The sequence below is a fragment of the Corythoichthys intestinalis genome, chromosome 3 (assembly GCF_030265065.1).
Source record: "Corythoichthys intestinalis isolate RoL2023-P3 chromosome 3, ASM3026506v1, whole genome shotgun sequence".
NCBI classification, from domain to species: domain Eukaryota; kingdom Metazoa; phylum Chordata; class Actinopteri; order Syngnathiformes; family Syngnathidae; genus Corythoichthys; species Corythoichthys intestinalis.
The window spans coordinates 5558155-5613436 of NC_080397.1; the positions used below are offsets into that span (position 1 = coordinate 5558155).

General features: G+C 38.6%; 3 protein-coding genes across 3 annotated transcripts; all 3 read left to right on the forward strand.

The window, feature by feature from the left end:
• The first annotated feature begins 19907 nt into the window (after positions 1–19907).
• LOC130913046 (N-lysine methyltransferase KMT5A-A-like) lies at positions 19908–25577 on the forward strand. Its single transcript, XM_057831320.1, has 6 exons — positions 19908–19984; positions 20522–20641; positions 23693–23852; positions 24100–24292; positions 24482–24574; positions 25572–25577. Exons 2-6 carry the CDS (start codon positions 20530–20532, stop codon positions 25575–25577), a joined length of 564 nt encoding a protein of 187 aa, XP_057687303.1. The 5' UTR covers positions 19908–19984; positions 20522–20529.
• Positions 25578–28431: 2854 nt separating this feature from the next.
• LOC130913617 (uncharacterized) lies at positions 28432–37183 on the forward strand. Its single transcript, XM_057832364.1, has 9 exons — positions 28432–28478; positions 28983–29081; positions 29602–29691; positions 32698–32751; positions 32861–33046; positions 33119–35255; positions 35394–35471; positions 36069–36194; positions 36412–37183. The coding sequence occupies exons 1-9, from the start codon at positions 28473–28475 to the stop codon at positions 36624–36626; spliced, it is 2991 nt and encodes a 996-aa protein (XP_057688347.1). The 5' UTR covers positions 28432–28472; the 3' UTR covers positions 36627–37183.
• Positions 37184–45603: 8420 nt separating this feature from the next.
• prdm8b (PR domain containing 8b) lies at positions 45604–54920 on the forward strand. The gene is made up of 4 exons (XM_057830825.1): positions 45604–45787; positions 47401–47634; positions 50047–50278; positions 50933–54920. Exons 2-4 carry the CDS (start codon positions 47410–47412, stop codon positions 52165–52167), a joined length of 1692 nt encoding a protein of 563 aa, XP_057686808.1. The 5' UTR covers positions 45604–45787; positions 47401–47409; the 3' UTR covers positions 52168–54920.
• Positions 54921–55282: the final 362 nt, after the last annotated feature.

The following is a 55282-nucleotide window of genomic DNA, read 5'->3' on the forward strand; positions in this document are numbered from 1 at the left end:
GATTTCTATTTGCATTTTCATAATTTCTTAAAAGCAATGAAACAATTCATTAATATTGTAATGAAGTTAAACTTGATGTGGCATCATACAACAGGAGGAAATAGTGATCCAGTTTGTCTTCATTTTTATTTACAAAACACCTTCAAGTTAAATTGTGAATGTAACTGAAAAAAGTGATTTATCCCATTAATCAATTAATCGTTTATTTACCGTAATTTTCGTACTATAAGGCACACCTGACTATAAGCCCGACCCACAAAATTTGGCACAAAAACGGAATTTGTTCATAGATAAGCCGCACTATACTATAAGCCGCAGCTGTCCTCGCTGTATTATGGGATATTTACACAAAAATATATTAACCGGTAACACTTTATTTGACAGGGACATCATACTGTCTTAAGACCAAATGAACAACCATGACGCTTTGAACCAATTGGCTGCAAAGCTTCATCGCTTCAAGAAGCTTCATTTTGCCATTATTGCTCCCTTGGGGGAGACAGTGAACCTCTGCTACCCCCTGCTGTCAACACTGTTGTTGTCCAACATGCCTCTTTGCATGCAATGCAGCGCTATAGATGTAAATAACAATCAATATTCATGTTTGTGGTAATTATCTCTTCAGTTACAGTTCCAGTTGTTTCATTAATTGCTAGTTAAAATATTTGGTAACACTTAATATGATAGTGGCGCCATAAGATTGTCATAATTGTCATTATGACATGACACTGCCATGAGCATTAATGAATACTTAACAGATGTCATTTAGTGTTATCCGGCATTTTTTTTCAACTAACTTTTGAATGGATGTAAAAGATCCAAGCTGGACATAAATGGAGTTAGTGATATAATTTGCCAGATGACACTTAATGACATTTGTCATAAGCACTCAGTAATGCCCATGACAGTGTTTTATGACATTGCTGTCAAATAAAGTTATTTATTAACTAGTGCTGTCAAATGTATCGTGTTAACGGGCGGTAATTAATTTTTTATACCATTTGCAGCAACCATTGACAGTCATGGTTGCCCAACTTCCCATCATGCATTTGGGCGGAGCAGGAAACATTCTTTTTCTTAACACGCCTAATTGAAGACAACGCAGAACACACTGTATACCATTTGAGCCACCACTGACAGTCATGGTTGCCCAACTTCCCATCATGCATCTGGGCGGAGCAGGAGACGTTCTTTTTCTTAATATAAAATTACTGTAACTTGTACTCAAATTTATCTTTCAAGAACTACAAGTCTTTCTATCCGTGGATCCCTTTAACAGAAAGAATGTTAATAATGTTAATGCCATCTAGTGGATTTATTGTTATAATAAACAAATACAGTACTTATGTACAGTATGTCAAATGTTTATGTCCGTCTTGGGTCTTATCTTTCCATTCCAACAATAATTTACAGAAAAATATGGCATATTTTAGAGATGGTTTGAATTGCGATTAATTCCGATTAATTAATTTTCAAGCAGTGATTAACTCGATTAAAAATTTTAGTCGTTTGACAGCCCTACTAGTAACCCAAATAAATAAAAAAATAAGCCGCATTGAACTCTAAGCCGCAGGATTCAAAATGAGGGCAAAAAGTAGCGGTTTATAGTCCAAAAATTACGGTAAACGTCCATTTAATCGATTATAAAAAATAATTGTTAGTTGCATCCCTAATAACTACACCCAGACGCACGCAAAAACACACCTATCTGAATTTGCTTACAGAAATGTGTAACGCAGACTTAACTTGCACACATGCAAGCAGTATGGTAAACAGTACACAAACTATTATTACACAAATACACATAATTGTGCACAAACACACTTTTCATGAAAACACACACATGAACACTGCAAATTGTACAATCATACACAATGAGTAGACCAACATTTGCAAACAAATCACAGTTAGCGCGTACACACTCATTTGTACGGATGGGTATAAACACTGACATAAACATAACAATTAACTGTACAGAAAATATCTTTACAACACACAGATACACACACCTTGCATGTCCTCCACCTAACAGCTGTGGCCCACTGCCTGCTTTAAAAGAAGCCCTCACAACACAAACCCACTCAGCCAGCAGCTAGTGTTTAGGTGTGTGCATGTGTGTTCAGGCTTTGTTTGAGTTGTTTTCCTGCAGTGATTGCAGGATGTGCAAGTTTGACAAGGTGGTATGATAGCAAGGCGGGGGGAGGCGGAAGTGTGGCCGATGTTATGGTTGTACGTGCCGGGCATCTGGGGCAGGGAGCCGCCAGTCCCTCCCGAAGGTCCGGCCGGCTTTTCGTGTGTCACGTGTGTCCCGGAACAACATCAAAACAAGCCCTGGCGCGGAGGCCCTGCTGGACTCGTTCAAACAAGCTTTGTCATGAAAATGAGCTCAGTGACGTGAAGGGCTGCACTAAACATGCAAAATGGAGACAATGAGAGGCTGGCAGGCTTGATCATTTGTTGATTTTCGCTGCTTCCAAGCCATGCTCATTAATACATCGATTTCTATTAACTCCGGCTGTGTAGAGTCTAAAGTTAAACAAAAACTGAAACATTAAAGAAAAATGTTTGAATCTGCATTTGGCGCAAAACACTCAGGTCGCTTGAATTTCCGCTCTGAGGTCCGCACTTTGGCCAAATTTAAAAATTGTTCTATATGCATGTGTGATACATCATTGGAAAGCTTAAAATATCTATTTTCTGTGGGTCCTGGTACAAAATAAATAATAAACACTTCTAGTAACATTTTGTAACAGAAACTTTATTTTATCTATTTCTTAAAAGTGATATCCCCACTCCTGTCAATTCATAGTTGTTGGGTGAAAGGACACAACGACTTGTATGAAAAAGAAATGTAATTGTTACCACAGGGCCGTGCTATGCTTCTCGAACAGATACTCAACCATACTCAACTTGGCGTAACTGAAGTTTTTTCCAGAGTGCACGGCTCTTCAAGAGGACTGGGAGAGGAAGTCAATCCTCATTTTCCCCTTTGCCGTGCTCAGAGCTATAGAAGCAACGTTAAGCCTTGCGGGATAGCATTGTCAAGTCATGAAATGTTGAACAAAAAAAGACCCTCCAAACACACTTATGAAGTCTGATGAACAAAACCTAACTCGCAGCAACATGGCTCCACATTGTCACAGTAATTTTTGTGCACATCCTTGGCAGCCTCTGTGTTGTAAACTTGTTGACCACATTGTGGTCGTGTTTGATGTCATAAAGATGTGGGCTTCCCTGATCACACTGTCCTCCCCACACATAAAATAGCATCCCTCAACATCTCATATTCATCCGGATCATTCTGCCTCATTTCTCTACTCCACTGTGGCAGTCTATGTGGCATGATAATTTCTGAAAAGCATTGCAGGCAATAATGTGAACGTGGATGGACAATTCCCAATAAAAAGATCGATCTATATATCTAGCTATCCATCTATTTATTGTGTTTAGTCTCGAAGCCTGGGACCAAGGCTTTATAATTTAAGCATCTAATGTATCTAATACATCAATATCTTCCGATAATAAGCAATACAAACGGCAACACAGGTCGAAAAGATTATGGGTAGGACGCTAGTCAGTTAGCCTGCTATGTATGTACTTCGTCTCATGCTAGCCTTCGACTGAAACGTACGTCTTTTTTCTGGCAGGCGCTACATTTCCGGTAACTTGTTGCTCTATCAAGCGAGAGCACAATTAAAGACTCTCTGATTTTAACTAGATATTATCGCGTACTCATACGCGGAGTTTAAAGGGGGGCTGGGTGGGCCAGGTCCTCCTGGTGGCCGAAAAGTGTCATTGCATGTAATTAACTTTCCTATATATGATTTTAAAATTAAGAGTTTTCCGGTAAATGATTGTCTATAAAAGTTGTAATCCTATAAAAAACCAACAAAAATGAATGAAATGAACAAAAAAAGATATTTTTATAATGGGTCAAAATTATTTTTCAAACAGATCATTTGACTAGCACCTTAGACGGTAATTTCCTTTGCTTAGCCAAAACCACCCAAGGACGGAAGAGGCAAGATGGATATAAGTAATTTTTTTCAAACCTAAGCTTTCAAAAGCGACAATTACTGAACAAGAACCAAGGATTGAAAATGTGGACCATGAAACGCCAAAGAGCACCGCCAAAATGGTGAGCAGAGTTTCATGTGATACATCATATACTGGAGAAACTCCATACAGGACTTACATTCAGAGGCGTAGCAAGGGTCCCCAAGGGCCCCTGGCAACAAGCAACATGGGGCCCTTCGAGTGTGTGCAAGTAAGGGGGACAGTTCGAATTGGAGCAATAGCATATTTAATAAAAGTATGATAACGCCTCCGTCTCATAAAGCACTTTTTAGGACACTCAAATTGCCCGGCTTCTACTACATTAGGACATAAAACTACAGTAACATAGTACACTCACCGCTGTCTTGCTTCCTTTTCTCCTCTTCTGCTTTTTTTTCTCTTTCTTTTCTTAAAAAAAAAAGCCAAATCGCCGCTCACTCTCGGTCTGAGTCACGTAAAGGGGGGGGGGGGTGTATACAGCGAGTGAATGGGCCCCTTCAGGGAACTCAGACACAAGGCTTTCACTGCAGTGTGCTAAATCTGTTGGCCCTCTTAGGGGCCCTTGCTGGCTGGGGGCCCTAGGCAATTGCCTGGTTTGGCTAATGGGATGCGACGCCTCTGCTTACATTACAGTAATAACAGTCATAGGTCATCCTACGAGTAAAACAGTAAAACATTGCCTTTTTTACGTTCAGTATGTATGTAACGTTATACGGCAAAAAAAACTTTTTTTTTCTGATGGATGGGCAATGTTTTAAAACATCGTAGATAACTACATCACCAAAAGACGGAAATCAAGAAAATCAGTGCAGCGCAGTGGCTCCGCCCTGGGGATAATTTTTTTTACAGGGGTAACTACATTGGCACGACACCTGCAGTCGAACCATATTCAATGGATGACGATCTTGGCATAAACTATAGCTGTCCTAAGCTGCCTGATTTAGAATTCCCCTCAAGAATGATGGGAAACAAAAAAACATTTATTTTCAACTTATTATTATAAATATAATAAGATATTATATAAAATAAGTATAATAATAAGTATATATATTATTATATAGTATATTAACTTACAACCTTGTAAGTTAATTTTATTGCTGACACTGCGTTTCGGGTTCCTCAACATGTTGTGCCCCCCCTGCCCCAAAAGTCAAACTCCGCCTATGCGCGTACTTATCTTGTTTCAATCCAAAAAAAGTGTAGCATGTATCACCGAGTGTAAGGACAAAGCTGTAAATGGGCACAACCGGGGTTTGTTTGGCTTTTATATCTTAGAAAGGGTTATTTCGCATAGAGCGCGAGATGAAAATCGCGGACAAAATGAGTGTTTGAGATTTCTTTTTCAAATGTTTTCTCTTTTAAAAGTTTTTTTTTTTTTTTTAATTTCGATTCTTTATCATCTAAAATGTCGGGAAAATGCGACAGTAAAAAAAAAAAAAAAATCCAATAAAGCGATAGTTATGAGGTAGATACCCGTGACCTACAATTTTTAAAGATGCTACTTGGAGGCTTGTTAACAAACTTGTTAATGAAAGCTTTCATTGTCGCTGCCTTCTATAGAGATTAAAACGTCTTCTATCAAAGGTAATAGATATGTTAAAGGTTCAAATTCATCCAGTTGTCATTATATTGTTTGCACGGCTTTGTCAGTCTGGAATTAATTGGATTTACGTTAATTTCTGAAAGGAATATTCTTTATGTTTTCATTCAGTTGCTGCTATTTAGACTTTATGGAAAAGGTAGATGGGGAAAAATCTAGTGATGCTTTACCTGAAAATTTATCGAAGAACAGAAAGTATTGTACTTGATCACTTCTCACCACTGCTGTCTCCTGCACCCCTTACAAGACATTGAAGAAGAAACTTTGAAGTGCAGTCGGAGCGAATCGGCCCACTTGTGCCAGATGAGTCGACGGCAGCGGAGGGCCGGGCGGTCCTGACATAGGCAGACGTGCGCTTTTTCGGTGTGTGTTTTTGTGTGTTTTATGGAGAACGCCCCGAGGCCAGAGAGGGTTGGAGACATTAAGTGTTGCCACGGCGCCTCAGTGCACCCCTCAGCCTTGAGCCGCTCTGGCAGCTGGACTGGGAAAGATGCGATGGACGCTATGAATGGAGGCTCAGCTTTTCGGAAAGAAAAAAGGAAGTCAAAGAGAGGACAATATCAAAGTATTTTTCTATCCCTGAAAGTGGTCCTTATACAGTGCATACAATACTTTCTTTGTATTACCGGTAATATTACTCAATCATCTGTCAACAATGAGTATGAGTCATTCATTTAGTCATTTAATCATTCATGACATTATACTGTTAACTTTGTTTTGCTTCTTAACCATGTTATGGTACATTGTCTTGTCATGTTGAATTGCATTTATGTGCAGCACTTTGTTGCAGCAGCAGTTCCACATAAACTGTTATGTAAAAATACAAAGTTGAGTGAGTGTATGTTGTACAATTTTCTATTTGTGTGATGAATGTGAATATTTGTATTTGTTTGTATACAGAATGTAAGTGTTGTGTTTTTAATGTTTGTATGACTGTGATGAGTCTTTTGTAAATGTAATTTCTTGGCGATGTCCCGTGTATTTGTGTGATTTATAAATCAGTGTACTGCATTCGTTGCGAGTACATGATTTCGTAGGTTTCTACAGCTCATTAATATAATGGTTAACTTTTTATGTACCTTGATTGACAGATCATTTCGATTTCCAATTGGAAATAATTTCTCCCAATGTACAGAACCATATTTTTCGGACTATCTAGTCGCAGTTTTTTTCATAGTTTGGCTGGACTCAGGAGTGACTTATGTGTGAAATTATTAACACATTATGATATCATTTCACATGTTATTTTGGTGTTTTGGAGTGACACTATTAGTTTGGTAAACTTGTTAGCATGTTCTTTATGCTACAGTTATCTGAATAACTAGCTATGGCCACGTTCGCATTCTGCCTTTGGCAATATGTGTTCAATTGTATCATTGACTTTTTTATATTGAAATGCATGCTTTTAGTTTGAGGCGCTTTCACGCCCACATGGGGGCGCACTCGCACTTATTTACACGAAGAAGAGCGCTCACACGCCAGAAGAAGACGGCCAGTGTCTCTGTCTGAGCGAGTGGGCGAGAGAGACAGAGCGAGACACGGCTGCGAACCTACATTCATTGTTAATGCTTGTAAAATATCTCTACAGAGGCTACGCCTGTGTGGATCATCTTTTCTGTTGTTGTTGAGTGATTTCCACCCGCGATCAGACACTTAGACCCAGTCGTGTGGTTGTTTGAACGATGTGCTAATGCTAGCGAATGCATGCTAACCGTTTGTGTCATTGCTGTAATAGCACCTAATTATCATTTATTTACGTTGATGCGAATCTGTTTGGTATCGTGGACGATTCAGCAAATTATATGGACGTCCAGCATCGTCATTTGGGAGTTTAGCTCGCTGCATAGCCAGGACCGAGCCATAGCGTCCTGGTGAGGACAGTATGTTCGCATTTCGTTGTTCATACACGGTACACTGTGCGATTATTCAGCATGTTGTACTCTATTGTATTTTTACTAGGGCTGTCAAACGATTAAAATTTTTAATCGAGTTAATTACAGCTTAAAAATTAATTAATCGCAATTAATCGCAATTCAAACCATCTATAAAATATGCCATATTTTTCTGTAAATTATATATATATTCTTTAAAATAAATTGTTGGAATGGAAAGATAAGACACAAGATGGATATATACATTCAACATACGGTACATAAGGACTGTAGTGGGCATTTCAGTCTACTGTCATTTAAATCTGTCGATGCGTCCTCACTCCGAAGCGTCTACTTTTTCCAAAGCTAGACAGCTAGTGAACGACGCCTTAATAATCAGACTTCTTCCTTTTTCATCTGATTTATTAATAAAATGGCCTCAAACCATTATCCTCTTTAGACCGTCGTAAAACTACAAAAAAAAAGTACACAAGCATTGCATTAGCAACAACGTTAGCTTAGCACGCTATACAGGTTCACTAAACATAAACAAAAAGCGTCTCATACAAAAAATATAACATTTCGCTTACTAACATAATATGTACATTCTTTACAACAACCATACTTACGGACAAATCTTGTCCAAGGATCATATAAGCACAACGTTACAACGTAGGCGTCAGCCCGAGACGCCATGCAGCCATATTGAACTGGCAAGAAAACAATAAACCATGTCGCAAAGCGACCACAAGAGTTCGCTGTTAGACAGCACAAAAAGCCTTGCTGTAAAACTTACCAAAAGGCAGAATACTGTCTGAGCGGGACATGTGCGTTAATTGCGTCAAATATTTTAACGTGATTAATTTAAAAAATTAATTACTGCGCGTTAACGCGATAATTTTGACAGCCCTAATTTTTACATTAAATTGCCTTTGAAGATGACATCTGTTCTATGTGTTGGATTTTGTCAAGTAAATTTCCCCCAAAAATGCTACTTATACTCCGGTGCGACTTATATATGTTTATTTTCTCTTCGTTGTGCATTTTATGGCTGGTGCGACTTATAATCAGGTGCGACTTGTAGTTCAAAAAATATGGTATGTCCTATATGTCTTATGAATGTTTCACTTCTTTCATAGTGACATATGACACTGGACAGGGGTGTCACTAGACCGAATACAATACAGGGAGGATTTTTTTTTAGCACTTACCCATCATAAAAAGTCGGAAATAGTACTTTAAACTACTTATAATCAAATCAAAATATGTTTCAAAATAAAGTTTCTGCTCATTTTCAAGTTCAAATACGAATCCTTAGGTAGACATTTATAAAATTACCCAAAATAAGGAGAGAAGGCACTCAATTTAGTTGAAAAGCTTGCAAGGAGAAGGAGGGGAAACTATACAGCTTCCGCAATCATTCTGACTAGCCTCTCTTTCACCTCTCTTTTATTTGGGATGGCCCTAGCAACAGACAGGTGTACTGCCCTAAAAGGAAATGGGGAAGCATGCTGGCGACACCTCTATGAATTTGTTTGGCTATGTGTATGCATGTAGGTGGGATTAATACATGTGTGTCAGCACATTCCAGCAAAGCAAAACTGTCTCTGTTATCGTCTCTGCCCTTGAGACGGCAGGAGTCTTCAAGGCTTCTTTAAGAAGAACATTAAATTAAAAGAGCAGTTATTGATTAGAGCAATTATATAATAAACATCTTAATAATAATCTCATCAAATACATTTCATGAAGTAATAGCATTTGGCAAGTAATAAAACGCAACAATACGATTTCTTAAATGTCCCAGACAGTTAATTTTCTCAATGGCTTGTCCTTGAAGGTGACCTGTGGAACGTGGGCCGATTTAAACCGGTCAGAATGACAAGGCAGTACTATCAAGAGCTAAACATGTCTATAGTTCTCAATCACAAAAAAAGCTAAACATGTCTATAGTTATCAATCACAAAAATGTCTCTTACTGCAAGCAATCATGGAACATCCAACTATCGCAATCAATACTTTATTATGAGGCTTCATTGGCAAAAGCAAATATTTAATAACCATTTAATAATTATCTTATCACTCATCAACTTCCATCTCTTCTTCACCTCTTCTTACACTCTGCTGCTCTACTTTGCTGCTCTAATTAATCAGTGTTTCTCAACTGGAAGGTTGTGACCGATAAATTGTTTATGTTGGTGGGTTACCTAGATTACCTCTCTCATTCCTCCTTGCTGATTTATCCTTGCTTCAAGCAAATAACTTTCTAATATCCATTTACAAGAGTAATGCTGCTTGAGTCAAATAGAAATAAAAAACTAATACATCTTGTACAGATGACTGGGATTGCAGTAACAAATATAATACTTGTAAAACGGCTGGAAATTATGATGAGCACGCGTACAAAATTGTTAGCGATTATACCCCAAAGACAGGCAATTAATTCATACAGATTGATTCAGTTAATTTTGGTTATATAAACAAATAGCAATAATTAGCATTAGGATTGATACAGTTCAAATACCACATACCATATTAACACGATATGAGACAAAGCTCTTGAGTGAGAGCCTCTCACTCAAATCACATTTAATTGTCATTGTATTCATAGCCAGTTAGCAAAAAGACAGCAGCTAACCTGCTGCTTCAATTTGCCACCAGAGTTGTTTATCGCAGTTAACTGCCTGATATGTGAAGAGTAAAGTCGAACCATTGAAATTCACAATTAACGGGAATAGGCGACCAAACAAACAGAGGTAAAAACGAAAAACCTGGATGGGCAGTTTATCTGGAACTAACCTGTAAAGCAGGTGGGAAGATGTCATTAGCGCCGTCAACTGTATGATTGGCACATACGCACAGTTATATTGTTGCTGCATTTACGTGTTGTTGGAGTAATTGAAAAAAATGGTTCTCTATTACACAAGGGCGTAGGTTTGGACATAACGGACATAACACTATCAACTTTTCAGGATGCTGAAATTGTCCCCACCAACTTTTAAGCCACCTTATTTGCATTATATGATGACAGTTATATTGGTAATTTAGATTGTATTCCCATATGTTGTACGGATAGAATAGACCCTACCATTATTAAGAGAATATTTTCATTATGTTCAGACTTACATTTATCCCTTTTCATTTGCTGAATGGGCCGGTCCATTTTTTCCCCCTCAAACGCACGTTTGATTGGCTGATGACTTGACCCCCAGCCCCTCCTCCGGCTACACAGACACTTGCACACTCACACAACCTCGCCAACAGAAATACAACGTCCTACCTCCTCCACCCCCTTCAAAGAGGAGGGATATTGGAAGTTTTTTTTTCAGCCAGCACAAGCCACTGTAAGTGATGTAAAAATATGTCAATGTTGTGGAGGTGGGGGAAACACCACTAATTTTGCTACTAAAAGTCCGACCTGCATTAGAGTTAGCATAGCATTAATCTGTGCAAACTTGATAACCTGCAAAACCACTGCGGTCAGGTCAGTGTCACTGTCCCTCTGAAGTGGACCCATTTTCGGGACTGGCTATCAGAACCCACCGCATTGCATTACGGTAATGCACATAATGCAAACAGTTATCCAAATGAGGGTCTGTTTTGACCTGTGGGGGCTAGCCTGATCACAGTAGTTTTGCTATGCTGATTCTGATGCAGGTCTGATATGAACATGAACTGACATAAAAAAAATAAAGTGAAATGAAATCACATATCAGAATATCATGAGAGTACTTTGGATGCCTCAGATGTAGATCGGTCCTTGGATATCCAAGATTTTTTTTCATGATTTTCTTTCCTAAATCACTTTTATTTTACAATACTTTTGACTATAAGAGTGCTCCAGTGTCCCCCAGAAGTGTACTCATTCTTGGATAGCTTCCTGTTTTTTTTATTTTTATTTTTTTTAATAAAGGGACTTGCACTTGAAAATGTTTCTTAAATAGTTGTTGAAAACAAAGGTTTGAATCGAACGTATCACATGAACCAATACACATAACGTTAGTATAAGCCAATACAGATTTATTTTGCTTTGATCATTTCGACTATCAATTAATTAGGTTCATATTTGTGAGATATGTTGCCCTGACCCCTGTTCACCCAATCTGATTGGTCTTATTAATGTCCCATCCCCAGCAACATGCAGGTTATGCTGTTATATTGTCCCTACCAATGTTGAGACCAAGCCTATGCCCTTGCTATTACATGGTATTTATAAAATGTGCCAGTCTCTTAACTTGTGATGTATAGTCAGAATATAAAAATTAGTTACTGTACTCTTCTTTGTAGCAACCAGTGTTGTTAATGTTACTTTCAAAAAGTAATTAATTACAGGTACAAATTACTTCTCCCAAAAAGTAATTGCGTTAGTAACTCAGTTACCGGAATGTAAGGGTAATTAGTTACTTGGCAAAGTAACTGGGGATAATTTTCATGTTTTGTTTTGTTTTTTTCCCTCAAAAAAAGAATAAATAAATAAATAAACATAGGTCACACTATGTGAACTTTAATAGGTTTTTGGGACAATTAGCCCTAGCCCAATTCTTTACCCTAATTTACCCTTTTACCCTGAATCAACCGTTAAAAGTTATTAAAATTGCTCCCATTATTGCATTAGTTCCCTTCTGTCTACTTTTGACATGTTACGTAAGTTTTAAAAGTGTTTCATCATTTAAAGATAGATTCAAGTCAAGATTTTGCCGATTTTGGAGTATTTTAGATAAAAAGTTACTTAGGTTCGCTTGGAAGGATCTCTACAACAGAGCCTTCCGAAGAAGTCTACTGCTTTAAGATGGTAGCTGTTTACTAACGCATCTAGTTCCTATACAGTATGTACGTTAGCATGTTGCTAACGCCGCCGTGTCTGTCATTTCGCATCTAGTTCTATATATATGTGATATCTACAATGTCTACCATATCTACCATATCATGTGGGCGTAGTTTGTAGGCTATCGGCTACAGTCAGGTATTATCGGAGCCACCTAGCATCGCGTTTGCTCGGCGTCACAACTTTTTTGCCTCCTCCCCACTCCTGCTCTCCTCTGCCGTCTCGGTGAGTCCGTCTCCCTCAAACTTTTCTCGCGTCATTCAACCAATATAGTAACGCATAGTAACGCACGCCTTTCCATCCTCAGTAACGGTAACGGCGTTGCCAAGATGAGAAAAGTAATTAATTAGTTTACTCACTATTAAAAAAAAAATAACGCTGTAAGTAATGCCGTTGTATTGTAACGCCGTTCTTAACAACACTGGTAGCAACCATGTTTTTATTCCACATTACGACTTTACAACACATCAGAACGATTTTCCAACTTGGGTACTCAGCACTCCCGATACCTATACAGATACCCGCATATCTCTCCAAGGTGCTTCGCAGAAGTATCAACTCATATGCCTATCACAGCCAAAGTGACGTGCAAAAATGACCATGTTAAGGAGCCATGTGCAGATTGTGTATATGGAGTGAATAGAATAATATGACCATATTAAATAGGCACATTCTGTAGATTATGCTATGTAGATGTAAAACTCTACAGTTTTTTTTTCCAGGTGAAATTTATTCTGGGGCATTGCAGATCAATACTGGGGCACGTGCTCCAATGAAATATATCTGGTGAAGCCCATGACACTGGAACAGATTAACTCCCTGTCTGTATGATTTGCTTTAAATGAAAAATTGATTCCAAATGCAAACAGAGCGGACGTGGAATACGTGTTGCGGAATAGATTCTCGCCTCTCAGGTTCGAGGCTTCCATTACCCCCCTTCCCTCCTACCTTCTTCTTCTGTGGTGATATGAACCTTCGCCAGCCTTCCTCACTTCTCAAGCACCCCCCCTCCGTACCCGTGCTGTGTTTTTGGCAGTTACCACTGACCATCACGGACGTCATTGCCAATTTTAGTGAAAAGTGGCACATATGGCAGCTGAAGTGCCATATGTGCCCTACACAATATTTCTTGGCTGCGTTCCCCCTTTTGGATAAATCGCTGATTTAAACGGGGGAGGAAAAAAGTGGCTCATTATTAATTTATCTTTTTTTAATACCCCTTTTTTCCTCCCCTCTGAGGTATTTCTATTATTTGCCGCATGATGCAGGATGACTGCCAATCACTCTTGACGGGTTTATCCTGTTTGTACGCGCAACAAACGCTGCCATTTCCTTTTACATCATTTGTATGAACACGCACATCATTGATCATTAATTGTACAAATGGCTCAGTTAATACTTATCTAAGTGATTATGTCAGGCCTTAAAAGCAGGAGAGTGGTAGTCTGTTGTATGTTTAAATGTTTTTTGTTTTTTTTAAAGTGTGGCGCTTGCGTGGTACTGTATGCATGTATACATGTACAAATCATTGTTTCATTTTATACATATCTCATTTATATCATAATTATCACATATGCAGTTCAAAAAAATAACAACTTATTAAAAAATTAAAAACCATTTACTGAAATACACAAAGATGTTTTTTTTTGTTTTATTTTTTATTTTTATTTTTTTCTTTTACTTTGAGGGAAAAATGAAAAAGAAAAAAACATGTCTTATATGTATATCTTCTATCTATGTATATCTATCTGTATAAATACACTGAACACACACACAAAAAAAAAAATTTAATAATTCATTTTAAATTTAAGCTCTGCCTCTACTTCACAGATTTTCGATTTTCGCGGGGGGTTCGGAGGTGGTCCCCATTCACCGCGAAAAATGAGGGATCACTGTATTGTACCAATGAGTGTTATGTGTGGATGAGTGAATGTGTTTTATTTGTATGTGTGTGTTTAGTTCAATGTCTGTTTAGCTGAACGTCTGTTGTCTGTCTTAGGTGAATGTGATTGAATGTGTAGCTTTCTTCATGTGTATTGTAAGTTTAACGAAAATGAATGTCAGTTTTCCATGTACTAACTGTATTAATGTTTAATTTATATTAGTACTTTATACACTATATGTGTGTGTAACGATTTGTGTATTTTTTTGTATACACTGTATAATATGATAACAACTTTAATTGGAAGAAAATGCAAAATTGCTGCCTTAGAATATGTAAATTATGTTACTTACATAAATTAAAAGCAGTTTACTTAATTATTTTAAGTTTTAAGGACTCTTGTTAATTTTGAGTTGGCAGTACTCAACTTGAATGAATTAAATGATCGTAAATTGTTTATTTTGAGTTTGCAGTACTCATATTAACTTGAATGAATTAGATTATGAAACTTATTTATTATGAGCTTCCAGTACAGAAGTGATACCTTAGTTAGCTTTATTGCTACTCATTTATCATATTCAGGTGAACTTTTTTTTTACCTGAAATAATCCTACAATAATCTCAGATAAGCGGAAGATAATGTATGTATGTATGTATGTGTGTGTGTGTGTGTGTGTGTGTGTGTGTGCGTGTGTGTTTGTCTTTGCTACATTGTGGGGACCAACACCTGACAGCCCAGTCATAGTGTGGGGACCAAAAAACTTGTGGGGACCAAAACCCTGGACCCCACAATTTTTATCATTGATATAGTGATAAAATGACTAGATAGACGTTCTGTCAAAATTTCAGCGCTTTACCCACAATACACGAAAACCAACTTTTTTGTGTGAAGTGTGTGTGCTCAGTGCTGCCCCTGTAGACAGAACATGGTACTGCATCTACACACAGTTACGCACACTTTCACACACTTGTCTTGTTTTTATGCCATTGTGTGGACATACACAGAACAAACTTGTCTTGTTTTTATGTCATTGTGGGCACACACATCACCCAGTTTTTGATCTGTTGTGGGGACACATTGCGCAACTACAATTATATAAAAATCCCTCTCAGGTAAAAGCTTTAATATATACAACACTTTGAGTTGTATAAATTATGTGTATTAAAACTTATACATTCATTCAATTCAATTCAATTGAATCATTCACAAGACACCTTCGCGTTTTTTAACAAACTTTTGCGGATCTTTCCCAACAGATGAAAGCGTAAAATGATCCAATTTTTCAAGCCATGGGTGAAAGGTGTAGGTGGTTCATTATCATTTTATGCTTATGAATAGACGAGATGATATCTCGAAAATGTTTCATGCACATCTCAACGTTTATTCAAATAACTAGTCAGTTTTACCATGTTTGGAGTTTACCTTTAATTCTGAATGAAAACTGATCCTTTTTGGAAACTGAAAGCGTAAACAATCGGAAAAACAATGTTTCCTTTATCCTAAATTTGCTAACCATCTAGGATTTTAGAAGTTTTAGGAAGTTTGAAATTCTCAAATTCTGTTCAGTGACGGACTTTAAGCAGAAGCACTTATTGGGATTTTGTTGTTTTTCAATGTCTTAAATTAAAATGTTCAATCTAAACTCACTGAAGCACTTCATTAAGACAAGCAATTTCTACAAAGTATGGCATCAAATGCGATGCAATGAAAAATATGGGTCCTAGATTTTGTGCTGGTGCATCCAAAAAAAAAGTTAGGCACACCAATGCAAGCAATGCAAAACGTGTGGAGCCCTGCCTCACAAAACATTCAGATTTTCCAGACTGGCATCTTTTCCTACCACTGGAGCCAACTCATAATGTGATCAGTTGACAGCTCCACCTCTCTCTTCACCCGAGCGTCCATGACATTCAGCCGCAGGCCTAATGACACGACTACAACGTCATTAATTGAGCTGCGGCCTAAGGTGTCCAGGTGCCAAATGGACATATGGACTTCTTTATGCTTAGACATTGTATAAATATTGATATGCAATGAGCGCAGATTTCCAGGCATTAAAAACCACTCAAGAGCTGATCTGGGGGTGTTTGGGGTTACTCTCAATCATGCCCCACCTGGTCTTGCTGTCATTCAGGTGAGGTCAGGTGTGGGGACACGTGCAAGGAAGATGCTTCGCTGCGTTCACCCTAACCCTAACCCTAACCCGAGCTCTCAGCTGGGAGGCTCGGCCCCACGCAGCTCCTCAAAGTACTAAACCCAGCGCCACGGGGCGTCCTCTTCCGACAGGACTGTGCCATCAGCAGCTAGAACCACCGTGCAGCTTGGACGGGAGGCAGAGGAACGCAGCTCGTGGATGACTTAGAAAACCAGACGAGTGTCGCCGGAATGTGTGTCCTCCTGCTTCCCATGAACTGTGCAGATGGGCTTTCTCCTCAGCTGCCTGTAGGGCTCGGAATTGCGGTCAAGTCTTGCCTTGCGGCTCTCGTCGATGATGTTTAACGTCGCTTCCGAAAGCCCACTCCGATGGCCCCGGGCAACTTTGGGATGCTGTCACTAGCTGTCGCCCGGACACAGTCCCTGAAGCCAGTCCACATATCCTGCGCCTCCCCCACAACGCCCAGTCGCCCAAGCCATTCTGTCAGGTTTTTGGAGTGCGCGTCTGCCACCCGGGGGTCCCGCAGGCTTCCGACATCCAGCCGAATTTGGCTGGCCGTCGCGCAATGCGGCATGCCCCTAGCTGTAGCTTCAGTGTCGCTACCAGCAACTGATGGTCAGTGCTGAAGAACTGGCCACTCTGGAAGACACGACAGTTCCGTCCACAAGTACATGATCGAGATCCTTCGCAGTTCGGCCAGTATTAGAATACCAGGTCCGTAAATTCGGCCTCGTGAACCACGACCCTCCAACCCGAAGACCGCGACTTACTGCAAAGTCGAGCAGCCTCTCGGAGTTGTCGTCACAGATTCCCTTGGGGACACGTTCCAGAGCTGTGAGGACCGAGACATGACTCCTAGCCGTCCCATGACGTACGAGTGACAGTGTTGAAGTCGCCAAGGACGATCCTTGTGTCTCTCTTTGGAACAGCATCCATCGCCGATTCAAGCTCAGTGTAGAAGGCTCCCTTCTTTGGAAGCTCACTTTCCCTGGTTGGAGCGTACACTGCAACAAACGACATAACGCCCACCGAGTGAGCGGGTCGCACCCTCATGGTACGCTCTGAGACCAGCATGACCTCCCTGACCTGCGAAGCCCCCCTGTTGGCCACCACAATGGCCAAACCCTCGGTGCGCCGACCTTCGGCTCGATCCGACCAGTCATAGGTGTAACCACCTACCTTGATCTGGCCACTGCCTGGTCGATGAAGGCGACTACAGCGATGCCCAACCTGGCAAGCTCAAAAGACAAGGCAGACACGCTGGCATCATCTTGGAGTGAGAGCTTGTTCCAGGCGTCCATCCAGCGTCCACCCGTACCGAACGCCTCAGAATCAGCCGAGAGCGTCGAGGTCCAGTGGATGACTCCTCAGCGCCACTGCGACGCGAGGCGTGCCCTCACCAACCTGGTAACTGGCCCCCTCATCAGCCGGCGGGGGTCCGAAAGGCTTTGCGGCGAGAATTTAATAGGGTGGGGGTGCAAACCCCACTCCCCGAGGCTCCGGTGGCAGGGCCCGCCACAGCCCTTCCAGCCCGATTGGACCGCCAGTCTAAAACTAGGTCTCCTTTACTAGTGAGAAAACAAAAGATGTGGGTGCGAATTGCAGGTGGATCTACTGTAGCTGGCCTTGGGATGACCGACAAACTAGCAGAGGAAACAGTATGGTATGGGATGCTGAAGCTGCTGTCCCTGTGACCCGACCTCAAAGAAGACCGATGGATGGCTAATATGATTTGTATTTAACACCATGGTGTTATAATGGTGTTATATATATATACATATATATTTGATTGAGTGAGTTAGCAGCCAATGATTGCCCTGCCTGTCAAAACTGATCGGACATCTGCTGCTGTTAATGGCACAGAAACATGATCGTTTGCTTCTCACCCTTACAGTTAAAAATAATAATTTATTTTTCTTATCAATGGCAGCCACAGAGTTCAGTCCAATTTCTGGGGCTAATTGCCAAATGAGTTGTTATATTTATTTGAAATACAGTGAAGATGAATGGGAAAGTGGCTGTTTTCCCCCACAACATTCAGATAAACACTATATGGTTTTCATACCCTCCACAAAAGTCTGCCTACCTTGCCAAGTCAACCAGAATAACCACGTGGAGAAAGAATAGAACTGCTTTTGAAAAAAATCTTAAAGTAATCTTAATCGGGCAGTATGTTATGTATGTATACTATGTTGACGGGAAAAAACACATCTCTATCTATCTATCTATCTATCTATCTATCTATCTATCTATCTATCTATCTATCTATCTATCTATCTATCTATCTATCTATCTATCTATCTATCTATCTATCTATCTATCTATCTATCTATCTATCTATCTATCTATCTATCTATCTATCTATCTATCTATCTATCTATCTATCGTAGCGGTAAGACGTTGGATGGAGTCTTATTTCCCGTGCTCGGCGGCTCATGTGTTTCTTGTAACTTGCTAGGAACTCTGCTGCTCTCTGTGAACTCAGCCGGAACGCGCGCGGCTCTAAAGTGTCCGTCACGTGACTGACTGTGACGTAGCCGGTAACGCGCTCGGCCAAATGGACACACCAGTACGATGGGTGAATTATGTCAAACAACAAAGGGTCACCACACTATCTATCTATCTATCTATCTATCTATCTATCTATCTATCTATCTATCTATCTATCTATCTATCTATCTATCTATCTATCTATCTATCTATCTATCTATCTATCTATCTATCTATCTATCTATCTATCTATCTATCTATCTATCTATCTATCTATCTATCTATCTATCTATCTATCTATCTATCTATCTATCTATCTATCACGCCTTATTGCAATTAACTCCTTGCATGCGACTGCTATGAGTGATAATCTTGATTTTTGTGCTTCACCCAACATACCCTTTTTTATTCAGTGTTATTACAGGTTTTACCAGAAATTTGAGTAAAAGCAAACAATTTTTTGAATTTTTATATACATATATATATAAAATATATATGTGTGTGTATTTTAAGACGTGCTTTTGGAAATGAACTCTTCTTATGTAAATTGTGTTTCCTGAAAAAGGTCACTCAAATATAATTATTAACAACCACACATTAATTAAAGTTACAGTGAGACCCCTTCAGACCCGCAGTTTTACTGCTGGGAAAAAAATAAAATCTGCGCTGATTTTTACTCAAACACCACAACAAAGTGCAATTTGTTTGGATATTTAATGCTTTTATTGGTTATTTTTTATGTTAATGTGTTTTTGATGACAAACGGGCACTTTAAGTTATTCGTTTTGAAAGAGCCAAAAATAGCAAAGAGGGCTTCTCACTACTCATGATTTGATTTCAATGGGTAAAGTTTCATACAATCATCTCCCAGAAGTGACAATTGCAACTGAATTCAGTGTATTTATTGGTTTAGAGATGCGCACGCATCATGTCCTCCCGCAGCAAGTCTGAAGGGGTTAAAACATATTGACATTCACAGCTGTCGCGGGAAGACTGATTAAGCACCGCCCAATGCATTGCAGATGAGAACAATTGAATGAGAAGGAAGTGCAACTTTTGGAAAGTCACCCTGATTAAAGTACATATACTACCTGTTTTAACGCAGAGGTAAGTGTTATTTTGACCCAATATACACTCTCCTTGATTGGAGTGATGATATAGTTAAAAATAAAACGTTTAAAATAAGCAGCTTCGTTGTGATGGTATCATTTAGCACATAATTGGCCTTGCTCTGAGGCGCTCGTAATTTAACCAACTAATTTAGCATTGTAGCGATAACGATTTATATAAGCATATAAGACAACTATGCAATGCAGTTTTAGTGCAGGAATTCAGTGCCAGTATGTATGTGCTGCAAGGACTTACTTTAGTGAGCTAACTTAGCATAGTAGCCAAAACGTTTTTAATGAAGCACCTCTATGCAAACTAGCAATATGCTATGTAGGACATTAACGTATACCCTCTTGCGTGGACAAATTTAACAAGATAGTTTTGCATTATAGTGTAAATCTTTTATAAAAGCGCTAAGAAAGCTATGTAATGCAGCTACATTGTTTAAAGAAAATTACAAATTGGTGTGGCAGCAGGCAGAAATTTAGCCTATAATACCAATAATGTATAAAATCATTATAATTTATTTTTTAGAATTGGCAATGCCTTCCCTGAGAAGCAGGAAATCACCAAAGCAGGATGCCATTGAACATGCTTTAATGGGTCTGGATAAGACTGTCGAGTTGGAGAAGAAGTACATCAATTCTTTTAAAGGTACTGTATGGTATTAAAATCTTCACTGAGATATACTGTAAGTTATTGTTGTTTTTGTTTTACTGTATCCGAGATGACTTCTTAGCGTTTTAATTCAAGTCAGACGTGTCTAAACCTCAGTATTTGATTTTTTTCAAATTATTTAAATGCGGCCTTGCATTATTTTTTCTGGTGATATATATTTTTTTAATCGCCTTATGTCAGAGGGCGGCAACCCGCGGCTCTAGAGCTGCATGTGGCTCTTTAGCGCTGTCCTAGTGGCTCCGTGGAGCTTCTTGAAAAATGTCTGAAAAAGATGGGGGGGGGGTAAATATATTTTTTGTTTTAATATGGTTTCTGTAGGAGGACAAACATGACACAAACATTCATTTAATTCATTAATATTGTGATGAAAAAACTTTAGGTGGCATCGTACATCAGAGTAGTCACGTGGTGCGTCATTCTCAATAGGATGCACTGCAGGAAAAATAAACATTTAATGATGAAGGCTCATGATGTATTTGTAGCCAACTTAGTCATTTTGATCATTGGCTACCATATCTAATATAGATTCGTACAGCATGTGTTGCCTTCATTATAAGGTTAATATGTAATTTTTTGCGGCTCCAGACATGTTTTTTTTTTGGTCCACTATGACTTTTTGACTATTTTGAGTTGCCGACCCCTGCCTTATGTCATTTTATGAGGTGCACAAGACAATTTTTGTGGAAATTGCCTAAAATTTACCTTTTCAAGCAACTTTATGTAGTAACTTCTTGCTCCTGAAAACAGCCAGATTCTCATTGTGGCTGACTGTATTGATGGTTAACCCTATGCACGTAACAGTGCCAAAAATTGGAAATCCGTATATGGTTAACTTTAAATGACCATTGGGTGTAGGCATGGGCCAAAATCAGTTTCTTACAGTATGATAACTTTGAGTACAAATATTATGGTATCAAAATAGAAATCTAAAATTCATTATTTTGAAAATTTGTTTACGTTATTCACGTTTTTTTTTCTCAAACAATATGTAGAATATTTTGTACTGAAAAAATGCCCATACCAAGTTTAAATTGTTAAATCAAGAACTAACAATATTGCATCACTGGTGAGCTATTTTTAAAACTGTCGACTACTTATTTGCTTATTGGGGGCAGGGCACCTGATGACGACGGGCACCATATTGTTTACCGCTGTTCTACAAACATAAAAACTAAAAACCACTATAACAAATGTAACTCTTATTCCCTGCCCGAAACACTGGGATCCCAAGCCTATGCCATTTTAGCAGTGCATATATGTCAACAACTGATTGTATGCTCGTGCCGATGTATTCACATCATCAACATTCAACAGTATGTTGTGCTAACCGACACATTTAAGTCATCGATGTCTTCGACTACTTGGGATGGCTCTATACGCAAATACATTGAACAACTGTGTTGTGTGCCTAAGATTCGTATTAACAAAACAGCATGTTCTTCGGCTTTGAGAAGCTGATTTGATTCCTCCGGACTGTCAACACCATAACTTCAGCGAGAACGTTTGTTAGGGTTTAAAAGCAGCCAATAATATTGAAATAGCTCATCTAACAATCGGATAATTAGACATTTTAAAACCTTGGTATCCTTTGAAACTAGTTATCAGCCCATGTCTGAATGTATGTTTTTTTTTGTTTTTTTTTTTTTTAAAAGGGTAGTAACAATTTTGTCCACATTTATCTCCTGTACTGCGATGTATCGTCAGATGTTCTATCTTAATTCTATTTTTTTTCAAACACCAGGCTATACAGGTACACAAATTATTTTTTCACTAATTTTCCTAATTTTCCAACCAACACTTTGCTCTTAACAACTTGATACCAAACCAATCCAGTTGTACACAGATATTACAAAAACAAAAGTATATATTTCAACAAATCCAGAAACAGCAGAAGCATATGCACCACAAATAGAACGTTCTGCTAGCTGTTGCAGGACGTTGATAAGATCATCATACAAGAGTGATATCTGGAATATGAAAATAGTTTACATTAACTAGTTCTATTTTTTAAATCTTAATAAGGCCTGAACGATATTGGAAAAAATTGCTGCGATTTTGGGGGGGGGGGATTGCAATATATTGCAATATTACATTGCGATATTAAAAATACATATTTATACATATTTTAGCATCGGAAAGAGATGCATATTACAATGGTTTTTTTCACTTTTTTTCCCCCAAGAGTATGCTTTAAAAAATGTATATATCTATATATATCTATATATATAGATATATATATTAAAAATGGGTTTTAAGCATTTCAAATGTAATAATGATGATCAGTTTTAAACATAACTGTCCCACCGAATCATTTTTAAACACGAATAAAGTACTGTAGTAGGCAAATGCTTTGCTTTATTAAATGCTTCTGTTTATCTACCTTGGCTGCAAAATCACTAATGGCGTTTATTTCCAAGACACAACAGGTGTACAAAGAAAACCCCTTAGTCAGAACACCGGCTACCTCGAACGTTTCCACACACACACATTCATTCCAGCGCACGCTTCCTTCATGCAACAAGTGCTTAACAAGTTCAACGATGATTGAAACATGCAGTGCATTTGAAGTCCACTTCAGTGGCAAGATCAAACACAACCATCGTTAACTTTAATAAGCAAGTGTGCAGAGGAACATAGAGCTGGGAGAGGGAGGGAGGGAGCGCGAGTGACACTAAAGCGATCAGCTCGGGATAGAGAAAGCATGAAGCAACATAAATTTGTGGATTAAAAAAAAATAAAACTCGCACGTCCTTGCGATGGGACTATCGCGCATATGCACTTCGTGATGGAGATGTTTAAAATATTTATCGTTCAGGCTTAATCTTAATACATTGCCCTGTTATTGTATCGTGACCAGGAATCTGCAAATCCTCAAAATGGGGTGACTCCGATTTAGGTGCAAAAATGTGATCAGGACATTCCGAGTAAATGGTGGTACAAATGATGATCTTGCTACTCTTTTTTTCATTGTAATTGTGTCAAAATTATGAAGATAAAGCTACAAACCTTTGTTTTTGTTCATACAAGGTCGAGGAGTATTTACCAAAGCCCCTTTCAGGAAAGAAGATTTTGTTGTGGAGTACAGAGGAGAATTGATAGATTGGGATGAATCCCAAAAGAGAAAGATGGACTATGGAACAGGAAGAGTCTTTGTCTTTGATTTCCGCTGGCAAGAAAAAACTTGGTGGTGAGGCTAAGATTGCAATTTACAGATTTTTATTTTGTCATGCATTCAGTGTTTTAACTTTTCAGGAGAAAATCAATGCCATAAGACATAAATTGTCTTGAGAAAAATCACTTGAGATCTCTGAGGATATGTTATTATATATATTTTAATATGACCCAATTGTGCATTTCCTTCCCCCTTTTAAATGTGTATATACTGTATATTCTATATATTTTATATATTTTTTTATTTCATATTGTCTTTTAAGCGTTGATGCTGCCAAAGAAGATGACAGTCTCGGAAGACTGGTCAATGATGACCACAAGCACCCAAATTGTAAAATGAAGATGATTGTGACAGAGGGCAAGCCTCACCTGTGTTTATTTGCACTAAGAGACCTTGATGTTGGTGAAGAGATAACTTATGACTATGGACCAGCGGACTGGCCTTGGAGGAAAAAGGTTTGTCAAATAAGTATCAGACATAAAAATAACTTGCAACAGAGCTTCAAATGTTGGGGTTTCCAGTTTGATTTCATTTTATGGTAAACAGGTTGACTGTAGGCTAACCACAAACTAATTTAAAAGTTGTTTTCCTCCTTATCGCATGATCACATCAATAGAAGTTGTATGTCTCCATTTGCGGATCAGGACAAAGGACAATCAACTGTGACGAAAACTGCTGAGCGTGAAATCTCCAAGACCAGAGAGCAGCCTCCAAGATCTAAAGACTCTGATATGGAGGTATGCATCGCATGTGCTTTAAAGCTGCAGTTCGTCTCATATTGGTTAATGGTTTATATTACTTCTCCACTTGTTGATCAGGATGGAGGAAGCCATTCTACTGTGACTGAATATTCTGAGGTTGGGATCTCCAGAACCAGAGAGCAACAGTCTCCGAAATCTACGGACGCTGCAATGGAGGTACGCATCGCTTGTGCTTTAAAGGTGCAGTTTATCTGACTTCAGGCAATTGTTCGAGACTTGAAATACAGTACAGCCCAGCCCAGCTTAGTGGGTGTGTGTCAGGTTTTACAATATTTGTGGGGACCCCGTAAAGTTATTTATTTTGTTTTTAAAAATACTATTTAATAACCTTTTTCATCATGAGTTTATTGAAATACTAACAGAAGTTGTATATACCCTTCGTCTGGAATAATCTACAACATTACCAGCCGCTGCAGCTGTTAATATGGGAGACGTTTAGGACATGTCGGGCACTGATGTGGTCCCTAACACATTATTGTTTTCATTAAACCTCAAATGAATAAAATGCTAGTCAAAAAAAGAACAAATGCATCACGGTAAAAGTGCTTTTGAATCGGCCATCGTGAGTGGATTCAACTGAGTTATGGATTTATGTTTTTCTATGTGGCTAAATCCTAAAATGCAGAGATATATGCATTTGATGTTGGTTAATGAATTATATTCTCAACTTGTTGATCAGGATGGAGCAAGCCATTCCACTGTGACTGAATATTCTGAGGTTGGGATCTCCAGAACCAGAGAGCAACAGTCTCCGAAATCTACAGACGCTGCAATGGAGGTATGCATCGCTTGTGCTTTAAAGGTGGTTTATCTGACTTCAGGCAATTTTTCGAGTCTTGAAATACAGTACAGCCCAGCCCAGCTTAGTGGGTGTGTGTCAGGTTTTACAATATTTGTGGGGACCCCGTAAAGTTATTTATTTTGTGTTTGAAATGACTATTTAATAACCTTTTTCTTCATGTCTTTATTGAAGTACTAACAGAAGTTGTATATACCCTTAGTCTGAAATAATCTACAACATTACCAGGCGCTGCAGCTGTTGATTTGGGAGACGTTTAGGACGTGTCGGGCACTGATGTGGTCCCTAACACATTTTTGTTTTCATTAAACCTGAAATGAATGAAATAGTAGTCAAAAAAAGATCAAATGCATCATGGTAAAAGTGCTTTTGAATCGGCCATAGTGAGTGGATTCAACTGAGTTATGGATTTTTGTTGTTGTTAAATGGCTGAATCTTGAAATGTGTAGCGATATACATTTGATGTTTGTTAATGAATTTTATTCTCAACTTGTTGATCAGGATGGAGGAAGCCATTCCACTGTGACTGAATATTCTGAGGTTGGGATCTCCAGAACCAGAGAGCAACAGTCTCCGAAATCTACAGATGCTGCAATGGAGGTATGCATCGCTTGTGCTTTAAAGCTGCAGGTTGTCTGACTTCAGCCAATTGTTCGAGTCTTGAAATATAGTACACCCAAGCCCAGCTTAGTGGGTGTGTGTCAGGTTTTACAAAATGTGTGGGGACCCCGGAAAGTTATTTATTTTGTGTTTGAAATGACTATTTAATAACCTTTTTCATCATGAGTTTATTGAAATACTAACAGAAGTTGTATATACCCTTAGTCTGAAATAATCTAGAACATTACCAGGCGCTGCAGCTGTTGATTTGGGAGACGTTTAGGACGTGTCGGGCACTGATGTGGTCCCTAACACATTTTTGTTTTCATTAAACCTCAAATGAATGAAATAGTAATTAAAAAAAGAACAAATGCATCACGGTAAAAGTGCTTTTGAATCGGCCATAGTGAGTGGATTCAACTGAGTTATGGATTTATGTTGTTCTATGTGGCTAAATGCTAAAATGCAGAGAGATATGCATTTGATGTTGGTTAATGAATTATATTCTCAACTTGTTGATCAGGATGGAGCAAGCCATTCTACTGTGACTGAATATTCTGAGGTTGGGATCTCCAGAACCAGAGAGCAACAGTCTCCGAAATCTACAGACGCTGCAATGGAGGTATGCATCGCTTGTGCTTTAAAGCAGCAGTTTGTCTGACTTAAGCCAATTTTTCGAGTCTTGAAATACAGTACAGCCCAGCCCAGCTTAGTGGGTGTGTGTCAGGTTTTACAAAATGTGTGGGGACCCCGTAAAGTTATTTATTTTGTGTTTGAAATGACTATTTAATAACCTTTTTCATCATGAGTTTATTGAAATACTAACAGAAGTTGTATATACCCTTAGTCTGAAATAATCTACAACATTACCAGGCGCTGCAGCTGTTGATTTGGGAGACGTTTAGGACGTGTCGGGCACTGATGTGGTCCCTAACACATTTTTGTTTTCATTAAACCTGAAATGAATGAAATAGTAGTCAAAAAAAGATCAAATGCATCACGGTAAAAGTGCTTTTGAATCGGCCATAGTGAGTGGATTCAACTGAGTTATGGATTTTTGTTGTTGTTAAATGGCTGAATCTTGAAATGTGTAGCGATATACATTTGATGTTTGTTAATGAATTATATTCTCAACTTGTTGATCAGGATGGAGCAAGCCATTCCACTGTGACTGAATATTCTGAGGTTGGGATCTCCAGAGAGCAACAGTCTCCGAAATCTACAGACACTGCAATGGAGGTATGCATTGCTTGTGCTTTAAAGCAGCAGTTTGTCTGACTTCAGCCAATTTTTCGAGTCTTGAAATACAGTACAGCCCAGCCCAGCTTAGTGGGTGTGTGTCAGGTTTTACAATATTTGTGGGGACCCCGTAAAGTTATTTATTTTGTGTTTGGAATGACTATTTAATAACCTTTTTCATCATGAGTTTATTGAAATACTAACAGAAGTTGTATATACCCTTAGTCTGAAATAATCTACAACATTACCAGGCGCTGCAGCTGTTGATTTGGGAGACGTTTAGGACGTGTCGGGCACTGATGTGGTCCCTAACACATTTTTGTTTTCATTAAACCTCAAATGAATGAAATAGAAATAAAAAAAAGAACAAATGCATCACGACATGTGATTTTGAATCGGCCATAGTGAGTGGATTCAACTGAGTTATGGATTTTTGTTGTTGTATGTGGCTAAATCTTAAAATGCATAGAGATATACATTTGATGTTTGTTAATGAATTATATTCTCAACTTGTTGATCAGGATGGAGTAAGCCATTCCACTGTGACTGAATATTCTGAGGTTGGGATCTCCAGAACCAGAGAGCAACAGTCTCCGAAATCTACGGACGCTGCAATGGAGGTACGCATCGCTTGTGCTTTAAAGGTGCAGTTTATCTGACTTCAGGCAATTGTTCGAGACTTGAAATACAGTACAGCCCAGCCCAGCTTAGTGGGTGTGTGTCAGGTTTTACAATATTTGTGGGGACCCCGTAAAGTTATTTATTTTGTTTTTAAAAATACTATTTAATAACCTTTTTCATCATGAGTTTATTGAAATACTAACAGAAGTTGTATATACCCTTCGTCTGGAATAATCTACAACATTACCAGCCGCTGCAGCTGTTAATATGGGAGACGTTTAGGACATGTCGGGCACTGATGTGGTCCCTAACACATTATTGTTTTCATTAAACCTCAAATGAATAAAATGCTAGTCAAAAAAAGAACAAATGCATCACGGTAAAAGTGCTTTTGAATCGGCCATCGTGAGTGGATTCAACTGAGTTATGGATTTATGTTTTTCTATGTGGCTAAATCCTAAAATGCAGAGATATATGCATTTGATGTTGGTTAATGAATTATATTCTCAACTTGTTGATCAGGATGGAGCAAGCCATTCCACTGTGACTGAATATTCTGAGGTTGGGATCTCCAGAACCAGAGAGCAACAGTCTCCGAAATCTACAGACGCTGCAATGGAGGTATGCATCGCTTGTGCTTTAAAGGTGGTTTATCTGACTTCAGGCAATTTTTCGAGTCTTGAAATACAGTACAGCCCAGCCCAGCTTAGTGGGTGTGTGTCAGGTTTTACAATATTTGTGGGGACCCCGTAAAGTTATTTATTTTGTGTTTGAAATGACTATTTAATAACCTTTTTCTTCATGTCTTTATTGAAATACTAACAGAAGTTGTATATACCCTTAGTCTGAAATAATCTACAACATTACCAGCCGCTGCAGCTGTTAATTTGGGAGACGTTTAGGACATGTCGGGCACTAATGGGGTCCCTAACACATTATTGTTTTCATTAAACCTCAAATGAATAAAATGCTAGTCAAAAAAAGAACAAATGTATCACGGTAAAAGTGCTTTTGAATCGGCCATAGTGAGTGGAGTTATGGATTTTCTTTGTTCTATGTGGCTAAATACTAAAATGCATAGAGATATGCATTTGATGTTAATTATATTCTCAACTTGTTGATCAGGATGGGGCAAGCCATTCCACTGTGACTAAATATTCTGAGGTTGGGATCTCCAGAACCAGAGAGCAAAAGTCTCCGAAATCTACAAACGCTGCAATGGAGGTATGCATCGCTTGTGCTTTAAAGCAGCAGTTTGTCTGACTTCAGCCAATTGTTCGAGTCTTGAATTATAGTACACCAAAGCCCAGCTTAGTAGGTGTGTGTCAGGTTTTACAAAATGTGTGGGGACCCCGTAAAGTTATTTATTTTGTGTTTGAAATGACTATTTAATAACCTTTTTCATCATGAGTTTATTGAAATACTAACAGAAGTTGTATATACCCTTAGTCTGAAATAATCTACAACATTACCAGCCGCTGCAACTTTTAATTTGGGAGACATTTGGGACGTGTCGGGCACTGATGTGGTCCCTAACACATTTTTGTTTTCATAAAACCTGAAATGAATGAAATAGTAGTCAAAAAAAGATCAAATGCATCACGGTAAAAGTGCTTTTGAATCGGCCATAGTGAGTGGATTCAACTGAGTTATGGATTTTTGTTGTTGTAAATGGCTGAATCTTGAAATGTGTAGAGATATACATTTGATGTTTGTTCATGAATTATATTCTGAACTTGAACAGGTTGGAGGAAGCCATTCCACTGTGACTGAGGTTGGGATCTCCAGAACCAGAGAGCAACAGTCTCCGAAATCTACAGATGCTGCAATGGAGGTATGCATTACTTGTGCTTTAAAGCTGCAGTTTGTCTGACTTCAGCCAATTGTTCGAGTCTTGAAATACAGTACACCCAAGCCCAGCTTAGTGGGTGTGTGTCAGGTTTTACAATATTTGTGGGGACCCCGTAAAGGTATTTATTTTGTGTTTGAAATGACTATTTAATAACCTTTTTCATCATGAGTTTATTGAAATACTAACAGAAGTTGTATATAGCCTTAGTCCAAAATAATCTAGAACATTAACAGCCGCTGCAGCTGTTTATTTTGGGGGACTTTTAGTACTTCCTGGCTCTCCTGGGGTCTGTTGCACACTATGTTATTTGCAAACAAAACAGATAAAATACTTCAAGATAAAGTGACTTGGCATCAGCTATACTGAGACAGTCAAACTGATAAAAAAAATGTTCTCATGGATTGCTAATGCTTAAAAATTGGTAGAAAATCTGTAGCAAATACAGTGAGGTGCAGAAGTATTTGCACTCCTTGTGATTTTGCAAGTTCACCCCTTAAGAAAATAGGTAGAGGATTGAATTGTCAATCATAGATGCATTACCACTTATGGAGATATAATTTTAAAAAATAAATACATTTAAAAAACGCAACTGACATTGTATGATTTTTCAATAATTCAATTGTAATTTACTGGGGTTAAGTATTTGTACCCGTGAGAAAATCAGTGCTAATGTATAGTGCAGAAGCAATTACAGAGGCTAGATGCTTTCACATATGGAAACATGGATTTTGGCCCATTCCTCCACACAAATCTTCTCTAGATCTGATAGGTTTTAAGTTTCAGCTCCATCCAAAGATTTTCTATTAGGTTGAGATATGGAGACTGGCTAGGCACTCCAGAACCTTGATATGCTCTTTACCCAGCCACTCCTCGGTCAGCTTGGCTGTGGGTTTTGGATCATTGTCATGTTGGAAGATCAGGTGGTGCGTGGGTGGTTTCTCATGGGGTTAATGTGGACTTTTTTTTTTTTTTTAAGGTAGACTGACAACTCTTTAAGTGTCATAACTAGGGCTGTCCCAAATGACTAATTTCCTCTTGATTAGTCAGCCGACTATTTTTACGATTAGTCGACTAATCAAATAATATATATATATATATATATTTTTACTACTTTATTAATGAATTTTTTGTAGAAGCTTATTAATCCACAAAAAACATTTTGGAACACCTAAATTCTTTATTAACGTATAAATACATAACATAAATATCAATAATAAATCACAAACAATGAGGTCAAATGCTGCTAGAATTAACTAGTGCAAAAAAAAAAAAAAAATGCAAACAAACACTGTGATTTCACCTCTTTAACAGGAGTCTAGTGCAAAAAAAAAAAAAAAAAATGCAAACAGAAACACTGTGATTTCACCTCTTTAACAGGAGTCAAAACAATTCTTACTCTTTTTGTGGTATGCCATTGTCTATAGTGTTCTAAATGTTAAAATGAATTGCAATGTCCCGGACAACCATTTTCAGAATAGATTGTGTGAGTTCAGACGCTTTTTCTGGTGTGCATTCTGCACTTTTAAGGGAGGGGAAAAACTGGTCAACTTGGTTTTAACCTGAAAATCAATAAAGTAGAGGGCACACTGAAATATTACCACAATTATTTTGAATGAAAGGCACACATATTCACAGTAACAAAAATGAAATGTATAGTATTAATCTTATAGTATACTACTATACTGTATGTATATACACAATAATACTTTATAATATAAAGTAACTAACATTAGTGCAGTCATGGATTACAGTAAGCAGGCCAGTGCTGTTTCCATATATATTTTTATTATATTATGTATATACAGGATATATGTATATATTTTCCCCAAGTGGGAGCTTCCATGATCCTAATAAATTTAATAATAATTTAAAAAAATATTATACATTAAATACGCATATATTATTTATTTTATTAAATAAAATGCATGTTGATAGAACGCACATAAAGGCAACTTATTTTTAAAAAAATTGTTAAATTGTATGGATTTACAATCTGCTAGCTTGTTGTTTCTTAAAATTACACTTGGATGACGGCGCTTCAAGTGTTCGTTCATAGCCGACGTGCTACCGTGGTATGCAAGCTCAGCTTAGCAAAGAGTACACACGGTATCACCCTCCATATTTCCCTTGAAATAGTTTCAGGCTCTGGCTATTCTGGTCCGCTTTTTTGGCTTTATGCCGCTTTCACGTGTTACCAATTCTGCCCTTTTTGGTAATTGGCGGTGTTTTTAACTCCTCGCCGTAATGACGAGTGAACCAGCGATTCACTTGGCTCGTTGTCGTCGGTTCGTCCGATTTACTCCTCAGGAAGGCGGCGGCGTGCATAAAAACACTGAGAGGCGTCGGATGGCTCTTTATAGATACTTTTATTGACCAAAAAAAAAAACGTGGGGGATGCAGCCACTCAACTCTGCGCTACCCGCGAACTTTTCCAACTCACCGATCGCGCTCCCTCTCTCTCGCTCGCCCACTTTCTTCCTATTTGCTCATTCTGACAATGCCAGTCACATTGAAATAACAGCGGCCCCCTTGGAGGTGCCAGTAACAACCGCTTGCATCGCGAGCGCCCGCCATTCTAAACTTTATTCGTATGTAATTTTTTTTAACCCGTCATTACCCGTCGATGGTGTGTTTTGCCCGTCGACGCATTTACGTCATCGATGACGTTGACAACGTCGACTAGTCGGGACTGCTCTAGTCAGAAATATTGATGATTCTCAGGGGTACAAATACTTATGAACCCCAATAAATTACAAATAAATTAAAAAATTATACAAAGTGAGTTCCGGATTTTTTTAGATTGTCTGTATAAGTGGAAATGCATCTATGATTGAAATATCAGACCTCTACCTATTTTGTAAGTGGATGAACTTGCAAAATCACAAGGGGTGCAAATACTTCTGCTCCTCACTGTAAATATTGTCAACCTAAATCTCAACTTGTTGACAGGACGTACAGTTGAATTTAAGTGAATCTCCTGAATTTTAGATCTCAAGCACCACTGAGCATTCCTCTCTAGGACCTGCGAAGTCAGAAATGAAGGTACTATTGTCGTTTTTCAGTGTTTGATATATACCGTTTTTGATATTTGTGTGTAGACCTCTTACCTCTGTGACAGTATTCAGCAAATCACGGTTTCTTTGTTCTTTAGAACTTGGATTCAAACCATTCTTTTCCCATGGACAAAAAAACCCTGCATAATATGGGTTTGGTTAACTACACAGATTCCGATTCTGATGAATCCCAAGAGCTATCCATAAATCCTTACCAAAGTACTATCCCAAAGCTCAGGAGAACTAAATGTATGCAGGTCAACAGCACACTTAGCCGATATCAGGTATGTATTAGGAATTGTGTTGTCTTTTCATTGGTCGTCTGCCTTCTTTCATTAATACATTTTTTTTTCTAGGTGGAAAATGAAGTTGACGGTAATGGAGAGCTTCTTTACTCCACCTCAGAGGACAGTGGAGATGAATATATTCTAGGCACAAGTGAGGAATCAGATGCGAGTGAAGGTTTGCAATGTGTCGACTCTCTCTTTAAGAAGGATATCATCAAAGATTTGTCTCACCTTACAAATACATCAAAAGCCTCCTCGATGCCATCTGTTAAAAGAGGGCGTCCACCTGTTAGGAGGAGTAGCTCTGGTTCGATGCGTGAAAGGAAATGTTTGAAAAGTGTGCATCATCACTCCCCACCATCCAGTCAGGCTGACTCAATAAACCAGAGTGGAGTAGGTGATGTTGCTTCTCCTTTAAAGAATTCAACGATGGATTTTGACCAGGACCAAATTTCTCCTGATAGTTCCTCTTCTCTTCTTACAAATAAAAATTCTGGTGGTCGACTTTGCGTACTTGCTGCAAGCAAAAAAAACAACGGGTCAAGATGTTACAATAAGAAACAGTACTGTTTGTACTGCAAGCTGGGAGTTGTAAAATTTGCGAGGCATCTAGAGCGGGCACATTCAGATGAGTCAGAGGTTGCACAGGCTTTTGCTTTCAACAAAGGCTCCAAAGAAAGGCGGCTCCATCTGGAACAGCTGAGAAACAGGGGTAACTTTGCCCACAATGTTGATGTCCTAAATTCTGGGGTGGGTAACCTTGTTCCTCGCAAGCAGCCAAGACATGATTCAAATGCACAGGATTTCTTACATTGTGCCTATTGTCAAGGATTTTTCGCCAGAAAACTCCTTTGGAAACACATGGCAATTTGCAAGCTGAGGCCCTGTGAACCTCACAGGCCAGGTAAAACCCGTGTCCAGGCCCTGTGTGCATTTAGTACGCTTGCTCCACCTGATGTCAAGCAGGACTTATGGAAACTGTTAAGCAACATGGTCCAAGATGATGTTTCATCAGCAGTTAAAAAAGACATCTGTATCTTGGAGTACGGTGACCATCTTTACAACCGACTGGGGCATGATCCAGACAAACATGAATATATTAGGCAGAAATTAAGAGAACTTGGACGACTTCTGCTTTGTTCTAGAAAAACGACTTCAATGAAGACAATACAAGAACACATTCAACCATCCAATTTCATGAATGTTGTCCAGGCTGTAAAAGAGCTGGCAGGCTATGATGGCAGAACCGGTGCTTACAAGCGTCCAAGTCTTGCTCTCAAAATTGGATACAGCCTTACGAAGATATCAATGCTTGTTGAAAGTCGTGCCAATTTACAAAAAGACTACAGTGCTGCCAAAGAAGCTCGCACATTTCGCAAAGTGTATGAAACACGCTGGAACGAAAATATTTCAGCTGCATCGCTGAGGACACTGCACGAATCCAGGTGGAACCAGCCTCAACTACTTCCTTTCACCAAGGATGTCCAAACCCTCCACTGTTATTTGGATGAGAAACAGAAGCATTTCAGCGCTAAACTATCAACCGAGATCTCCGCTCAGTCGTGGTCACAGCTGGCCAAGGTCACATTGACGCAGGTCATTCTTTTTAACCGACGAAGAGCTGGAGAGGTGTCTAAGATGCCAATGACTGCATACTTGTCTAACAATACTACAGACCTTCAGGATGACATTTTGGAAGCCCTGACATCTCTTGAAAAGAAACTATGCCAACATTTCAGACGGATCGAGATCAGGGGGAAAAGAGGAAGAAAGGTTCCTGTGCTTCTAACCCCAGCAATGCAGCACACCTTGGACTTACTTACCAGCAAACGGCAAGAATGTGGGGTTCCTCAGGAAAATGGATACCTGTTTGCAAGACCATTTGCTTTGACATGCTACAGAGGTTCTGACTCTCTAAGATATTATGCCCAGGCCTGTGGCGCAAAAAGTCCCGAGAGTCTCACCTCAACAAAGCTTCGCAAACAAACAGGAACTCTCTCACAAGTTCTGAACCTTAGCAACACGGAGTTGGACCAGCTAGCTGGTTTCCTTGGTCACGATATAAGAGTACATCGGCAGTTTTACAGGCTTCCTGAGGGTACTCTCCAGCTTGCTAAAATAAGCAAAGTACTTCTGGCCCTGGAAAAAGGACGTCTGAAGGATTTCAAGGGCAAGTCCTTGGATGACATAAGCATTGATCCTGAGGGTAATATATATTTATAAAAAATTATTTTTTCATCTATCGTCTACTGTTGAAAGAGAATGCACTGTTTCATTATTTTCGAGCATTTCTGCACCATTTAAAATCTAAAAGCAATGGACATTCTCGTTCATTCCCATACAGAGAATGTGCACACTGATAGTGATTCTAACAGTGACCCTGAAAGCGAACCTGATGAAGCGTGCAGGTCAACGACTGAAGGTAGGATTTGACATAAGACATCTTGATATTTGAGGATGTTTGCATTCAGCTAAAACCTGAATTAGTGGCACTACATGATATGAATACCTGTCTACATCAGTCGGAGCATGTTTGGTATTGTTATAAAACTCAATGTATGCTGTACAAATTTATAATAAATCCACAGAACAGCTATCCATCTCCCTACCAATTATCGGCGCTGATATTTGAAAATTTGACGTATATCGGTATCTGCCTTTTTTAAATCCGACCGGTCGATATCAAACAAATCAATTTGAAACTAGGGATGTCCCAATCCGATCGCGCCATTTTCAGAGGATCAGAATCAGGTGAACAGGATCCGCTTTTTAACATTTTCTGCTTCATGCGCGTACAGCCTCTCAATCTCCCTCCTGCTACATTTCTTGGTCAGACAGTGCAGCTGGCGTTTGCTTGTTAAAGTTAAGGATGTTTGGAAGGCGTTGTGTCTTTGATCTTGCCAGAGAAGCTTAGGAGCGCTGCCTTCAAAGTGCCAACTCGTTCAGCTTATCAAACACTAGCAGTAGGTTGTGTGTTGCTTTGTTTTACAATATATAATATCTTGCTTTCATTTTGTAGAGAGTAACGTGACCCCTAATGAAAGAGATGATCCATCAGAATTGCACGTTGATGGACCATCTCCTCAGCAGATACCCAAACCTCAGTCCACCAAACGGAAACAAAAGTCACCCAAAAAAGGAAAAGGTAAGCAAGTTTCATGAGATTTTTTAAAAATGTTGATTTTAATGTTTATTTCTCTAACTTTTCAGTTATATATTTTTTAAATTCATTTTGGAAATGATATTGTGATGTGCTAGTTGACTGTGCACTACGCAACCGCCATATTTAGAACAGGGTATCATGGACTAAATGACTCGACTAATTTGAAACAAATTTAATGATGAATGTTTGTTTTTGTAAGGTCGACAACCGGTTAAAAAGAAGCCATGGAAGAAAGAGGAGGTCCTGGCTGTTGAGAAGCATATGATGTCATTCATCACTACCTGCCGTGTTCCACGGAAGAGCGACTGCGAGGACTGCCTTAAAAAGGAAAAAGTAGCACTCAAAAACAGGAATTGGTCAGCAGTAAAATTTTACATTAAAAACAGGATCACAGCTCTCAAAAGGAGAGTTTAGGGGGATGTAGGGGATATATACGGTGACCCTTTTTATATTGCTATATGTGCTTTGTGACCATCTCTACAGACCTCCGTGAAGTTACCCCCCCCATCAGACGAAAATTTATATAAGAATGATGGCAATAGTTTGTGCTACGTTTTTTTTTTTTGTCCTGCTATTGTTGCGATATTTATAACTCTATTATAGGTTTGAGGTCAATCAACCTCCCATTTTGATTTAAAAAATTGTGTCAATTGTTTGTGCTGTAAAAATTTGTCGTTTGTGCTGCGATCGTTTTATAGATATTGAGATATTAATTTCGAGTGAGGACGTCATAACTCCCATGGCTGACGGAGCTCAGCAACTCTCAATAACAGAGGGCTGTCCAAACAACTAGCACGAACGTATCAGGAACGAATGGCACTTCTGGTCCATTTTGCGGTAAATGAGGAGGTGAGAGTGACGTCATCACTTGAAATTCAAATCTACAGCCCCCCCATTCACTACAAAATGGACCCGAATTCGTTTCTGCTCGTTATTGACACCCCCGTTATTGAGAGACTTGATACGCTCCGTGAGCCATGGGAGTTATGACATTCTCACTGGAAATTAATATCTAAATATATATAAATAAAAATTTACAGCTCAAATGATTGACATTTTCATATAAATTTGCGACTGATGGCGGCGGCTTCACGGAGGTCTGTAGAGATGGTCACAAAGCACATATAGCAATATGCGAAGTGTCGTCCTTTTTTTTTTTTTTTTTTTTTTAATTTTTTAACTTCCGTGTCATCCTTTTGAAGTTGTGCTGTGGCAATTGGGGTTCGTGCTTTTACCAGTTTGCAATTGCGCTTTAGAAATTGGGGATCGTGTTGTGGCAGGTTGCATTCGTGCTTCTTTTCTTTTGCAAAGCGTTTGCAAATACAAAAAAAGCACGAACCCCAATTGCAAAGTGTTTGGACTTTTGGATTTTGCCTCACACCTCTCGACCATGGTAGATATGCCATTGATAATTTTGTTTATAACTGTTTGCACTTGTTTCGTTTGTTTTGAAGCGATACAGCAGTTAAGAGAGAATAAAGACGATGACTTACCTTGTGCATGTTGCACTTCACTGTTACTGGCTAAAACTTTTTGAACTATAACCCCCCCCTCGACTTGCGGTTTACGGTCAAGTGTTACAACCTAAAGTGCACTCCTGCGGCTAAAAGTCGAGTGCGGCCTATGTAAACAACCAATTACTTGTAAAATTTGGTGATTGCATCTTAGTTAGGTGAGGTTTACACTACAAAAGTTTGAACCCCAAACTTTTGAACCGTAGTGTACAGTCTGAAATTCCAGTAAATTTTTATCCAACATAAGGTAGAATTTAAACTGTAAATGTATCGTAATTAATGCAGTGATATCCAATGATCCCTCGTTTTTCGTGGTTAATGGGGAGCCCCCCCCGATAATTGAAATCCGCAAAGTAGATGTGTAGCTTATTTACATACAAAAAAAACATATTTTTTTTGTGTGTGTTCAATGATTTCACTCAGATTTAGCATTGGAAAGAGTATAATTAACTATAACAGTATAATTCTTTAAATTTTTCATTGACTGAGTCCTCTCAAATCAACTTGCTGTTTAGAACCGCACACAACACAATGAGTTGCCATAGCGACTACAGCCAGTGTTTAAAAAATTTAAACGAGGCGGCGGCCTTTGAAAGGTAGTTGTCTGGGCACTTCAAAGCAGCTCCCATGTCACTCATCGTTAATTTTAACAAGCTGCAGCTGCCTGGTGAGAAAAAGCTTCAGGAGGGAGTGTGAGAGGCTGTGCATGATCGGATGGCATATCTGTATATAATCCTGCATTTTTTATTTTTTTTCCAAATTGAAAAAAAATATCAGTGATGGACTGAGAGCGCGATGTAGCGAGGGATCAATGTAGTTCTTATATGGCTATGCAGTGATTTATTTGAGCAATACTAGAACCTGTGCAAAGTTACAACAAAAATTGAATATCAGAAGTCCAAGACAAAGAATAACTTAATGCCAAAAGGAAAAAAATATGTTTTAAGGCACATTCCATTAAAATATTATTATGTGTCAGTTCTGACACATCAATGGTCACTGAAGAAAATGCACATATAAAAGAAACTTACACCAAATACTACTTGGTCAATTAGTAGTTTTACGGCATGTTCTTAGGGTGACATAGAGTGGTTCCACAAAGTCGCAATGATCTGACATTTGTGTGGGTGGTGGGCATTATTACTGTCCCCAGAAGTAGGTATGATCTGACGTTTTTCTAACTGGTACCCAGGAAGGGAGAAAAACAGATAGTGTGCATAGTTACTGACCCCAGAAGAAGGTATGATCTGACGTTTGTGTCAGTGGTACCAAGAAGACTGGAAAAAACGGTCAGTGTGTAAAGTTACTGACCCCAGAAGTAGGTATGATCTGAGGTTTGTGTATGCGGTACCCAGGAAGGGACAAAAATCAGGTATTGTGTATAGTTATTGACCCCATAATTGACGAAAACGAAAAAATGTCCCCACAAGTCGGTCTGTAGTCAGGTCGATGCCTCTATACTTTGTCTAAATGGAAATTTAAAGTGATTTTTGCACTGTGCAATTTTTGGGGATGCTCCCTGATTTTTTTCATTGCTCTACGACATTCAGAAAGGGTGGTCCCCATAATGCACGGTCTTGTCGGGTGTCCCTACAATGACAGAAAAACAAGGCTGTGTGTGTGTGTGTGTGTGTGTGTGTGTATGTATGTATGTATGTATGTATGTATGTATGTATGTATGTATGTATTTTGGCCAAATTTCAAAATTGTCCGATATGCATGTGTGATACATCATTGGAAAGTTTAAAATCTCAATTTTCTGGGGGAAGACCAATTTTGGACAGGAGGGCATTTTTTAAAAAACCCTATATGGAGGTGAGAGCCCCGAGAGCAGAATTACAGACGCCATGACTTTAACGAGGTATTATCGCGTACTTACCTTGTTTCGATCCAAAAACTCCATGTTGCATGTATCAGTGAGTGTCATGACACAGCTGTGAATGGCCACAGCTGGATTTTTGGGGGATTTTATGGGTGAAACACGGTAATATAACAAGGATCGCGATGCAAAAATTGCAAACATCAAGGAGTGGTCGAGATTTTCTTTTTCATATATTTACCCATTTAAACTTTTTTTTTCAATTTCTCTTTATTTGGATCGATTATTTATCATGTAAAATATCGGGGAAAATGCGAAAGTAACAAAAAATACAATTTAGCGATAGTTATGAGGTAGATATCCGTGACTTTTTTACAGACGCCATTTTTTTCATTGTGACGTAATTTGTTTCAAAGTTTAAAATATGCGAGTGAATCATTTTTTAAAGTCGTTTTTTTTTTTTAAACAAAATATTAGACATCAATTAATGATTCTAAGCTAAAAATGACAGACATTTTGAATAATAAATATAATTACTTACCTCGTTTTCATGGCTGGGTTGAAACAAAAACGGTTGCGCGACGTCTGTAAACGGGGGTTTCCAGGGTAAAATGGGCAAATTAAAAATAGTTTGGGGGCTTAATGCGCCATGAATCTGCTATGGCAGCATATAGACATATTGTTCTATCAAACACAACAGTTGTTTTGGCTTACAATAAAGCAGTTTCTTTTAAAGAGGAGTGCAAGGGCAGAAACTGCTTTTTCAGTCTTGTCTGTGTTTTCCGCCATGTATGTATGTATGTATGTATGTATGTATGTGTATGTATGTACAGTGGGGAGAACAAGTATTTGATACACTGCCAATGGGATTGGCAGTGTATCAAATACTTGTTCTCCCCACTGTATGTATGTATGTATGTATGTATGTATGTATGTATGTATGTATGCAAATCTATTTAAAAACATATTTTCAAACAGTAATGACCCTACCCTCAAAAAATGAAGGAGACATTGAAAAAGAGACATTGCCTCTTGACACTCCGCTGAACACTTGCTGTTCTTGTGCCCTATTCACCACACTACCCCAACAAACAACACACTCTATTGATGAGAACACACATGACATAAGAACAGCAATCACTACTCTCCGTCATGTGTGCCACAAGTACCCATCATCGATTGTGGCAGAACAGATACATAACAGTCGCTACAATATTTGACTCTTTTATGAACTGTAGGCAACGCGACAGTTTATAAAAGAGTGAAATAGTAAGTATTCAAGTGTTTTAATTGATGTGAAGTAAGTAAATTAAGTGAAGGTGCTGAAAAGAGCTCTGGTTGACAGCGCGGTTCACAACAGGCTTGATAAAAATTGAGTTTGGTTCACTTATTTTATTTAAGTTCTATATTCACATTTACAGTGATATGTAAATTGATTGCTGCACGTGTGTTCTAAACAGTTGAGTATGTATGTATGTATTGTACACTTTGACATGCATTTGTGACTGCTTTCTGTGCGTGTTTTTGTGTGTAAGTATAGAGCAGGGGTGCCGAAGACCGGTCCTCGGGATCGTCTATCCAGCTTATTTTCCGTGTCTCCTTCCTCCAACACACCTGAATCAAATCATCAGGATCGTTATCAGGCTCCTGCAGAACTTGCTGACGAGCTGATCATTTGATTCAGGCGTGTTAAAGGAGGGAGGCATGGCAAACAAGCTGGATAGGGGCTCTCGAGGACAGGACTTGGGCACCCCTGGTGTAAAGTATGTTTTTCCATCTGTGTTAAGTATATGTGTCAAATAATGTGGATTGTTTGTTTGCATATGTGTTGTGGTATAATGCATGCATACATATGTACAGTGTGCATATGAGTTGTTGGCTGCATTATGGCATGTGTGTTTTTTTTTTTTTATATGTATGTGCATTACGGCTGAACGATATTGGAAAAAACTTAACATTGCGACTTTTCGGGGGTCTGCGATCTATATTGCAATATTAAAACTCGAAGAATTTTCACCAGATGGCTTGAATAGCTCTGATTGGGAAGACTTTGGTTGACTCATCATGTTTTTGTATTAGTGTATTGCATTCAGTATTTTATCAAATTGTTTATTAGTCGGTTTCCCCTTTGTTTTTCTCATTCGTCCTTGTATTCTTAATGTTTTTCTTTATTTAATATTTCTTATAAAAAAAATATGTATAATATTCTTCATTATTAGAATGTTATATTATTTTGTAGTTTTTTTATTGCTGCATTATAGATTTAAGGTGCTTCAATTTCGTTCTTTCAATTCCTGTTTTTTGTATGTACTGCATTTTTCTGTTGGTTTGTGTGCTATGGATATATATATATAGGTGTGTGTGTGTGTGTGTGTGTGTGTGTGTGTGTGTGTGTGTGTGTGTGTGTGTGTGTGTGTGTGTGTGTGTGTGTGTGTGTGTGTGTGTGTACGTATGGCAGAAAAACACTAAGGTGATTGAAGATCCGCTCTGACCCCCAATTTGGCCAAATTTCAAAATTGTCCTATATGCATGTGTGATACATCATTGGAAAGCTTAAAATCTCAATTTTTGGGGGGAAGAAAAATTTTGATCAGGAGGGCATTAAAAAAAATTTTAGACAGCAAAACCCTAGAGCAAGCGATAGCAGAATTAAAGACGCCACAATTTTATTGAGATACTATTGCACACTTACCTTGTTTTCATCCCAAAACTCCATGTAGCATGTTGTCCCTACAGCTGGATTTTTGGGGGGATTTTATGGGTGAAACATGGTGATATAACAAGGGTCGCAATGCAGAAATCGCAGACAACAAGGAGGGGTCGAGATCTTCTTTTTCATATAGTTACCCTTTTAAATGTTATTTTTCAATTTTTCTTTGTTTGGATCAATTATTTATGATCTAACATATCAGGGAAAATGTGACTGTAACAAGAAAAAAAAAAAAAAAAAAATACAATTGAGTGATAGTTATGAGGCAGATATCCGTGACTTTTTTACAGACGCCAAATTTTTCATTGTGACGTAATTTGTTTAAAAGTTTAAAATATGCGAGTGAATAATTTTATAAATTCATTTTTTAAAACTAAATATTAGATATCAGTTAATGATTCTAACTAAAAATGATAGACATTTCGAATAATGAATATAATTAATTACCTTTTTTTTAATGGCTGGGTTGAAACAAAAGTGGTTGCGCGACATCTGTAAACGGGGGTTCCCAGGGTAAAATGGGCAAATTAAAAATAGTTCAGGGGCTTAATGCGCCATGAATCTGCTATGGCAGCATATAGACATATTGTTCTATCAAACACAAACGTTGTTTTGGCTTAAAATACAGCAGTTTATTTTCAAGAGGAATGCAAAAGCAGAAACTGCTTTTTCAGTCTTGTCTGTGTTTTCCGCCATACATATATATATATATATATATATATATATATATATATATATATATATATATATATACATATTAGTTACTACTATTATTAAATGGCAAAACCGTGATCTATGATTGTATTCCTATAATACTGTTTAATCCAGACTAAGGGGCTTTACCTTTGAATGATGAAGACTGCTTTATATAAAAGGCATACAGGAAGCCAAGTCTCATTACAACTTGCTGCTTTTATGAAGCAAACCAAAAGTTTACGTGTTCAAATAATAATAATATAATTGCACATCCTGCGATAGCACTATTGCGATATACTGTATTGTGCAGGGCCATTATGCATGTCTTTTATGTATGCAGAGTATTGCATATCTTTTAATGGCTAAAATTTTTTTCTGTCACTGTGTTCTATTTAGCGTATTTTGTGTTTGTGTGGCAGAACTATGTTTAGTGTGTTTATCAGTGTTTGATTTGTGTAGTGAGTAGTACATGGATGGATTGTGAATGTATGTTTTGTGAATTTTTTTATTGTGTGAGAGATGTATGTTTTTGTTTTAATACATCTTTGCATATATGTTGTATATATGTGTTCTTGGTATGCTGTCACGAGTGTTATCTGTTAAATGTGTATGTGCTGTATGGGAATAAGGGTAAATGTTGAATATACGTTTTGTTTTTGTATGTGTATTGAGTGCATATAATAAATACGTACTTTATGTGTCATTGCTGTATATTAACATGCTGTACAACATGTGGTGGTACATTCATGCATAATTGAAAGATATACGTACACTTTGAATTTATGTTGTAATGTGTGTGTAAGATGGCATGGAATAAAGATCATTTAATTCAATTATAGTTCACGTTATTGCACTACATGTTGAATATTGATCATTCTTCATTATTTTATACGTTCACTTTATATTTATTTATTTTTATAAACACTCCAAAACCCAAGTTAAATGTTATCGAGTTAATAATTTTGACTGACAAAGACAATTTTGTATTAAATGGCAACATGAACTGGAATGTTTTAATAGTATGACAACTTCCCTTGGCCAGCACTTTTATATTTATAATTAAAACCACACGAGGCACTTTCTGGTGCATTCTGTTTGTTTGGCCATTTTGATTTATTTAGAATAATCCAAAAAGATGAAGGTCTTATTTGTTTATGCGGCGGCGCCATTGATCTGATGGATTTATGATGGAGCACAAGGGCAAACACCTAAAAGGACGAGACATCTTCAAATTGTATCATTAGTCGCCTCAAGTGGATCTTGAGTGGAAATTATTGAGCTAAAAAAGTGTGTGATTACACTTTAATACCATCATCAATTTGTCATCATATTCCTGCCTTTAAAAGTGCTTATGAATCATGCACTTGACATCAAGGTAAAAAAAAAAAAAAAAAAAGACAAGAGAAAAAAGATAGAAAAAAGGGGAAACTCACTCGCCTCACACAGCCGGGAGCATTATACACTAGCGCCCCCTGAGTGCGCCTAGGGGTAATGCCGAAGCGTGGACCACCGCTTCCACTACTCCGGCGGGATCCTGAGCCGAGCAAGGCCGCGTCAGGGGCCTCTTGATTCGGCCACAGCTGACGGACGGAGTCGGTGCTCGGAGGTGGAACCTGGAGAAGAAGTACATGGTTATTTAGCAATTAGTGCATCGATGTACGTAAAAAGGCCATAAAGTACGCTCAATTTGGGTAAGATACTGTATATGAAAATAAATGTATATAGTGCAGATTGGACCAAAATAACTGTCAGGATGCAGAGCTCAACAAGGCAGCTGGAGGAAGTAACCGGTGTTAGGGGTGGAATGTCTATAGACTATACATCATTTTTATTATTTTATTATCTCATTGGCTGCTTTTGACGACGATGGACGTCCAATCCATTTGAACTCGGATAGAGTGGCAACGAGTGGTCACTGCCAACCATCCCAGTCCAAAGGTCCAGCAAAGAATTAGTTCAAATGAGTTAAAATATAACAGTAATGCATCAACAAAGCCTTGGCCTGAAATTGCTTCAATGATGTTGAGGTGTAAATTGTTGTGATTTAAGGAGAACTGACCGTAAGAAAATGTCAACATGATGTAAAATATAGAGAATTTGAAAAATAATAATAAAGAAAAATAACTAACTGTACGGAGAGGTGGAATGCTGACCCTCCGACTGGTCACGGAATCGACCTCTGATATGAGAAGTAACCTGGAATAATGTTGTCAGAAGTAAATTTAACTTGGCAGTTCGATGATGAAGAGGCCGGCATATGGTGCCGAACGAGACCGACGAGGAGACACCTGAGCCGGCATCCGCTTGTGGGAGGCACCGGGGCAAGTAGGTGGAACTGCATGAGATCCGTCTGGCTCTGTATTAATTATGATTCTATGAAAATAAATATAATCAGCACGATAATTCACGGGTGAAATTGGACTAAAAAATTGATTTCCCCAAAGTGGGTTAAAACATCAAGGTTTTTGATGAGAATTACAATAATAACGAGGGGTGGGAGGTGGGCTGATGATGTCGAGTCGCGGGTTGGGTGGGGGGCACTCCTACAACGAGAATCGTTGTAGTCGGCCAGTGAAGAGTTAAAAGGAGGAGACGCGGAGTGACACGCCTCATTGGAGAGATTATGTGCGGCCGACAAAACGCGCGCATCGCCCAGCGAGTCGTCCACAACACCGGAACACGTCGTATGTGCGCGGGAGCGGGACGCGTCCTTGTTCTTGTACGCTGAGGAAGGCTCCACCAACCTCGCCTCTTGCTTTTCCCTGGCTATACTTCTTATTCGTCCGATTTTGGGGCTCCAGGTTGTGGATTATTTGGTTCCGATTCTGCACAGGAGGTAAGGGCAAAAAACACAATCGAGATAATGATGATGATGATGTGGGGGTGTTTTGGCTCGGGTTTAAAAGCCGGATGCGGCGTCGGCAGATGGACCGAACGGGGGCGAGCACACCGAGACCGATCAAGTTGGACACGGTTGTGGTGCACAGGACAAGCTTTTGTGCAAACAGGAGGAAAACACATGGAGTCAATTTTTTGACATCAAATTTATAACATCTTAAATTTTTGGCAAAGCTGTTGAGAAGTTTTAATTCAAAATTATACAGCATTTGATGCATATTTTCCACCTAATTAAGAACCAAAATCCTCGTAAAACTGCACAATGTCGCATAATTTTGCTCAAAAACCCAATTTATGTACTTGCCACGTTAATAAGACAAATTTCCTAAATTTAAATTCAAATGCCATTTCAACATCAACAAAAAACATTTTTTTCATTTCGTTTTAAATATGAAATAACCGTATTGTTGTCTTTGTGACATTTTACGCGTGCTTGTCAGGTGCAGGTTTATGCAAGGGGTGGAGAGAAAGAAGAAATAACTCATCATCATAATAATGAAGCGCTCGTGCTGCTTTAATTACACTCTCCCATGCCGGGTGGAAAGTGGCGGATTATGCAAATGAGGCTTGTGGGAAAAAAAATAAAAAAGAGGATAAAAAAAAAAGAATGGCTGACTTTATGACAGGATTAGGATTAAGCTATATTCTTTTTATTATTTTAAGAGAATTAAAAACAGCGTGCTTTCGTAAAATGGCACGAAACCCGCAATATATATTACACTGTAATATATAATGCGGGTTCAATGATTACACCCATAACAAATTAATAGGACAATTAAAATACAAAAAAAATGGATCGAGAATTTAAATGTGATTTACAAGAAATGTTCTTAAGAAAAACGCATGGATGTCAAAATAACAAAAGCTATTTATTTTGTTTTCATGTCTTTATTGCATTCTACTGTAAAATATTGCACTGAATTGAGATGATCTTTGCCTATGTAGTATATGAGTGGGCCTTAAAATTTACATGGACTGCCCTCGGAATAATACAACCAACATTTAAAGATACATATATTTGCGACGTAAATATCAACGTAATACCTGGAGAAAATATGAATTCATTGCTGATTTCATACCTATGCATTTTATTCGTTAAATACCTGTTAAAAACAACAAAGAAAGAAAAAGAAACTCTCTTTATTTATTTTGAGCACAAGTGTGTTTTGTAATGTCACTTATGTAGTCAACTTGTGATACTGTTCACAAAGAATCTCTCTTGTCAGTGATAATAATAATTATTTAAAAAAAAAAAAAACAATGTCGTCATGAGGTTGAAATATAGTGGCGCTTTGGCCTTCTGTTAAAAAAAGCCTTTATTGCTGTCTTGAAAAACACTCTAAAAATGTTAAAAAAAAATATATATATATATATATCGTAATTATTTCATTGAAATATAGTATTGTAATGAATAAATAGTCAGAAATATGAACATTTGTCTGCTGCTTACAAAAAAAAACGTTTTCTTTCCTTTCTGCTGAGCGCAAACGGGCATCGTTTTGTTTTATTTTGCCGCTCTTAAATGTGATGCGCTGCGCATATGTCATGCAGAGGTCGGCCATGGAGGAGTCGAGCTCGCACCACAAGGCGCAGCTGTGGGACGGCGACGCCAAGGCGGTGCAGCAATGTCTGACGGACATCTTCACCAGCGTATACACCACCTGCGACGTGCCCGAGAGCGCCATCTTCGGGCCGTGCGTCCTCAGCCACACGTCCATGTATGACAGCATCGCCTTCATCGCTCTCAAAGCCACCGACAAGCGCACAGCACCTTACATATTCCGGGTAAATACACATCACATCGAACCTATGATTAAATATTTATGGATGAAGCAATTCTGGGAAATTAAGAAGGACGGGTTCGATGACACAAAGGGATAGCTTCAATTGGTTTGTATCAATAATTATACCACGATACAGTTGTAACATGGTCATGGTAAATATTTCAATTTACAATATTTGGGTATTTTTACTGGCGAGGCCTATCATGGCCTATGTCGGTGATATGTAAGATTGTCAAGGTCTCGCGATATACCCGGATGATATGATGATGGAAAACATACTTACAAGGGTGGGAAATTAAGTGAAACTTGCAAAACAATGTTGATATTTTTCAGCAATGGCATTAGGAACCTAGGGTGATTACTATAATGAGAGGGAAATATCAAAGTCCCATTATACTATTTAAAAATAAAGGAATTTGTAGAAAAAGACCCATCTCACAACAATTTGAAAATTTGACAATGACATCACGGTATACGGTCACAATTTGACAGATAAGTAATTGAAAACTGGATACGATTTTTATTAATGCCAGGCATAGAAATGAAAGAGCAATTTACGATACAGTAATCCCTTGCTACTTTACGCTTCAAACTTCGCGCCCGCAGTCCATCGCGGATTTTTTTTTTTTTTAATTAAAAATAAAGAAGAAATAGAGTATTTTATTTTCAAATGTTATGATATGCATTTATACATGTACAAATCATTGTTTTTTTTAATAGATATCATAATTATTACATTTGCAGTACTTTAAAAAACATTTATAAAAATACACATATACATATAAGCGTTTGTTTGTTTGTTTGTATGTATGTATGTTTTAAATTATACTTTATGATCAAAACATTTCTTTCCAATGCTGTTGAATCTGATAAGTGAACACACATAACTATATTATTCTACTACGCGGATTTTCGATTTCCGCGGGGTCCCTATTAACTGCGAAAAACGAGGGATTATGACGATATTTTGACAACTATATGATGATAGGCTTATAGGGATTATGATGATATTTTGACAACAATATCATAATAGGGTTATAATATATAATATATTATTAATAAAAATTTAAAAAAAAATATATATATATATATATATATATATATAACATTGAAAGCCCATCTTAATATAAAGTGTCACGATATCTGGATATTTTTAATCTACTGCTTTATTTTTTATAACGATACAGTCAGAAAACCGACGTAAATGAAAAGTGGGAAAATCCATATCAATACTGAGGGTTGTAATATAAAAGTGATATTTTTAAATAATTATCAATAATGTATCTCGCTACAGTGCTACAAAGAAAAATCCATGATGCAACACAACTGTAAAAGGGGAAAAGTATTTTAAATGGATGGTAGTTCTGGAAATCAATTTCATTGCAATATTTTGGAAATCACTTGATGATACGACCTTTATGTTATAGGGTGTTATATTGTGACAACGCAACAATTACTTGAGATGACAGTTTGTGATATCTGTGAGATGTGTTAATGGCAGTGGTGGATGATTTTTACTCAGGCAAAAGAACAGACACAGGTGCAAAAAAATTAAGTACAAAGTACAAGTATCTAAGAAAAAAAATTACTTAAGTACAAAAGTACTTGCTTTAAAATTTACTTTGCAAGTAAAAAGTAAAAGTATTTTCCCCGATACAAAAATGTAATGTATAAATTAATAAATACATATATACACACAATATACATACATACATACATACATACATACATACATACATACATACATACATACATACATACATACATACAGTGGGGAGAACAAGTATTTGATACTTGTTCTCCCCACTGTACATGCATACGGTATACACACACACATACATGCAGAGATCTGAATCAATATTCAAAGAAAGAACCAGAACATTCATTAACTGCTCAGTTTTATTCAAAACTGTGCAGAATGGAAAAAACGAGCAATAAAATTGACTGCACTGTAAACAGAATCCTAAAGGCTCAAAAACTCTAAAACTTAGCTTAATTGCAGATTGCAAGCAACTATCAGGTGCATACTGCCACCGACTGTACACGAGTGTGGTGTTTTATTATTGGTCAATACCTTTTCACCTGCCCAATCTTGCCTGTACTCGTGTTGCTGCCTCTAGTGCTCAGTTACGGTATAGCTGCACAGGGCTTATCAATATCGCCGGAGGCATGAAAACAAAACTTTCAAAAGACAATGAGAATAAAAGAAAACAAACAAAAGTAACATGTAATGCAGGTGACAATTTTGTTACATTCCACCACTGACTAATGGCGGGAATCATCATCAAAATGTTATTGCGATATTCTGATAGCCTCAAAAAAACTTTAAAGAGTAAGTCAATTTGCTAATGTAGATTCAAGAATATGCTGCGGTCAGCTGGAGTTAATTGCTAACGATAACATCTTTTGACAGGTGGACACATCTGCAGCTAACAGCACGTCAGAGGGCCTGATGTGGCTTCGTCTGGTGCAGTCGGCTCGCGACAAGGACGAGCAGAACCTGGAGGCGTACGTGAAGAACGGTCAACTCTTCTACCGCTCGCTAAGGCGCATTGAGAAAGACGAGGAGCTGCTTGTGTGGTACGGGAAGGACCTGGTGGAACTCTTACTACTCACTGCTGCCAGGGTGCCTACTAAGAGCAAAGGTGAGGGTTTGTAGGGTTTATAGTCAATAGTCTAAATGGTTTATGTTCTAGATGTCGGTTTTTGCAAATAAATCCACCAAAATTTACTTGGCGGTAGCAGCTTTTGTAGGGCTTGTGGACATGACTTGATCTGTATGTGTTATGCTATAAAGTAAAGCTGGTTTCTATTTTTTGGGGGTTACAACATTGCCTTTTAGCTTTGGCTATACAAGAGTACATTAGTTTATATGCACTTAAATAATTGGCATGGAAGTTTTGGGGGGTTTTGGTCAGATGTTTCAGTTCAGATAAGATGAGGTGGCTCGGGCACTTGATCAGAGTGTCTTCTGGACACCTATCTGGTGAGGTGTTTCAGCCATGTCCTATTGGACTGAAGAAGTATGCTTTCTCAGTTCATGCTAATTTATCGTAGCGACCATAAGACTGGGAGGTATGCAATAACAAAACATAACTCTAAGATTACTAAGGTTTGCTGTCAACTCTATATTTGGAGGCTCACCACAAATGTTTAGCAGTAGAGTTTATTGGATTTGTGGTCACTGGATCCCAGTAGATTGTGAAAGTATTCTCTGGCATAACAATACAGTATGAGTGGTTTGATCTCAGAAAGTATTACGAACCTAAACTAATTATTGTGTCTTTGTCCAAAAAAAGGTGGAACCCACAACTCATGTCCAGATTGCAACCAGAGGTTCCAGTTTGAGTTTCCGTTCTTAGCTCACCTCCGCTTCCGTTGCACCAAAAGACTTCAGAACTTGACGGGAGTAGATGAGGAGCCCGGCAGGGAGCGCAGCCCGGACCGGCCCAACGCTACACCCACAAGGAGCAGTCCCAAACATGGCCGATCTGAGGGCGACAGCAACAAACCCTCCACAGACTTTCACAACCTGGCACGAGACATGGAGAACAACCGGACTGGTAGCCCGCTAAGCGACAGGGAGGCGGAGGTGTGCAGCGAGAGCTCCGGGAAGAGAAAGTTCTCCGCAGTGGATGACCGAGAGTGCCGACGACCCAGCTTGCCACAGTCCAAGTCCAAGGAGGAGCTGGCGACATCGGCGCAGAACTACCGGGGAGTGTATGGCTTGGAGGAAAACCGGGCACTATCTTCATCCGGTTCATCGGAGACCAAATGCAGCGCTTTCACCGAAGTCAAGAAGTCGGTTCAGACTCTCAAGAACCATGGCAGCAGCAAAGGTCTGTCAAGCGTCAACTCCGAGAACAAAGACCGTCCCGGCAGCGGCCCCTCGGAGAAGCACCTCAACATCCGTCAGGTTCTGTCTGAGACGCAGCCGGCCCAAACCCCACCCATGGGGAGCGCCTTCACCTCGGTGAGCCAGGCGGGCGGCAGTGAACGGAAGAGCGCCTTCAGCCAACCGGCCCGTTCCACCTACTCCCAAATCTCCCCACTGGTCATGCCGCCCAAGCTGCTGGACTGTCACCCGGCGGTGGGTGACACCATTTCATCTAGCCGTCTGTACCAGGCTGACCACCTGGCTGCCAAGCTGCAGGGTGCGGAACTGGGTGCAAACTGCCCTGTGCCGGGCGGCGTGGCAAAGCAGAGCCCATTTGTATATGCCGCTGCTGCCGCTGCCACCTTCTGGCCCAAAAACTCGGGTGGTGTCCAGTTGCAGATGCCCTCGGCACTCACTCTCCTACCCCCCTCTTTCACGTCACTGTGCCTGCCGGCGCAGAACTGGTGTGCAAAGTGTAACGCCTCCTTCCGCATGACTTCGGACCTGGTCTACCACATGCGCTCACACCACAAGAAGGAATACGCCATGGAGCCCCTGGTCAAGCGGCGGCGCGAAGAGAAGCTCAAATGTCCCATCTGCAACGAGTCCTTCCGAGAGCGTCACCACCTTTCACGGCACATGACATCGCACAACTGACTCGGGGGGCCTGGGACCTGACGCTGGGGGAACCATAAGAAATTAGGGGTGGCTCTGAAGCTTCAATGCTGCAAAAAAATCTAAATCTTCAACAGCCCGGTCAGTCATGTACCCTAAGTCTAAGGGTTTTCAAACTTTCTAAATACACAGGAGTTTTTTTTTATCCAAAGACGGCATTATCCCTAAAAATGACAGTTGATTTGATTTCGGAAAAAGAGGTCCGAAATGCTTGTTTCGATAACAATCCAGGCTAAACTTAGTTCCTCTCCGTCATACAGTATATGCTCTCGTAGTCAAAATGTATCACTTCACCACACCAATTACTATTCTATTTTTCAACTTTGACAAGGCTTCTGTTCCATTTTTAGGTATTTATACATTGTAGCTTGCTGATGTGCTTGAACTACTCTGTGAACAGGAACTAGTTTATTAAGCGTAGTGTTGCCAACTTAGCTTGTTTGGTCACTATATACAGGTAGTCCCAGGGTTACGAACGAGTATTGTAGGTGACGTAACCCAAATTTACGCGTAAGTCAGAATTAACCCTTTAAGAACCCCTAAATACCCCCTAAATATCAAAATAGCTATTCAAAAACATGTATTGTATATCATATTAATAGAATAAAGTAAAAATAAGATACTGTAACTACCATCAATGCTGGTGGACGGTGAAAAAAGTACACTGAAAATGCCGACTTTTCACTATTGGACACACAAGATTTCTCGTTTTAATGATGTTTACAATAGTTTTACTTTTAAACCACAAACACATCATAGAACACTTTGGTTTGTTAGTGAACAAGCAAGTAAGTCGATAGGTATTATGAAGCTTATTTAGAGCTCGATTTCAGCAGCTTAGACGATGTCGAGCTGCTAACGCTACACCGTAGCTTGGTGAATCACTCTATTTCCTTAGTGGAAAACAGAAAGTGACCTGATTGGGTATGTGCTCACTGTAAGTAAACTTATAAATGTCACCATTTTTAACTTGTAAACAAATTATTTTTAACAATTTAGTCTAGGGTGACCATATTTTGATTTCCAAGAAAGAGGACACTCGGCCCGGCCTTGAGATACTTGAATTTTATTCGAAGTTCACTCAAAGATGCCTATATCACTTTAATATATTCAAACTGTGCCAAAAAAAAAACAAACAAACTACCATATAGTATATATTACATACTAAATGGAAATATTTTTTTTTATCCAACAGGTTACGAGTTACTCAACAGGCTTCATTCTTCTTAAAAAAAAAAAAAAAATTAAACGCAAAAAAAAAAAAAAATAAAATAAAAACAACAATCAATAACGAATTAAATAATGAAAAAAATATATATATTTAATGCAAACCCATGGAAATTTAGTCCAGTCAATACACACATACACACAGTATGCTATGTGCCAACTAAACATTTTTCTAAATTACAACAGTATAAATGTCTCTTACAACTACTCCTTATTGTAGTCTGTAACTGCCTAATCTCCTACCAAACCGTCAACTCAGTAGATGGTGGTAATTCCCCAATGATACAAGGGGTAAACTGCTGACAAAAAACAAGAAGAACTACTCCTTCTCCTCCTACTAGTAGGAGCCACTTCAACGCAAGCAGGCACTGCCTCCCAGTGGCTGGAGGGATTGTCTTCAAATTGGTCCTGTGAAATGAATGAATTTACAAAGAGGACATCAAAAGTGGACTTGTCCGGGCAAAAGGGGACGTTTTGTCACCCTAATATAGTCCCAAGAATTGTACAATCACAACAGGAAAATAAAAACAATGCACGCAAAAAAATAAATAAATAAATAAGTTGCGCGTCATGTAAATTTTCAATTAACCTTAGTGAGACAACAGCTCCTCATACCGGTGTAACAAATATTTGCAGGGAAACTTGACAGTTGATAAACTGGAATACAGAGCTCATATACACACACTGGAGACAAAATGGCTGACGAGACTCTGTAAAGTCGAAATCAGAGTCGAAAATTGAGTAGTCATAACACAGGAACTACCTGTATTCAGGAACTTTTTGAAAAAAAAAAAAGTCGTGGAATATTCTACTTGACTTGAGCAAAATTATTACAAGGGAAATTGGCAAACAAAATGCTAGCAGGTTTTATGAGTCCAACACATTTCGGATCTCTAAATGAAACTCAATTTTTTTTAAAATTCAAGGACAAGTTCTTATTTGATAGGAAGGAGCTAAATTTAGCCTGGTATGCAAGCGAGAATCAAAAGACGGAGAAGCACTGCCTTAGAGTCATCATCACTGACTTTGCTGCCCTCCTTTCGGCGCCCCTGGCCGACCCCCAGCTGCCGCCCTCCCTCTCCCCTTTGCACTCCTTTTCTGGAAGGTTACCTTTTGTGTACAAAAGACAAATGTCATGTTTGAAATGAATCTATTTATGAAGCACTTACACGTCTAATAAGGGAAGATGGAAATATGTGTAAATGTACAGTGAGTTGTATTTTATATCCCACACAATTATAGACACAATGTGTGTGTGTGAGTGAGTGCATGCACGACTACGGGAAACCATTATCACGCCACATGCAGATCATGTGTAAATACAAAGGATTCTGATTTGAAATACAAAGTGTGATATTCATAATAATAATAAGCATATTTTGTGTCCATGTGCAGGTGGGGGACATTTCATTGTTTCTTTTCCTTTGGCGGGAAAATTTACTACGTACGACAGTTGATCTAATCATGTTGAATGCAATGACAATAAAAATAGCTTTATTTTCAAATGGCACTTTGCTCTTTTTTTTTTTTTTTTTTTATCTTGGTCATTACTGTATTTATATTGCTTTGCATTTTTATGATGCAAAGGAATAGGAATGGTGTTTTATTTTATGGCATCTTCATTTCCACTCATAAAACAACTATATTTTGATTGAAAACAGCTATATTAAACCTATTTAACGGGTTAAAAAAATATTATGTGGTTATTTCACAGCGTTGTGATGTAAAATTATTGCTCCTTTTACTGAACACATATAGGTCAGATTAAAAAAAAATCTTATATTTCATTTTAACTGTTCATTATGCGCTGCATAATTAGGTGTAATTATACATTTACAGGCCAGCCTTTTGAGAAATATTTATACATAGC

Coding starts and splice junctions, on each gene's coding strand:
- LOC130913046 (XM_057831320.1), top strand. CDS start 20,530: ATGCCTTCCCTGAGAAGCAGGAAATCACCAAAGCAGGATGCCATTGAA. Junction 23,853..24,099: donor TGGCAAGAAAAAACTTGGTG/GTGAGGCTAAGA, acceptor TTGTCTTTTAAG/CGTTGATGCTGCCAAAGAAG. Junction 24,293..24,481: donor ACTGGCCTTGGAGGAAAAAG/GTTTGTCAAATA, acceptor TTTGCGGATCAG/GACAAAGGACAATCAACTGT.
- prdm8b (XM_057830825.1), top strand. CDS start 47,410: ATGGAGGAGTCGAGCTCGCACCACAAGGCGCAGCTGTGGGACGGCGAC. Junction 47,635..50,046: donor CAGCACCTTACATATTCCGG/GTAAATACACAT, acceptor ATCTTTTGACAG/GTGGACACATCTGCAGCTAA. Junction 50,279..50,932: donor GGTGCCTACTAAGAGCAAAG/GTGAGGGTTTGT, acceptor GTCCAAAAAAAG/GTGGAACCCACAACTCATGT.
- LOC130913617 (XM_057832364.1), top strand. Junction 35,256..35,393: donor CATAAGCATTGATCCTGAGG/GTAATATATATT, acceptor ATTCCCATACAG/AGAATGTGCACACTGATAGT. Junction 36,195..36,411: donor GTCACCCAAAAAAGGAAAAG/GTAAGCAAGTTT, acceptor TGTTTTTGTAAG/GTCGACAACCGGTTAAAAAG.